The 72,089-nt window shown below is 37.0% G+C and overlaps 1 protein-coding gene across 1 annotated transcript; it reads left to right on the top strand.

Annotated features, from left to right (window-relative positions):
• Nucleotides 1-20,728: 20,728 nt before the first annotated feature.
• On the top strand, nt 20,729-47,623 carry NUF2 (NUF2 component of NDC80 kinetochore complex; the record flags this gene model as incomplete). The annotated part of the gene is made up of 14 exons (XM_082864424.1): nt 20,729-20,747; nt 21,378-21,520; nt 22,722-22,796; nt 23,782-23,858; nt 24,371-24,432; nt 30,172-30,269; nt 31,472-31,545; nt 32,911-33,007; nt 33,895-33,957; nt 36,728-36,865; nt 38,875-39,015; nt 40,246-40,421; nt 41,381-41,516; nt 47,489-47,623. Exons 2-14 carry the CDS (start codon nt 21,398-21,400, stop codon nt 47,621-47,623), a joined length of 1,395 nt encoding a protein of 464 aa, XP_082720550.1. The 5' UTR covers nt 20,729-20,747; nt 21,378-21,397.
• Between the last annotated feature and the right edge of the window lie 24,466 nt (nt 47,624-72,089).

Below are 72,089 nucleotides of genomic sequence, written 5' to 3'. Positions count from 1 at the left end.
ATATACAACAATCAAATAGTGACTCTTTGATGATTAGAGGGTCAACCACTGAGAATAGCCAAAAAGGAAGGCTTTTTAAAAAAAGCCGTGTGGTCTAACAGCAGTCTTCAATTATGCCTAGCATGTCAGCCCTGAAGATCCTTCTGGGACTAGGACTATGTCTGATTCAAGAATGTTTACAATGTAAATATTATAAACCTTAAACTGTTTTGTTTCTTCTAATTATTACCTCCAACTAGGCTATCTTAAATCTCTCATTTCTTTAATAGTATCTTGAGACAGATTCTGTAGTTTTTTGGTCACTTTTAATTACTAAACACAGACTTGTCAGTTTAAAATGGGAGGGGAGCAAGTGAAGCATGGCATGTCTTCCACTGCTCCCCTCCCTTCTTGGGTCTATTTTTTCTGAAGTTGGGGGCAGGCGAGAAGGAAAGGAGAATCAGAGGTCATCTTACAAAACCATCCATATAATAGACCAAGGTGTAAGGCACTTCTAGAATCTCCCAGGCTTGGAATGGCTCTATACTGTGTCGGTGGCTTCAGTTGATATGATGGTCTCTGTAAGGATGGAGTGCTTACTTCTTGAAGAGGTGTTCAGTTGTCCTAATGCTAGTCTCCCTCCAACCCTGCTGAAATATTCTTTTCTGGATGGGGGCTCCCTCCCTTGGTCCTGTGGCTGTCTGAGCTGCTTTAGAGGGTCTTGTCCCCCACCCAACCACAATATCCTTTCCCATGAAGTCTCATAATCCATGGGTTCTCTTACGAAGTATTCTTTACTTTGGTGCCTTTAAGCCCTACCGGTACAGGCTATGCTTTCTGTTTTCAGAATATCTAAATAAGTAATAGGCACTTTCTTCCATGTTTACAAACATGATCTGTCTCTGAATTCCTTGTCAAGCTTTCCTAAGAATTCTCTCACCACACTCCACTGTGTTCCAGTGGGAACTCTCAAGCAGGCCTGTAGTTTCTACAGATGAACACGGAACAAGAGAACAAGCTCTCCCTTTTGTTGGCATATCTACCTCTACTTGTGATTCTCTTGTGCCATGCCTCCCTTACTTTATCCCCTTAGCCAGATGTTCTTAAGTAGGGTCACTGGTCTGCAGCTGATCAGCTGTGAGTGACGCTACAAAACTGTGGTACAGGGTGCCCCCCCTGATATATAACTACCTTCAGAATAATATGGATGTAACATGGTCATTGAAAGCTGACTACACATGTTAAAACAAACTTTTTCACTATTAGCAAACTACCATGTTATCAGCAGTCTGGAGTATGGGCTTATTTTTAAAGTTGTTTCTAAACTGATACATGCTCACTCTGTTATGTCCCTTTCAACTTTATCTTTGTGTATTCACTAAGTGCACAGTTTTAGAATTCATAGACCCTGTCAGTCCTCAGTAAATTAGGAGAGCCCCCTACGATCTGTTGAATGAAACCTACTTTTCTCTATGATGACTCAAAGTGTCACCAATTCAATTACCTTTGTTTGTTCCCTTTGAAGATATTCAGACAGTGCTTTTTAAGAGTTCTGTTTCTAAGAAAAATAAAATGAACCACAGGTACTGAGCATGTTGCACTCAAAGGATATTAGTAAATATAAAAAATAAGTAATTAGTATTCAATTTAAAAAGGAGGTATAAAAAGGGATTGTATTCTGTTCTGAGGGGAGCTGGCACGTTTGTCCTGGTTTGAACCCTCAGGCCATTTATAGATCCTGTTCAGGAAGGCTTTTGTTTCACGGTGTTGTGAATCATGTTTTTATGGATTGAATTATGTCCTGCCAAAGAGCTATGTTGAAATCTTAAGCCCCCAAATCTCAGAATGTGACCTTATTTGGAAACATGGTCTCTATAGAGGTAATCAAGTTAAAATGAGGTCATTAGGGTAATGCTTAATCCAATATGACTGGTGTCCTTATGAGAAATTTGGACACAGATACACAAATAGGGAGAATGTCATGTGAAGATGAAGGCAGAGATTGGGTGGTACATCTGCAAACCAAGGAACACCAAAAATTGCTATCAAACCACCAGAAGCTAGGGGAGAGGCATGGAACAGAGTTTTCCTCCGAGCCCTCAGAAGGAACCAACACTGTTGACACCTTAATCTGAAACCGAGTCCCCCCAAAACTGAGTTCCTCTGCTGAGTTTATGATTAACCTCTCTATCTGAAATTGTATTGCCTTTCTGGTCCCAATCCTGTTCCCCTCAAGACTGAGGTGTATCAAATAAAAGGGGGGATTGAAACCACATACAAGCCCCTATGTCCCTGTCCTTTGAAGTAAAAGGCTTTGCTTTAGTCTCCCAGTTCTCCCCAGAGTCTCAAAAGCCTGTCTCAAGAGTTAATGATTTGGAAATGTGAAGATGTAAAAATAAAGAATAGTTGTTGGGTTGGAAACTAGTAACAATTTAGACTATAAACCAGCCACATAGCAGAGTCACTGAACTCCCAGTTCCCTGAAAGATATAGATAAAGGCCTGACACACATTCTTAAGTTGTTTTTACAGGGAGCAGACCTCCACCAGATGAAAACTGCTGACCACAAGCATGTACACCCCAAATTGGTTGAAACCAGAAGACTGGTGATGCTCGAAACTTCACCTGGATTTCTTCACCAACCAATCTGAGAATTGTGCACAAGCTGATCATGTAGCCTGCAGCTCCCTCCCTCACACTGCCTTCAAAACCTTTGTCTCCAGCCTGCAACTTAGAGATGGTCTTAGGACCTTAGTCCACCATCTCCCCAGGTTGCTAGCCTCCTGAGTAAAGCAAGTTTTCCTTTCCATTTTTCAAACATTGGCCTTTCAAGTGGTGAGTAGCTGAACTTAGGGTCAGTACCAGCCTTGTTCAGTTACAAATCTTGTACTTCTAGTCTCCAGAACTATGACAAAATGAGTTTCTGGTTGCCAAAGACACCAAGTTTGAGGTACTTGTTACAGTACCCCTAGTAAATGAACACATAATGACTTTTTTCTAATCTCTTAATTTCTGAATTCATATACAAAAGAACTCATCCCACATTTGCAAGCAACTCCTATAAAGGGTAAGGCTAAAACAGAGGAAAGAGCTACTGGGATTTTGATATCACCAGGCTACTCAAAGTGTGGTTTTCCCACCCTTATCTCTCTAGCCCCTGCTATCTCTCCTTACCTCATCCCCTTTCAGAGCTAAAGAGATGTCATCATTCAGTAAAAACTAACTCTAGTATATCCTTTACTTATTATTTTTCCTGAAATAAAATAGTTTTCTCCAATATAAATCTAGAATTCTACATTGGAAAAGTAATAAATAGTTGGAGAACTTAATGAAGTCTTCTCAATTTTTATTTATGACATGAAAATGAGAAAATTTTTGTCTTTTTTTTTTTTTAAGCAGGAAGGACCTATCAAATTATCTAGAAAAAGTTCCTATTTTATTGAGTAGGAAACTGAAATAATAGATGCAATATATTGGTCTTTGCCCTTGCTTCCTGGAACAGAGCTCTTAACACCCTTGTAAGTTAAGGGTTTCCTAAGTGATGAGAGCACTAGGAGCATCTTTTGTTCTAGTAATTGGTCTTTGACCCTGTTCCCTGACACAGAGCCCCTAAATCCCTTGGAATTTCCTGGGTGATAATAAGGTTTTCCTGGGTGATAATAAGGTTTTCCCAGCACCACTTATTGAAGAGACTGTCTTTTCTCCATTGTATATCCTTACCTCCTTTGTCATAGATTAGTTGACCATAGGTGTGTGCGTTTACCTCTGGGCTTTCTATCTTGTTCCATTGATCTATGTTTCTGTTTTTGTGCCAGTACCATATTGTCTTGGTTACTGTAGCTTTGTAGTATAGTCTGAAGTTAGGGAGTCTGATTCCTCCAGCTCTGTTTTTTCCCTCAAGACTGCTTTGGGTATTCAGGGTCTTTTGTGTCTCCAAACAAATTTTAAGATTTTCTGTTCTAGTTCCATAAAAAATGCCATTGGGAATTTGATAGGGATTGCATTGAATCTATAGATTGCTTTGGGTAGTATAGTCATTTTCACAATATTTATTTTTCCAATCCAAGAACATGGTATATCTCTCCATCTGTTGGTATCATCTTTAATTTCTTTCATCAGTGTCTTATAGTTTTCTGCATACAGATCTTTTGTCTCCCTAGGTAGGTTTATTCCTAGGTATTTTATTCTTTTTGTTGCAGTGGTAAATGGGAGTGTTTCCTTAATTTCACTTTCAGATTTTTCATCATTAGTGTATAGGAATGCAAGAGATTTCTGTGCATTAATTTTGTATCCTGCAACTTTACCAAATTCATTGAATAGCTCTAGTAGTTTTCTGGTGGCATCTTTAGGATTCTCTACGTATAGTATCATGCCATTTGCAAACAGTGACAGTTTTACTTCTTTTTCAATTTGGATTACTTTTCTTTCTTTTTCTTCTCTGATTGCTGCAGCTAAAGCTTCCAAAACTATGTTGAATAATAGTGGTGAGAGTGGGCGACATTGTCTTGTTCCTGATGTTAGTGGAAATGGTTTCAGTTTTTCATTACTGAGAACAATGTTGACTGTGGGCTTGTCATATATGGCCTTTATTAGGTTGACGTAAGTTCCCTCTATGCCTACTTTCTGGAGAATTTTTATCGTAAATGGGTGTTGGCTTTTGTTTGTTGGAAGAATTTTAATCACAGTCTCAATTTCAGTGCTTGTGATTGGTCTGTTTATATTTTCTATTTCTTCCTGGTTCAGTCTCAGAACGTTGTGCTTTTCTAAGAATTTGTCCATTTCTTCCAGGTTGTCCATCTAATCAGCATATAGTTGCTTGTAGTAATCTCTCACGGTCCTTTGTATTTCTGCAGTGTCAGTTGTTACTTCTTTTTCGTTTGTAATTCTGTTGATCTGAGTCTTCTCCGTTTTTTTCTTGATGAGTCTGGCTAATGGTTTGTCCATTTTTTTTATCTCCTCAAAAAAGCAGCTTTTAGTTTTATTGATCTTTGCTATTGTTTTCTTCATTTCTTTTTCATTTATTTCTAGTCTGACTTTTATGATTTCTTTCCTCTGCTGACTTTGGGGATTTTTTGTTCTTCTTTCTCTAACTGCTTTAGGTGTAAGGTTAGGTTGTTTATTTGAGATGTTTCTTATTTCTTGAGGTAGGACTGTATTGCTATAAACTTCCCTCTTAGAACTGCTTTTGCTGCATCCCATAGGTTTTGGGTCATCATATTTTCATTGTCATTTGTTTCTAGGTATTTTTTTGATTTGTTCAGTGATCTTTTGGTTATTAAGTACTGTATTGTTTAGCGTCCATGTGTTTGTATTTTTTTACAGATTTTTTCCTGTAATTGATATCTAGTCTCAGAGCGTTGTTGTTGGAAAAGATACCTGATACAATTTCAATTTTCTTAAATTTACCAAGGCTTGATTTGTGGCCCAAGATATGATCTATCCTGGAGAATGTTCCATAAGCACTTGAGAAGAAAGTGTATTCTGTTGTTTTTGGATGCAATGTCCTATAAATATCAATTAAGTCCATCTTGTTTAATGTATAATTTAAAGCTTCTGTTTCCTTATTTATTTTCATTTTGGATGATCTGTCCATTGGTGAAAGTGGGGTGTTAAAGTCCCCTACTATGATTGTGTTACTGTCGATTTCCCCTTTTATGGCTATTAGCATTTGCCTTATGTATTGAATTGCTCCTATGTTGGATGCATAAATATTTACAATTGTTATATCTTCTTCTTGAATTGATCCCTTGATCATTATGTAGTGTCCTTCTCTGTCTCCTGTAATAGTCTTTATTTTAAAGTCTATTTTGTCTGATATGATAATTGCTACTCCAGCTTTCTTTTGATTTCCATGGAATACTTTTTCCATCCCCTCACTTTCAGTCTGTATGTGTCCCTAGGTCTGAAGTGGGTCTCTTGTAGACAGCATATATACAGGTCTTATTTTTGTGTCCATTCAGCCAGCCTATGTCTTTTGGTTGGAGCATTTAATCCATTTACATTTAAGGTAATTATTGATATGTATGTTCCTATTACCACTTTCTTAATTGTTTTGGTTTGTTATTGTAGGTATTTTCCTTCTCTTGTGTTTCCTGCCTAGAGAAGTTCCTTTAGCAATTGTTATAAATCTGGTTTTGTGGTGAATTCTTAGCTTTTGCTTTTATGTAAAGGTTTTAATTTCTCCGTCGAATCTGAATGAGATCCTTGCTGGGTAGAGTAATCTTGGTTATAGGTCTTTCTGTTTCATCACTTTAGATATGTCCTGCCACTCCCTTCTGGCTGGCAGAGTTTGTGCTGAAAGATCAGCTGTTAACATTATGGGGATTCCCTTGTATGTTATTTGTTGCTTTTCCCTTGCTGCTCTTAATATTTTTTCGTTGTATTTAATTTTTGATAGTTTGATTAATATGTGTCTTGGCGTGTTTTTCCTTGGATTTATCCTGTATGGGACTCTCTGCACCTCTTGGACTTATTTCCTTTCCCATATTAGGGAAGTTTTCAACTATAATCTCTTCAAATATTTTCTCAGTCTCTTTCTTCTTCAGGGACCCCTATAATTTGAATGTTGGTGCATTAAATTTTGTCCCAGAGGTCTCTGAAACTGTCCTCAATTATTTTTATTCTTTTTTCTTTATTCTGCTCTGTGGTAGTTATTTCCATTACTTTATCTTCCAGGTCACTTATCCGTTCTTCTGCCTCAGTTATTCTGCTATTGATTCCTTCTAGAGAATTTTTAATTTCATTTATTGTGTTGTTCATTGTTTGTTTGCTCATTAATTCTTCTACGTCCTTGTTAAATGTTTCTTGTATTTTCTCCATTCTATTTCCAAGATTTTATCTTTACTATCATTACTCTGAATTCTTTTTCAGGTAGACTGCCTATTTCCTCTTCATTTGTTTGGTCTGGGGGGTTTTTACTTTGCTCCATCATCTGCTGTGTATTTGTCTGTCTTCTCATTTTGCTTAACTTACTGTATTTGAGGTCTCCTATTCACAGGCTGAAGGTTCGTAGTTCCCATTGTTTTTGGTGTCTGCCCCCAGTGGTTCAGGTTGGTGCATTGGGTTGTGTAGGCTTCCTGGTGGAGAGGACTGGTGCCTGTGTTCTGGTGGCAGAGGCTGGATCTTGTCTTTCTGGTGGGTAGGACCGCATCCAGTGGTGTGTTTGGGGGTGCCTGTGACCTTATTATGATTTCAGGTCTCTGCTAATGGGTGGGGTTGTGTTCCTGTCTTGCTAGTTGTTTGGCATGGGATGTCCAGCACTGGAGCTTGCTGGTCATTGAATGGAGCTGGGTCTTAGCATTGAGATGGAGATATCTGGGTGAGCTCTTGCTAATGCATATTACATGGGGCTGGGAGATCTCTGGTTGTCCAATGTCCTGAACTCGGCTCTCCCACCTCAGAGACTCAGGCCTGACACCCGGCCGGAGCACCAAGACCCTCTCAGCCACACATCTTACATGTAAATTGGTTAAATTCTCAAATCCAAAGGCACAGGGTGGCTGGCCGTCTGCGCTCCGCTCAGTCCTCCAGCCGGGCCTTGTCCTCTGGGGCCCATTGATATGGATAGCCTGCTTTGGATCCAGGTCCAGCTGCATTCCCTAGCATCTAGAAGAAGCAGCTGATGCCCCCCATCCTCCCCTATCCCTGCTGCAAGTCATTACAGTCCTGGAGTGCCCAGAGGGTATGTTTTAAAAAGTAGTAGAAGACAGAAACAGACTCACAGACAAAGAGAACAGACCTGTGGTTGCCAAGGGGGAGGTTGGATGGAGGAGGGATGGACTGGGAGTTTGGGGTTAGTAGATGCAAACTATTACATATAGAATGGATGGACAACAAGGTCCTACTGTACAGCATAGGTAACTATATTTGAGGTCTTGGGATAAACCATAATGGACAATAATATAAAAAAGAAAGTATATATATATATATATATATATATATATATATATATATATATATATATATATGTAACTGAGTCACTTTCCTGTACAGCAGAAGTTAACACAACATTGTAAATCAACTATACTTCAACAACAACAAAAATGTAGTGGAAGATTAAGTTGGATAAGAAAAGTGGATTGGATGATGTGAGAAATAGACTAGTACCAGAATAAGGAGTCTAAATTTGAGCAGATAAAAGGGCATTGCAGTTTCTCACTGTGATATTGTGATATAATAGGAAATATATATTTGGTCTTAGTCCCTGGCTCCTGGCTAGAGCTACTAAAAAACCTACTAAAAAACTGATGAAGGTGCTAGGAGCATCCTCTGTTCTAATAATTGGTCTTTGACCCTAGTTCCTAACACAGAGCTCCTAAATACCTTGGGTAATAGGAGCATCTTTTGTTCTGAGGCAATTTTTGCTGAGTTCCTGGATAACTTCAGGATGAGGGCTGATCACCAGAAAGACCAAGCCATGATTAGAAGCTTGGAACTTTCAGCCCTGACCCCCATTCTCTGGAGAGAGGAGAGGGGAGAGGGGAGAGGGGCTGGAGACTGAGTTAATAATCAATAATGTCTATGGGATGTAACCTCCATAAAAATCCCTAAAGTATGGGGTTGTGAACACATCAATGTGCCAGGAGTATGGGGCACCCCACCTCCATGGATACACAAGCTCCTGTGCTCAGGACCCTTCCACACCTCACCCTATGTATCTCACATCTGGCTGTTCCTCTTTATCCTTTATTGTATAACTAACCGGTAGACACAAGTGTTTTCCTGAGTTCTGTGAGCCATTCTAGCAAATTACTGAACCTGAGGAGGAGGCCGTGGGAATTCCAATATTTAGTCCATCAGTCAGAAGTACAGGTGACAACCTGGGACTTGCAATTGGCTTCTGAAGTGGTAGCAGTCTTGTGGGACTGAGCCCTTAACTTGTGGGCTCTGACACTAACTCCAGCTATCAACAGATAGTGTCAGAACTGATGCTGGTTTCAGAGGATTGGCCATATGGGAAAAACCCCACAAGTGACCACAAGTGAAACAGTGTTGAGAGTAGAAACAGAGATTTTCCTTTTCACTCACCTAGAGAAGGATACAAAGTTAAAACGTTATTTTGCACTTGTAGGCAATCTGTCCTAATTTTGGGTTCTGAAAGTAGAGTGTCTGACACATACAAATATTCAATGAATTCCTGTTGATGGTATCATGGCCGTTATCTCTACAATTTAGACAAAATCTTTGCAATCTTGTCAATTCTGATTAACCTAGGGGTTAGAATCTTAGTTTAAATTTCTATTCCCTACTAAGCTACCACCCTACGTGGTTTGCCACTCTGCTTTCTGTCTCCAAGTCTAAAATGAAAACATAACACAGTGAAATAAAATGTCCTCACCCTTCCCCCCAAACAACCACACCCCCACTGTGGTTAGGGAAGAAATAAAGTGATTTTGAGATAATTCATTGTCACTCAAGTTGGGAATGATCTGCTAGCATAATATAGTCTGGTTTATTCCTAAGAAATAAGTCAAAATTATGTTAATACTGTGATTATGAATTTCTCATGTAGAGCAAATAGTTGTTTTCCTAAGGAAATTAATCGTTGGGGTGGAGTAAATGCATTAAATGTGTTGTTTTAGTTAATATTAACTCCACGAAAAAGCTTTTGGTGGCGCCCGCATCAATGAGCAGAACCAGAAGCAAATGACAACCAACAAATGGCTATAGCTGTGAAATTTCCTGTTGAGACAAAGGCAGAAACAGAAAGCCTGGAACTTTATTCTTTTTCTTTGGAATGATCATAGGTCCCAGGGAAATAAGGGCTGGGAGAGACCCTGGAAGCTGCCAAATTGTGGGAAAAGAGGGTTAGAAATGTGAGAATACCTACATAGGACATCTCTGAAGGCCTGGAATGCCCTTGTGAGGCAGGCTGCCAGTCTACCCAAAAGCCTACAAGGGGACATAATCCCTAGAACACAAGGGAAAAGTAGATCAAAGAATCCAATCAACTAAATCCCACCCCAAAGAACTGCTCAAGGCTTCATAGGTATTTTGTGAGTATTGTAGGGGGGTGGTAAAGGGTGGAAGGTATCTAGGGATACAATCTTTCCTAGAAGGATCCAGGGATACAACCTGAGGAACATAAAAAGAAGGGGTCTACTGCTCACCAAAATTAACACTGTCCCTACCAGTTACAGGGTTCAAGATTAGGTAGCACAGTACAGCAGATAAAGACAGAGCTTTCTCCAATTAGATTACGTGGGTTCAAATTTTGGCTCCATTTTTCTAGATATATGACTATAAGCAAATTAAGTTTTCTTTAGTGAGTTAAGTTTTGGTTTTTCATCTGAAAAATGGGAATGGAAACTACTTCATGCAGTTGTGAGAATTAATGAAATAATACATGGAGAGGACCTAGCACCTAGAATATCTTCTATGAATGTGAATTATTATTTAAGTACTGTAGGCAAAAGGTATATAAATGGAAATTGTCATAATGGGTTATCTTAGGAGCAATATTCAGGTATCAATTTTGAATTTATATGGTCAACCTGTTTATCAGGTTGCCTGCTTAATAAATAGTCAGTGAAAACTGAAGGGTAATTTTTTCAAATACTAACGATGAAATTAGATACTCTTACTTGGTACTTAATGTAGAAATGTTTTGATAAAACACTCAGATACAGTCTCCTTTTTGAGAGAAAACAGGATTAGGGGCTATGAAAAGATGTTGAGAACTCAGAAGTTATTTCCTTCTAAGGGTTCATTAAATAAAGTCCATACTAGAAGATTTACTCTAGATAATAGAAATCACTAGTAAAAAAGAATCTGTAGGAATGACAACATGACACTAACACTCTGACAAAAAAAAAAACTAGTTATCTCCAGAGTTTTCTGATTTGTGATACTCTGTCATTACTGGTTCTGTTTTTAACTTCCTTTTCCAAAATTTGTTATAAATGATTAATTTTAACATAAGCGTTCATTAACACTTTCCCCCATGAGAATCTTTTAAACTCCTTTGAAATAACTGGAAACACCACAGAATATTATGATACCAAAATCGGTCATACCCAGGGAATAAAAATTGCATTTTAAAAAGTCACATTGGACAAATATTTTTATCAATATCCAACTTTTTAGGCTATTAATTCCTAAGGCTCTCCATACTGTGTTAAAATAATATAGGTTGATGTGAAAGCTGGGGATAGGATACTAGGAGGTTAGAGTATAACGTACCAAATTTTTGCTTCCTTAAATCTGCTTTAGAGTTCATCGCAAATTAACAAAAGATATATATTTTATGGTTTCAAACTGAAAATTTCATCTGAATCCAAAACAAAGATACTGTTTACAGTACCTCAAATGTATAGCTCAGTTTCCAAATCTACTAACAAAGATGAACACAGCTGAGGAATGAAGTAGATTAACAGGTCTAGAATGATTAAAAGGTAATAAAAAGCAGACAGCTACTTTGAATTCAATGCTGCTTGTCTTCTTAAGTCTGAACTCTAAACATGTATCTTAAAGCCAATAAATTCAGAATCTAATTTTTCCACCTAGAACATTGTGTTCAATGTTTATCACTCTAATTCTATTTACTCATGTAAAGGAAAATGAAACAGAACTTCCAAATTGTGTAAGGTTAACATTAATACAATAGCGCCACCCAGTGAATATGCTGTGCAAATAAAAATGTTACTAGAATTTACCACTTTAAATATTAGTGCATCTTCAGTATACCTATAACCCCAACCTTTTAAATAAAATTATACACTAAAATGTCAATTCACAAATATATAAAAGCATTTTTACCTATTCATTCATAATTAACTACAGTTAAGATGTGTAAAGGATATTCCAACACTTGTAAATAAAGGTTTTGCATATTAGATACTACTTGTAATGTTGGCAAGCAGTAAATGTTAGCTGCCAGGTCGAACAGGCATGCTGTTTCCTCTCACATGAATTGTTAGGCAGATGTAAAACTATGCCACTCAGTTGCTTTAGTAGGTTTTACCTATCCCTCACGATACATTGTTTCAAAGATTTTTTGATGCCCTTAATATAAAGTATGTGTTCATAATTTCACTTTAGCCTGCTACTCATGGTTAGTCATTATTTTTAAGACATGAATAAATATTAATTATTTGCGTAAGTGAATTGAACAATGGCATCAATGATAGTCATCAAATTTGTAAACCAACTGATAATGTGATGTCGTCAAAAAATGCTAGTATGACCTTAGATATCATTACTATTCTACTCTATACCAATCAGATCATAGTTGGAGTAGTTTTCAGTATAAAGTTCATACAAATAGAACACTTCTTTCTCATCTTTTTATTTTTTATAGGAAATATAAGCACATGGGGGAAAAGTATAAAGAACCAAAGTATATTCAATAAAAAGAAAATCTTTTCACTCTGAGCCCCAGTCTCCCTCCTCAGAGGCTACTACTATTGCTAATTTCTCCTGTTAGATGGACCATGTTTAAAAAGGAGTAGTTCAATTCAATAAAAAACATTGACTGGGTACCCAGTTTGTGCTAGACACAAGTGTTAGGTGCTAGGGAATCAAGTCATTTAGCATCAGCCCTGTGCAAGAGTGGAGACAGACACAAAACTGACCATTTCAATAAAGTATAAACTTTTATTTTTTTCAGTACACAAAGAATACACGTGAGATCTCTCCCAATCGCATTGTATCTATCATTTTCATGTGTATCTCCCACAGGCATCTTGAGCTATACATGTCCAAAACTCAGTCATCAGTCACCTCCCAAAATGAGTTCACCTCTATATGTCCTAAATCAGAGAACAGCATCCCATTTATCTAGGGGCTCAAGCCAGAAAACTCTCACTCAGCAGATATTTATCAAGCATCTACAATGTCTAACGACGTCTAGGCCATGAACATATGATAGCAAATAGGGTCCTCACTAAAACTTGTTTATGGAACTCTATCCTTGATTTCTCTCACCTCTGCCCTCCCAATTCAGTCACCAAGTCCTGCCACTTCTACTTCCTGAATTCCATACATGCTGGCAATACCCTAGTATAGGCTGCCGTCTTCTTTCCCCTGGATTACTACAATGAGGTCGTAACTGGTTTTCCTTCCTTCAGTCTTGCCACTCTTCAATTCTATTTTCTCATAGCAGCCAGTCATCACCTAAATACAAACCTAATCTTGTTGAAGCCCTTCAAACTTCCTATTACTTTTAAGAAGTCCAAACGCCTTAACATGACTAGTAATACTCTTCATGATCTGGTGCCTCTTTACCTCCCCAGCCCTGTGTCTAGAATCTCTATTCCTAGGCTGTGCTCTCCTCTTATGTCTGGGCCTTCACAGTTGTTACCTCTTTCTTGCCCTCCACCCTTTAACCTGGCCAATTCCTAGCTATTCTCCTGCATGGAGCCACTCAGACTAAACCACAATTTTTTTTTTTATTACTTTTCTCCCTTCCCTATGAGAATATAAGATCTATTAGGTCAATTATTAGATTGATTATTATCACATTTGCTTGTTCATTATTATACTTCCAGTACCTAGCTTAGTGTCTGGCATAAAATAAGAGGATCAATAAATATTTTTGAATGAATAAGTCTATACCTAGAAAGTCAGAAGGAAAGTCAACTAGTTCAGACTGTGGATTAGGGAAAGGCTTCTTAGAAGACATCTGAAAAGTAAGTAAAGAAAGTAGGGATCAGGCAAAGAAAATCAAGACAGTCCAGACGGAGTCAACAAGAATAAGAAAAGGTCTCAAAGTATAAAACAGCCTCATGAATGGGAAATGGGTGTGATGGGAGATGACAGTGGAAACATAAACAGTGGCAAGATCATGGAGGTCCCAGGGTGCAGGCTATGGAGTTGGACTTTGTCTTGGAGGTGATGGTGGGAGGGGTTGTAGAAGTTTAACCAGACCAGTGAAATAGTCAGATTTACATTTAAGACTGATCATTACAGCAGCTACTTAGAAGACAAAGTGGGGGATGCAGGTAAGGGTTGTAAGGCTGGAGACAACAGTGAGATAGATTGGGCAGTTGAAAAAAAGAAAGGGATAAATTAGGATTTGAATGGCTCACGAGCCCTCCCAAATGCATCTAGCTAGTAGGAAAGAAAATAAAAATCTGAATCTCAAGGAGGAAGTCAGAGATAGCAGTAGTTTTTGGATCCTTGAGCAAATAGATTAAAACAATGAGAATGGATGGTACTCTGAAGGAGAAGATTTATGCAAAAAAAAAAAAAAGAAAACTCAAAGTTGAAACTTATACTGCATAAAGGGCAGGCAGAGAAAGAGCCCCCTAAGAAGCACGAGATAGGCAGAAGATACAGGAGAGAAGCAAAGGGACTTAGGTTTCGAGGAGGGTCTGATTAATGGTGTCAAATGTAGCAGAGAGGTCTAGAAAGAGGCACTGATCAATAGCACAGGAGAAGTAGGCACTATTCATCTTCTGAGATCAATAAGAGAGAGGCAGATAAATGTGGTGGTAATGGAAATGGGTGGGCAGGAAGTTAAGGAATATGCTGCATGATGGCTTGAATTTTCTCAGTTAACCGGGAACGAGGTTGCTGGAAATGTCTGTGGCCCCTGGGAAATCTCTATATTCAAATAAGTGGGTTCTTGATGGCAAGGAGGGTGTAGGACCCAGTCTGAGTATTTTATCTATTCCTACCACACTAGACCAAGTGAATCAACTGTTCATCCTCACTGACCCACTTAAAACAAAGCAGAAACAACAATCTGGAATTCTTGTCACTTAAAAAAGAGATTTAAAAAATTTAACCCAAAGCACTAGCTACCACAGGACCGCCACCTGAATTAAAGATAAAGTCCTAGTTGCAGGCTGCCATGGTCTCACTGAGCATCCCATCTTGTCAGTCAAAGGTCTGCTCAGTCCTTACAGGTCTGTCATCCAGGATCTAAAGTGCAATCTAGAAAAGGAACATGGAATTAAAATTAGAAAAGAAACTGGCATAAAGGTCACAGATGCATGTGAATGTGTGTTAAGTGCTTGAAAAATATCTTTTACACTACTCTAGTCACCTTCGAATAAAAAGAGAAGGTGAAACTGAGGACGAAGGTAGTTATGAGAAATCACTGCAAGTTATAAGACAGGGAACTGACAAATGATAAAGGAGTGTCAAGAATTGGGGGTGCGCTGAAGCTGCAGACCAAGAACCTGTTGTACATCACTTTGTGTGATTTTCTCCAGAGTGCCCAGCTGGGGATTTATGGGACAGATTCAGGGCGGGGATTTATGGGACAGATTCAGGGTTAGGATTTTGACAGGCACTGGGGTCAGAGGCAAGGGATGCAGGGAGTTTGGATGTTGATAAGCCATGAAGTCTAGGCTGGGAAGGGAGGTAATGGCAGGAGAGCTGACAGGGAAAATGAAATATAAGAGCAGATACAGAGCATGTGAGGGTATATAGGTCCAGGGGAAAAAAGATGCTACAGCCATAAAGAGTACTGGAATCTAATTTTCTGCTGTAGTTAATGTCTTTATGGATAATGACAAAACTCTAGAAAATTTAGGCTGGGATTTCTGGATTTCTGCCCTCTAATTCACAATGACCAGTAACAGACAACTGAATTTTGAAAAATCAGATCTACCCTTATAATCGAGACAATCTGAATAAATACCCATTCGTTTTTTCTTAATTTTACTTCTAATATAACTATCAATTTGCAATATCTACAGTAAAATTATCCACCAAAGAAACAATTATTTTATTGTAAATACAGTCATCCTGCTCTTCCTTCACCTCATTTTTCTCTCTCCATATGGTCCATTCTATTCTTGGTTTACATATAGGTCACGCTTTCCTTGTCTGGACTCTTAACAATGGTTCAGGCACTTGTCGAGCACTTACCATTTGCAAGCTATTTTACTAGGACAATGTATAAATAATAATAGTCAAAATAACAGGTAATACTTATCGAGTGCTTACAATTCTGCCAGACACTTTACATGAATGAATCCATTTAATCTTCATGACACCCTATAAATAAGATATTATCGCTACTTTAAAGATGCAGAAACCAGTTTAGTTAGGTTAAACAACTTGCCTGAGTCCATACAGATAGTAAGCAGTGTGATGAGGGATTTTTTTATATTTTTTTGGCTGCATTGGGTCTTCGTTGCTGCGAGCGCGCTTTCTCTAGTTGCAGTGAACAGGGGCTACTCTTCGCTGCGGTGCGCGGGCTTCTCATTGTGGTGGCTTCTCTTGCTGGGGAGCACAGGCTCTAGGTGCGCGGGCTTCAGCAGTTGTGGCACGCGGGCTCAGTAGTCGTGGCTCGCGGGCTGTAGAGCGCAGGCTCAGTAGCTGTGGCGCACGGGCTTAGTTGCTCTGCGGCATGTGGGATATTCCTGGACCAGGGCTCAAACCAGTGTCCCCTGGGTTGGCAGGCGGATTCTTAACCACTGCGTCACCAGGGATGCCCCGTGATGAGGGATTTAAACCCAGCTCTTTCTGACCCAAGAGCTGAGCTCTCAGTCATTACGCTAGCTATGGTCCTTTACCCTGCCTCTAAGAAGATACTGCCTAGTGGAGTATGCGCATGCACAAGTAATCGGTTTGATTTGGTAAGTGCCAATGAGAAAGGTCTTTTTTTTCTCCTCTCCTCACTCCAAGTATTTTTTTTAAAATCTATTTTCTAACTCACTTTTGAGTTTTACTAGATTCTGACTTTTGAGAATTACATCAGTAAATGGACATAGAAAAGGGAAAAGGAAGCCCTAAACTAATGAATATGAAATGTATTTTTATTTCAAATCGGTATAAATTTCTATATCAATAGGTATAGCCTCCACCACCCCCCTACAACAAAGCACCAGAATTTGTGTACTTTCAATAGTATTTCCAGTATATTTTTCACTTGATTCAGTGCAGACTTCCCATCCAATACACCACCCTCACTAGATAATACTGTACACTGCAGTCAGAAGCAAGTCCTACTACGGCTTCTAGGGCTCCAAGCCATAATAAAACTAAATGGTTTCCCCCCGCTGACAATTAGGCCAGTCGTATCTTCTGCTGCAAGACCCAGACTTGTGATCATGTATGAAGTGCCACGCATCATTTGAAGAATGCAACTCACTCGCGGATGTGCAAATTTGGGGAAGAGTTCAATGTTGTTAGCACCGGGAGTGCCTTGCTCCTGTAGAGGGATGAATGAAGGGAGGGAGAACAAAGGACACGGGTTCTACACTAGATAGTGCCACTTACTATCCAAGTGGAAACAAATCACTTCTGAGCCCCAGGTTTCTTGCCTGTAAATGTGAAAGGATTTGACCAGATGAACTGTTAAGACTGCTCCCACCTCTTGAAGTTGGGCTCACCAACGCAGAATCAGATGATCTGTGTCCAAATCCTGGTTATGCTACTTGCGAACTACTGCGCACAGCTTTGGGCCAGTTGCACAATCTCCCTGATTTAATCCCTCATTTGATGATAGTATCTATTAGCCCCCTTTCCCTTTTTAATGAAGCCTAAATGAGATAATGCCTATAAGCATCCAACACAGAACCTGGCGTCTCAATCAACGCTCAAAAAATATCGGTGTTATTACTCTGAGACTCTATGACTTACCCGGCCCCACTGCCCCACGTCCTCTTTCCCTTGTCACCTTGAGTTTAGCTCGTCTCCAGAAACCCTCTATTCACTTCCGCCCTTCACCTCGGACGCCAAAACCGTTCAAAGGTCTCACGAAACTTCGTATTAGCCTCGGACTCCTCCCCCAAACAGCGGCGCTCCCATTTCCTGCTGAATTTAGATCCGACTAGACTCCAACTCCGCGAAAACTAGTTCCGCTCGTAGCCCGGCCTCCTCTCTCGCAACTCCAGCACCAGCCGTCTCGTGTCTATTGAGCCCAACCGGCACCCGGCGCGGCGGAGCGCAGGAAGTGGGCGGTGCTGAACGGGGCGGGAGTTCCAGTAGGAGGCGGCAGGTTTGAAAAGTGACAACGGTCGGTGTTCGCTGATTTTTGAGTTCGTCTGTAGCTGCTCCGCGGACTCGCAGCCTTCCTGTGGGCGGCTGGTGCGGTAGGTGAGCGCAGACACTCGCGGACAGAGGACGGCCGGAGCTGGGACGCGGAGCCTGGCAGTGTTTTCGTTACGCGCAGAGCTGGGGAGGAGGCTGGAGAAGCCAGCCCCTGGGAGGTGGGGGAAAGCTCATAGATCGTGTTTATTGGATTTTAGTCCCCCAAACAACCTGAGCCCAGTTGCTACGAAACGAATGGGTGTTTGCTGGTACAACATAGACTACGGGAAAAGAAACTTGAGGTGCAGCTGGTCAGTTAAATCTTGTATGTGTATATTTTTAACCCAGTTATTTAGAAGATTATGGGGTTGCAGATGCTGGTCCACTGTCTTTGTAGATAAGTCTCCGTTGCTCAAACATCGCTTAACCAAAGTCAAACCCAAAAATCAAAAGGCAAAAATATCCTACTTAATCCAAAAGTCAGAGGAAGAGAGCGGTGTATGCATGGCGCTTTGCATGCGTGGCACGATCATTTTCCCTGATGAGTTCAGGAAACTGTTTACTTAATTTTTTGATGTTGGGAGTCTTTGAGTCTTTTCTCTTTGTTTTTGTTTAGCCTCTGCTTCCTGGGACTTTGATTTCCACGGTCTAGTTTATTTTAGAAAAATGAAGTGTCTGAAATTTAATCAGTATTCTTTCAATACCTACTGTGTACAGGATCATGGTGTTGCAAATAAATGAGGAACGGAGGGGTAATTAGTAGTAAATGCCTGCTACTTGGTAGGCGATCTGAGGGTCACTTTACATATACTAGGTCACTTATATACTTTATCCCACCAGAGCTCAAACTGTATTGAAAGGCCTCTCTCTCCCTCTCTCCCCTCTGTCCTTTTCTCTCCCTCTCCTCTGTCCGGCACTCCCTCCCTCTCTACACACACACGTGAATGAATTGGAACTGAAGTTGTACTATTAAAGAAAGATAGAATTTGGATATGGGAGGTGTTCCAAAAGGAAACATTGGAAGTTTGGGAAACGTCTTGAAGGAGACTAACTTGTAACAGAAAATTCATTAGGTTATTTGATGTGGTAGGTAGGATGAGTAATTAAAGTATTTTTGTAAAGATGTTACATGATGCATTTGGTGTTCTATACAGATTCATCTGATAGCACAGTGTGCAAGACTTTAGAAGAGAGGGATGTGCGATAATAATTAATGAAGATATTTTAGACCTCTTTCTCTATGGTGATCATCTCTGATCCAGATATAGTTTGTTTTGGAAAGTTGACTTTTTCTGCAGTCTTTGGGCAATTGATGATTTTTAAATCTATGACTTAGGTGAAAACATAGAATGCATATTTATGTTGAAAACATAGAATGCATATAATATATGAGGTGTGAGAATTTGGATCCAAAAAGATTCTGGCTGTAGAAGGAAAGCTTGGAATTATGAAATTCAATAATAGGAAATAGGAATAATAGGAAATTCAATGATAGGAAATGCAAATTACAAAATTCAATAATAGGAAATAGGAATAATGGGAAATTCAATAATAGGAAATGCAAATCCTTGCTTAAGGTTCAAATAATCAATTATGTAAAAAGAACATGGAGAAGTCCTGGCTTGTTGGCTACGAAGTGATGTAAGAATTCATGGAGAAGCGGGCTATGTTGAAGAAGTTCTGGGAGTTTCAGTCAATCACACACACATAAATATATTTGTCAGTAAGTGTTATAGTAGCAGAAGATCAGCAGTGACCATCATCAACTGTGTTGATATTCTGCCCTAAGCAGACCATATCTGGAGTATTGTGTTCAATTTGAGCATTACACTTTAAGAAGACATGGACAAAACAGTTTTAGAGGAAAGTGAGTAGAATGATAAACTTTCTAAAACAAAGTCGTAAAAGGAGTGGCTATTCTTAAATTATACTTACCTTAGACAAGACAGGGCTAAGCAGAGATATGATAGCTTTCTTCATGTTTTTGAAAGTGGAGTCATAAAAACAAGGATTATTATATTCTATGTAGTTGCAATGACTAGAAGTAGGACCAGAAGGTAAGAGTTACAACAAACATATTTCTACACAGTATGAGAGAGAGTTATCTGATTATTAGAGACATACTAAGGTAGACAGAAAGTTTCCTTGAGACAGTGAATTCTGTGATGTTTGCAAGTGTTTAAGCAGAACTGAGAAGTTATTTGTTAATCATCTTTTAGAATGGCTTCCTGCATTTGTCAGTAGTTAAAGTTGACAAGGCTGCCTTTTAACCCTGACATTCGGAGAAACATTAGGAGCCTAAAGAAATAGATTTCCAGAATTGTAGGTCATTTCAGTTTGTTTGCAAAAGTGAGTGTATTCACTTTGTATCTCTGGGATCACACTACTTCCCTAGAGAGTAGGAGATCCATAAGTAATGAACGAAGTATTGTTAACTGAGTGGCGGAGAAAGTGGCTTCTGTTACTGCTGCTTCTACTACTACTGTTACTATTGCTATTCTGTTAGGCATAGCTAGAGATATGGAGAAAATGAAAGTGTCTTAGCTTACTGTTGGCTCACAATGCAGTGCCAGAGTTCTATAAACATTATCACAATACACTGTGGCAAGTATTATAACAGAGTTCAGTGCTAGCTGTGGGGTAGGATTTCTTAACCTCAGCATTATTGACATTTTGAACTGAGTAATTCTTCGCTGTTGATTGGCCCCCTTATGCATTGCAGGATGTTTAGCAACATTCTGGTCCTGCTACCCACCAGATTCCAGTAGCATCCTCACTCTAGTCCTGACAACCAAAAGTGTCTCCAAAGTTGTGAGAACTACTGCTCTAGGAGAACACAGGTGGGAATATTTTACTATCTAAGGACATTAGGGGAAATGGTTTTTTGTTTTATTTTATTTTTCAAGTTCTCACTCTAGTGATTGGAATTCCTGCCAATTACAGTTGTTTTTTTTCTCTCTCTCTTCCTACTTACATCTCAAACCTTATTAATCATCTCACTGTGTGTACATTGAATAGAATGTTAAATCAGAGTACAGTTTTATTATTTATGCTGTTTTGCTGTTGTTTGTGTATAGATTCTGCTGATAGTGTTGCCTATATATCTTGCTTTGAGGATTAATTCTCAGGATAGATCTTATTAAATTCTGTGCCCCCCAGATTTAAAGAAGTTTCTCATCTGTCTGTTCAACCTGTCTTCTTTCCCATATGAAAGAAAACAGCATTAGGAAAACTAGAAAATGACTGTGTTGCTTTAGAATAAAAGTTATTTTAGGATATATATATATATATATATATATTTGTCTTTAATGTTATCTTACTAGGATGTTTGATGATTTGGTGGTAGTTAACACTACTATGAATATAGTTCAACCTTGGGTTGTTAATTTTGTCCTTATATTTATCAGCTTCTAGATAATGAAAACTGCTAGTTGTGCCATGTTTCTGATCTTTGTTTTCAATTCCTTCAGACTAACAGGAGACTCCCAAGATGGAAACTTTGTCTTTCCCCAGATATAATGTAGCTGAAATTGTGGTTCATATTCGAAACAAAATCTTAACAGGAGCTGATGGTAAAAACCTCTCCAAGAATGATCTTTCTCCAAATCCCAAGGTAAAATGTGGTTGTGTTTGCATGTGGTTAATGTTATTTGAAAAGAAATTAAACTACTAGGTCTATAGAATGTGGAGAAAGACATGTATATTACTATTTGATATAGGCTAGTCATCTTAATCCAGAGAAACTCTCTCACCTAGTGTAATTTTAAAATAACATTAAGTTTATATGTGGGGCAACTTCTACATTCCCATTAGGAATTCAAATCTTTAATATGGTTGTTTTCTCCCCCTGCCCTGAAAAAAAAGCTTCTAAACCATAGGCATATTAAAGTATATTAAACTTTTCATTATCGGAGTAGTGATCTGAGGGTATCATTTATTGGTAAAGCTTGAAGGAACTTAACTCCACAAGTGGTTTCCAATCAGAAAAAGTGCGTAGCAACAGTCTTCTTTGGAAGCTTACGGATTAATTTTCTTGCATTATGCCCCAAGGGGGAATTGACTTGTTTTGACAGACACTGTTCTTTATATCTTTAGTTATTAAATGCAAAAAAGAACTATTCATGTGTCACAGAAAATCCCAAAGTCTCCTTCCAGTTTCCTGTGTTCATCTTGAAGTGATAACATAATAAAACCTGGTTTAATGATGTAGAACTTAAACTTTTTGATATTGATGCCTCTTTAATTCTTTAAAATAGAACAGATAATCTCAGAATAAATGAACTTGTATATGGATGAGAACAGGTTGTATAGGCCAGCATTTGGGAACCACTGATTTAGAAGATAAAAGTTAAAAATCCCATACTATCCTATTAAATTTATACCTCCTGGATCATAGTAGTCACTTTAACAGCTAAGGCATCTTAGCCTTAACATTTGAGGCATCCAACAAGGTTTTCCATGTTCTTTTTAAAAAAATACACCCTCATTATTTTTGTCATATGTCTGACAACCTGTTCTGAAAGACTAACCCATCTTCCATTCCCTAATGTGGATAGATTGCCTGGACTGGATTTGAATATACTTGCTAACATTCTGTATATAAGCTTAAACAACTGATCTTGTTGACACTTATCACATGTGAGCAAACTGATAAGTATATAAGATGTTTTAAAATTTGGAAAAATTAAGAAATATTTCAAGGGGAATGGAGTAATGTTATCACTCTTTTCTTCTTTGTATCCATTTACTATAATATTGGACAGTAATGGTGATAGTGGTGCAACAGAGTATTAAAAGTTATTTTTCTCTTGTAGCCTGAAGTCTTGCATATGATCTACATGAGAGCTTTACAGATAGTATATGGAATTCGACTGGAGCATTTTTACATGGTGGGTTTAAGATGAGGCAAAATTATGTTTTTTGCTGCATTTCTCGTGCTCACATTGAGTACTGGTTTTCAGGACGGGAAGTTATTGACTTTATTTTTAACAAAATCAAGGCTTATTTAAAATTAATGTCACTTACATGGGAATCTTAGGCATAATAATGGCCTATACTGATAGCTTTAGTAAGATGAAAACTATTACTAAAGACCTAAATGACACAAGTTATTGATGCTATGCAGTTATTGACAGATTTACAGTTTGTCTTCAGAGACTATAGTAAGCAACAACGAAGTCTTTACAGATACTGTTCTCTTCTCAGTAAGGACTCCCAAATTAGAGTAGGAGATACACACTAAGATTGAAAACAATTGAAATAAGGCAATTGAGCTTTTAGCAAATTAGGTATTTCTAGTAGGAAGATTATTTTTCTTAATCTTTTTTTGCTGTTGTTGTTAAATCATCAGGGCATCATCTGAAGATGTACAAAAATGTAATATCTGTAGAGTCTCACCAATATTATATATTATTTAAAAATCAGAGGGTTTGTCACTTATTTGCTATGAAACCTTGCTAAAGCTTAGTTTCTTTGTCTATAAAATAGGGATAGTACTCTGTCCTACTGTGGTTATAAAAATTAAGAAAGAATATATTGAAAATGCTTAGCATAGTACCTGATATTTAGTAAATGCTAACCATTACCCCTTTATTTATTTATTTTTAACATCTTTATTGGAGTATAACCCCTTTATTTTTTATTTCATTTAAAAAGTCTTTATTGAGCACTGACTGTGAACCTAGCATTATTAATATTAATGACAACTCTAGTTTTGTGCCAGGATCTGTATTGTTTGCTTGTTTGTTTTAAATTAATGATAATAAGTTAATATATTTTGATTGTAATCTATGATTAAGATTTCTTGAGGTTGAAGATTTTTCTCATTTTGTCTAATCAATGTGTAACTTAGATTTTCTGGTTTATTACATTTAGATGCCAGTGAACTCTGAAGTCATGTATCCACATATAATGGAAGGCTTCTTACCAGTCAGCAATCTGTTTATTAATTTGTGAGTAAAGGGTCATTATTTTCTTAGTCCACATTCGTATTTACATTACATTCAGCTTTCTTAAAGACATGATTTTCTTTGGGAGGGAATTTCTACTATTTTTCTTTCCACTCCATCCCATAAATATCCAAGATTGTACACTTTCAGCAAACACATCTAACTGCCTCCACCTGTGGCACCTTCAGTTCATTCAACTGATGTATTAAGATATTGTGAGTCTAAAATTGTTGGAGGGTTTTGCATTCTTAGAGAGTCCTAGTACCTCAAAGCGTGTGGGTTGTTTATTAGAATCTATAACGATACCTTGGTATTACATGAATATTTGTGTAATATACAGAAAAAGTAGATTTCAGTGCTGTAGGATTATATATTGTAGTAGACTTCTGACTTGGTCCTTTGACACTGAGAAATATATCCAGAAATCTTTTTGAAAATAAGATGTTTGTGCCCTTTGGCTTAGTATGTAATTCACAGTACACTTTTCAATATGCTTGCTCCACTTTATCTTCAAGGGACTCATTTCTGCCCATCTGTCGGGTGAATGACTTCGAGATTGCTGATATTCTATATCCAAGTAAGTGAGACTTTAAAACAATTTTTAACGTTTGGCTTCAATCTAATATTTTACCTTTCCATCAATAAATGTGAAAAAAAAAAAGAGAAAAGACTTCAAGGAACTTGGATTTAGAAAGTATATCTGATTCTCAAGGATGAATTTTTTCATATCCTATTATTGGAAATTTTTCCTTTGTAAAGCCACAGAAAAGCTGTTTTTCTGATTAGTTTTTCTTAACTCCTTACATTTGAAAAATGTCCTGTAAATTTGAGAATATGAATACAAATAATATGCAAGCTATGATGTTGCATAGTGGGTTAATTACACCAGTTTTATCAAATGTAGTAATTACTTTTTACCATGAAGAAAGTACCTTTTAACACTGATAATAGCCGTGATATTATATTAAAATGTAAAATTCTCCTAACTTTGTGTCCGTTTATTCATTTGACCCTTTTGTATTTATATATCAGGTTATCTTATGTTGGAAGATATTTGGTGTGTTATTTAAAATTTTGTTTTTTATCCTCTTTTGGATCTCCTCCTTTTTTTGTTGTTGTTTATTGACATATAATTTACACAAAAGTTCACCAATTTTAATGCATAATTGAATAAATCTTAAAAAATATATACAGTTATATAACCAGTGCCACAATCATGACCCCCCGAAGTTCCCTGACATCTTTGAAAAGATGTCTTTTCAAAGCAAAATATATTTCAATTTTGAATATTCTAATTGATCATTGTTTTTCTTTTGTCATTCATAAAACTATTTTTTGTGTTCTACCAAGAAATCTTGGCCTCAAGGATTTATTTGGCTAAATTTTATCCTATATTTTGCTGTAAGTGTATTGTAGTTTCAGCGATTATTGTTTAATGCCTGAATTTTTGTATATCATCTGAGGCAAAGGTCAAGGTTCGTTTTTTTTCCTTTATGCATATGGTTATAAAATTATTCTAGCACCACTCATTGAAAAGATTATCCATTCCCCATTGAATTACCCTGGCACTTTGGTCAAAAGTAATTGATTAACCACTGTACATCTATTAGAATGGCAAAAATCGAAAACACTGACAATACCAAATGCTCATGAGGATATGGAGCAACAGGAACTCTCATTCACTGCTTGTGGGAATGCAAAGTGGTATAGTGACCTTGTAAGACACTTTTCAGTTTCTTACAAGACTAAATGTGTTCTTACTGTATGATCCAGTAGTCATGCTCCGTGGTATTTACCCAAATACCAAGTGTTGAAAGCTCACGTCCACACAAAAACCTGCAAACAGATATTTGTTGCAGCTCTATTCATAATTGCCAAAATTTAGAAGCATCCAAGATGTCCTTCAGTAGGTGAATGGATGAACTAGTACATCAAGACAGGGGAATATATTCAGTGCTATAAATAAATGAGCTATCAGGCAATGAAAAGACATGCAGGAATCTTAAATGCATATTACGAAGTGTAAGAAATCAATCTGCAAAGGCTATTTACAGTACCATTCCAATTATGACAATCTGGAAAAGGCAAAACTTATGAAGATAGTAAAAAGATCATTGTTTGCCAGGGACTGGGGGAGGGAAGAATGGATAGCCAGGGCACAGAGGAGTTTTAGGGCAGTGAAACTATTGTGTATGATACTATTGTGTCATTATACATTTGTCAAAACCCATAGAATGTGCAACTCCAAGAGTGAACCCTAATGTGAACTATGGTCTTTGGCTGATAATGATGTGTCAGTGTAGGATCATCTTTTGTAACAGATATACCACTCAGGTGGGGGATGTTTATAGTGGAGTAAGCTGTGCGTGTACAGGGACATAGCGTATATGGATACTACTTCCTGCTCAATTTTTCTGTGAACTAAAGTGCTCTAAGAATTCTGTTTTAAAAAGTCAATGATCATATATATATATATGAGTATATTTCTGGCTTCACTCTTTGCTCCATTGATCTATATGTCTGTCTTTACACCAAGCATACTACCTTGATTCCTTTAGCTCTATAGTAAGTCTTGAAATCAGATTGTGGAAGTCCTGCAACTTTGTTCACTTTTTCAAAATTGTTTTGGTTATTCTGGTCTTTTGTATTTCCATATAAATTTTAGAATCAGCCTGTCACTTTCAACCCCCCTCCACTCCCCATAGCCTAGTGGAATTTTGACTGAGGTTACTTTGAATGTATAGTTCATTTGGGGGATAATTGACAACTTGATAATATTGGGTCTTCTAATCCATGTGTATATCCCTCCATTTATTTAGGTTGTCTTTAATTTTTCACAACAGTGTTTTATAATTTTCAGAGTACAGGTCATATACATTTTGATAAATTTATCCCTAAGTACTTCAATTTTAAGGGATATTGTAAACTTCTTTTAGTTTAAATTTCTGATTGATTGGTCATTGCTAGTGTAGAGAAACAATTGATTTTTATATATTGACCTTATTTCTAGTAGATTCTTTAAAATAGATTCCTTAGGGTTTTCTACACGGGCAATCATATTGTTTGAGAACAAAGGCAGTTTTACTTCTTTTCCAGTCTAGATGTATTTTACTTATTTTTCTTTCCTTCTGCAGTGGCTAGGACTTCTAGCGTAATGTTGAATTAAAATGGTGAGAGCAGGCATCATTGTCTTGTTCCTGATCTTAAGGGGAAAGCATTTAGGCTTTCACCAGTAAGTATAATGTTAGTTTTAGGATTTTCTTAGATTGCCTTTATCAGGGTAAGCAACTTCTATTCCTAGTTTGTTTCGTGAATGGGTGTTGACTTGTTTTAAATTGCTTTTCTGCAATTTAAGAAACCACTTGAGAAAATCAAGTGGTTTCTCTTTTTCAGTCTAGTGGATTACATTGTTTGATTTTTGAATGTTAAACCAACTTTGTATTCAGGATGAACCCCATTTGATTATGATACATTATGTGTTTTAATATATTGCTGGATTTGATTTGCTAATATTTTGTTGTGTTTTTGTGATGATGTTCATAAGGGCTACTGGTCTGTAATTTTTTTGTAATTTTACTGCACTGACAGACTTTGGATATCAGGGTATCACTGGCCTCTTAGGATGAGTTTAGAAAGATTCCCTCTTTCATTTCCAGGAATAATTTTGTAAAATTTGTGTTATTTCTTCCTTAAATGTTTGGTAGAATTCACCAGTAAATCCATCTGGGACTGGAGTTTTCTCTGTGAGAAGGTTTTAAATTAATTAATAATTCAATTTTTTTTTTTAATAAATAAAGGGCTACGCTGTTTGTTTATTCCCAAAGCTACTGAATGAGCTTTTGTAGAATACCTTTTTCAGCAAGTTTATCCATTTCATTTAAATGGGCAAATTTATTAACATAAAGTTGCTCCTAATTTTCCCGTATCATTTTAATAGTCTTTGGGGTTAGTAGTGATGTCCCATCTCTCATTCTGACATTAGTAATCTGTTTTTTCACTCTTTTGTTTTTCCCTGATCAGTCTGGCTAGAGTTTTATCAATTTTGTTAAGCTTTTAAAATAACTAGATTTTTGTCTCACTGATTTTTATGTATTTTATTTCTGTTTTCTGTTTTATTGGTTTTTGTGCTATTGTTATTCCTTCTTTTTTCATGCTTGCTTTGGGTTTGCTCTTCTTTTTTTTTTTTTCTCCTAGTTTTTTAAAGGTTAGAAGCTGAGGCCATCAGTTTGAGATATTTCTTCTTTCCTAAATAGGTGTTTAGTGCTAATAAATTTCCCTTTAGCCCTGCTTTAGCTGTGCCCCACAGACTGATTATAGACGGTTTCGTGTGTGTGTGCAAACGCGCATGTGTACACACACACGTGCATTTTGGATTATAAATTTAAGCTCATCTTCAGCAGGATAGTCCTGTGCTTCTTTGGCTTCTGGGGTTGAGGCCATATCCCTCCTGAGATATCTTTTGCTTTTGGAAGTTATTCCAGGATTATCATTGGCTAAAGACCACTTTTTATCTTAATTCCTAATTTCGATAGTTCTTGGGTCAAATATATAGTTTAATTTAAACCAAAAATCCATATGGCAATGGGCCCAAGGTTTAGAATTCTCAGAGGAGACTATTTCCTTACTAGAGACAAGGCTGAGTCACTAGTAACTTTGTCATTTCCCTGCACTGTTATGAGAAATTTTACTTTCCTTAATCTACCTTTTCTCTAAGGATGTAGCCTTTCTAGAGTCCCACGTCTAGTAGGGATCTCAGTTCCATTTCCCTGTGTCATGTGAGTCCAAGGCATCATCAACTGTTTCTATATGAAAGTTAATAATCTAAACCACTTACTTACTCAACCTGGAGTTATTCTCTCTTGGTTCTCCTCCTTTCTGGCTGTTTTTTTTTTTTTTAATAAATTTATTTATTTATTTAATTTTTGGCTGCGTTGGGTCTTCGTTGCTGTGCGTGGGCTTTCTCAAGTTGCGGCGAGCAGGGGCTATTCTTCGTTGTGGTGCGTGGGATTCTCATTGTGATGGCTTCTCTTGTTGTGGAGCACAGGCTCTAGGTGCGCGGGCTTCAGTAGTTGCAGCATGCAGGCTCAGTAGTTGTGACTCGCGGGCTCTAGAGCGCAGGCTCAGTAGTTGTGGCGCACTGGCTTAGTTGCTCCGCGGCATGTGGAATCTTCCCGAACTAGGCCTCAAACCCATGTCCCCGGCATTGGCAGGCGGATTCTTAACCACTGCGCCACCAGGGAAGTCCCCATCTGGCTGTTTTTAATAAGACTTTCTCTTTATCACACGTTTTCAGCAATTTGATTATAATGTGCCTTTGGGGATTTTATTTTATTTTATTTTTTTACCCCCACTTAGATTTGCTCACTTCCTTGGATATGTTTATAGTTTCTATCAAATTTGGAAAATATTTAGCTATTTTATAAAAGTTTTTTCTGCCATTCGTTTTTGTAGGACTCCAATTACACATTTGTTATGCTGCTTGATATTGTCCCTCAGTTCATAAGTTCTCTATTCTTTTTTTTCTCTCTGGCCTTCATTTTAGATAGCTTTTATTGCTGTGTCTTCAGTTTCACTAATCCTTTCATCTGTATGTCTAATCTGCTCTTAATCCTATCTAGTGCATTTTTCATTTCAGGTATTTTATTTTTCAATTGTAAAATTTGATTCAGGTTTTCCCTTTCTCTCCTTATAATGCTAACGCTTTTCTCTACCTTCCTGAACAAATGGAATATATTTATAGAATATATTCATAGGCTGAATGAATTCGAAGGCTGAATCAAGAAGATAGAGTTTTTATAAATTCTAGTTGCCTTGGCCTCTTCAGACTCTAAAAATTATAGTTGCTTTGGTCTCTCCAAACTCTGAACTCTATCTTCATGACTCAGCAAAACCCATGAGTTCTGTTTATATTCTACCTCCCTGGTTTACAGCCTGAAAATTCCCTTACGTGGTGGGCTAGTGCATTCATTAATAGGGTTCACCTCATTTACTTCTCTTGTGGATTGCTGTCCTATATTGCTTGTTGTTCAGTGTCTAAAATTTGTTGTTTTATATATTTTGTCCGGTTTTCTGGTTGTTTAACATGGGATAGTAAATCTGGTTGGTCTCTGTTGTTCTTTCATGGTCAAAGTGCTTTTTTTTGGTTAAGATAATTCTGATCATCAAGTTAGAGCAGTTCTTCGCTTTGGTTAATTAGCAAACACATATTTTTGTTCTGTAACTATGAGCGGAATATATGGTGGAAAAAGGATAAATTTTCACTTTTATGTTATATTGTTTCAAAGATTTATTTAAGGAGTCTTTCTTTGTATTTTAGAGGCAAAACGGACAAGTCGGTTTTTAAGTGGCATTATCAACTTTATTCACTTCAGAGAAGCATGCCGTGAGACATACATGGAGTTTCTTTGGCAATATGTAAGATTTAAGTGTATTTTTTGGGTCACATACCAGATCAATAACATCATTTGTGCACCACTAATCTATTTTGAAATGGTTGTCACAGATACCTAATTGTTTTATGGCCATTAGAATTAAATTTACATATCAATATTATATTCATATGAAATTGCAGATTTTAGTAAGCTGATCTCAGAATGAGATTTTCTTCTATATTTGGTATCATTAGGGAGAAGCTGGGGTTTTTGTTTTAATTTTGTAGCTGAGACTCCTTTTCCTTTATTAGGAAATGTAAGGGAAGAGAATAGTGATAACCCATTCCTTTTCTTTGAAGTTTAATAGATAATGTAGTGTTCTTTAAATAATTGAGATATTTGACGTTTATATTTGCTTTCTAAATAATAGCCTAATTAGGTGTTTTGTTCTGTTTATCATGCTTACTTGACATTGCATTATAAGATTCAGTTCAAGTAAATCACTTTAACAGATAGAAACTCATTTCATCAACAATTTAGGGAATTTGGAAAGATTATGGGTCATCTGTGTGATTTGTTCTCATCTGTCCACAGTTTGAGGGCACCATACTTTTAGAAAAGCACCGGAGTAACACCAGAGAATTAGGCCTTTAGTGACTGAGCTACATTGATAAATATTTCCTTGTACAAATCATGTTCAGCTTATACCACCTAAACATCACATACTCTCCAAAGTGTACAGATGTATGTGCCAACACATACAAACACACAATTTTGTTTGGCTAATTTCACTTCATTTTTTTAAGACATGGCTCAGACATCTATCATTTCTATGAACCCTCTGTGATACACCTTCCCAGACATTGCCCAGGTTGGATAGGATGTCATTATAATCAGTTCTATGACAAGTTGTTTTGTAGTTTTATATTCGTTTTTCTGACTCATCAAGGAGACTGAACTACTTAAGTCGAGGAACTGTAAGTTAGTCTTCTTGGGAATTATTCCTGGTACCTAGCACAGGGCCTGACTGTAGTAAGAACTCAACATTTGTGTGTTGAATAAGTAAAGGAATTCCTAAGTCACTTGTCGTAAATGCCTAATTCTTTCTTAAATTTCTTATTTCTCATGGTGAAATTTGTAGAGTGAGGAAGCATTTTGTAGCCAGTACCGGTAGATATTTTTTTAAACATGTCTCTGATTATGTTGAAAAACACTAATATGAAATTGTTAAAATTGCTTTAATAGAAATCTTCTGTGGACAAAATGCAGCAGTTAAATACTGCACACCAGGAGGCAATAATGAAATTGGAGAGACTTGAGTAAGTAGGAGATTTACAAATAAAATAAATGCAATTTCAAAATGCAAAATGAATGTAAGTAGTATTTTACAGTCTACAGTCTACTTCATCTCTTTTATCTTCCTTATTAAATAGCAGAGTGTTTAAGTTTACCTTTTTTGAAAAAGAAAAACTAGCTTTTCTTCTAACTTTTAGTGCATAATTTACTCTTCTACTTTTTTTTGTTGTTAATGCATCAGCCAGACATGTTTAAAGCCATTAACTTAGTTACTCTCCTAAATTATATCTAGTGGTATTTATCTTAGTAGGTGAGCAGTAACTGACAGGATTCTCTTTTTTCCTTCAGATCAGTTAATTCTGTTAAAATTTTTATTCCTTCCACAGAGGTTTGCTGTTTCGTTTTGTTTTGTTTTTTGGCTCAAAGGTCAAATAGGAGAAGGAATCATTCAAGGGTTATGATTTCTTGGCTTTATATGTATTGATTTTGAACAAAAGGATTTTTTTATTTTTATCCCTTCTAATATGTTGATGTCTTTGGATTTTTCTGTTTCAGGCGAGAGCTCTTTTTTAGCCTGTCCTGGCATAAATTGCCTTTAGAGACAGCAGCAAGCTGAAAAGACTGGGAGTAGGAGGCAGATATTAAAATTTAACATGGTAAATTCACCATAAACCAAGTCAAAAGAGAAATGACAAACTGGAAGAGAATATTTGCAACATATGCAGCAAAGCCTTACTATCTTAATAACAAAGGCCATGTAATATTCTTAATATACCAAGAACTCCTACAAACTGATAGGAAAAAAGATAATGGAAAAATGGGCAAAGGCTATAAACAGGGAATTTACAGAGGATTAAGTACAAATAGCTAATTAAAAATATGTAAAGATCGTTAAACTCAATAGCGGTCGAGGAAATGAAAATTAAAGTAACAATTCTATACCATGTTTTAAAAACTAAAGTTGAGAGCATTCATAGGGAAGAGACTGAAACATGTGTAAGTGCTGTTAGGAAGGATTAGTAGAGCAAAAGAAATGGGTGATACAGGAGAGAGATGTGAGAAAATGAGAGCCAGAGCAGAGGTGGAGGAATCAGCACTAAAATTAGGAGTGGAGTTATTTAGAAAGGGTAGGTATGTATGCAGATGAGTCCACACAGAGATTTGGTGGCAGGAAGTTGAAGGAGCTCATCTGATTTTTATTTTCTGTTTGTAGTAGAGGCCAGCCAGGTCATGGATTTTAAATTACTGTCATTTGGAAGAATGAGAACTTATAAACATGAAAGCAGATAGTTTTTTTCATTTAGGTTATTGGAGGGAAGAGACTGTTTTTGGCCTTTCAAGGTTAAGAACTTGATATATGTTATTTTAATTTATTTTGCTGTGTTCAGTTCTGTTCCAGTTGAAGAGCAAGCAGAGTTCAAGCAGCTTTCAGATGATATCCAGGAGCTGCAGCAGTCGCTGAATCAAGAGTTTCGTCAAAAAACGGTATGTTGTTGGACACCTTAAACTTTTTAAAAGTTTTTTTGTAGATGTGGAGGAGCTAAGATCACATTGCTTTCAATTACTAAAGAAATGGGGTATATCGCTGTGTCCATTTGTGCACCTTATAACAGATATATACTTCTGTTGTCCAGGTCAAACCATGATTATTTATTGATGTTGTCAAAGGTATATGCTATCTTGTTGACTAGAATTTTTTAAGATTTTTCTGTGTCTAAACCTGATGTTTCCAAACTGTGTGCTGAGGCGCCCTGGATACTGCAGCAAACCCTCAAGGTGCTTCAGGTTATTTTAAATTTTAAAGGGAAACAACATTCAGCATCTATCATGCACTGCTTGAACTTTTCTAGCTCAAGGTAGTTCACAGTTGCAACATGAACTCACGTTACCTTCCTTTCGTATCTTTGTGAACATGGGTTTTTGGCTTTTGCCATGATAAAAAGCCAGTGCTATGCGAAAATTATCGTGCAACAAGAAATAAGAATTGTCTGTGTCCAGTGATTATAAGATGTGTGAATTTGTGTAGTGCCCAATTTTTGCAGTACACACATCCAATTTGGAAGTAGTTGTGGCTGTTTAAGAATAAAATAAAAATAGTATTTTTCTTTCAATTTGTATGTATTACTTTTTCAAAGGGCTACTAAGTTATTAGGACATAAATACTTATTCAGTTATTTGGATTTAACTACTTAATAAAGGAACTGATAGGTGTTTCTTTTGGCCTTAGGGTCATAATGAACAGAAAGTTTGAGATTATCTGGTCTAATCCATTTAATTCCTGTCCTTTCTTACTTTTATTTTATTAAAAAGCATTAACTAAATTTAAATCTGTTTTGAATCATTATAAAGCAGTTGTTTGCTTCTTTCCCTAGATAGTGCTGCAAGAGGGAAATTCACAAAAGAAGTCAGATATTTCAGAAAAAACCAAGCGTTTGGTAAGCATCTTTTCATTTAACTAGCATTTAAGGTTTGAATCTTTTGTTTGGAGGAGTATTTTAACTGTGTGTTATTACTGTTAAATGTTTCTCTCTTTTTCCCTTAAAGTGAAACTAATTTAACTTTTTACAATTTAAATATAATAGATGACTATTGTTTTAAAAAATGTGGAAACACAAAAATGTGTGACAGAAGTGAAAATCACCTGAAAGCTCACCACGCAGTCAGATACATGTCATAGATTACATTGCTCTGTGCAAATATACACATATATGTGTAATTCTACATAAATGATATTACACTCTACATGTCTCAAACCTGCTTTTTTTTCATTTTACAATATAGTGTAAATAGTTATCACGTCAATATATAGCCTCATTATTTTAATAACTGCATATAGTTGTGCATTCTATGTATATACCTTAAATGTAGATTGTTTTAGTGTCCTATTGATAGACATTCACATAGCTTCTAATTTTTTTGCTATTGAACAATAGCACATGTGTGTTACACACCTACACATGTACCTGTATATTTGTGCACCAGGCTGCTTTTTATCATACAGTAGATTCCTAAATGTCGGATTTCTGGGTTAAAGGAAATCACACTTAAATTTGGCCACATTGCCAAACTGTCTTCTAAAAAGATATCAATTTGCACTTCTACCAGTAGAATATGAGAGTATTCTTTTCCCTACATTGTAGTCAGAAGTGGATGTTTTTATTTTTCTTTTTATCTTTGCCATTCTTATAGGGGAAAAAAAACACCTCATTTTAATTTTGATTTTTTTTTTTTTTTTAGTGACTTAGACCACATTATTCAGTGATTTGTTGTTATTTCTTACTTTGTGAACTACCTGTATATGTTCCTTGTTTATTTCATTTTTTTTTAAGTCCATGAATTAGAGGTATTAACTCTATTTGTCTTTCAAATTCATCATTTTTTCCTATTGGCAGGTTTATGTATTTATGTAGTAAAATTGATAGATACAGTGTTCTACATTTGGGTTTAACTCTATACATAAAAAGGCCTATCTCATTCCTCATTTTTTGAATCCCATATTTTCTCTTGTACTTTTATTATTTCCCTATTTTTTTTTTGTTTTCTTTAATGAATTTATTTATTTATTTATTTTTGGCTGCGTTGGGTCTTCGTTGCTGCATGTGGGCTTTTCTCTAGTTGAGATGAGCGGTAGGCTACTCTTTGTTGTGGTGTGCAGGCTTCTCATTGCGGTGGCTTCTCTTGTTTTGGAGCACGAGCTCTAGGTGTGCAGGCTTCAGTAGTTGTGGCTTGCGGGCTCTAGAGCGCAGGCTCCGTAGCTGTGGTGCACGGGCCCAGTTGCTCCGTGGCATGTGAGATCTTCCCGGACCAGGGCTCGAACCCATGTCCCCTGTGTTGGTAGGCGGATTCTTAACCACTGCGCCACCAGGGAAGTCCCCCTGTTATTTTAATGTTTATACTTTATAGCTATCTGAAATTTACTTCGGTATAATATATTCCTTATTTTTCTGTCACTTCTTATTGGCCGATGTTTTCATCAGTAATATTGACTATGGTTCAATTTTATTATTCATTTCTCTCTGTTCCATTTAAATCTATATTAAAACAAAATCACTTTGTAGTTAAAATAGCAAATTTAGGCTCTTTGTAAAGGGAAGAAAGTTGATGAAAGTCAATGCTAATGTAAGGAAAATGATCTCTAATTCTGTAGGGCGTTAAAAGAGTAGATAATGTGGTGGTGTGCTAAATTCTAAGAAAAAAGTAAATAATATTGTTTCAAACATTCAGTTTTGGCCTCTGAGTTAGTTGATGAAAAGGTAAGAACTTTTTAAAATTTTTTAGTTAGAAATAATTTAGGCAAATTATACAAGCTGTATAGTAATACATTCCTATTGTAAAATACTCCGATAACACACATATGCATATATAAAGAGAGAGAGAGAGAGGGAGAGAGAGAGAGAGAGAGACATGAAAGGCCCTCTTCTCCCTGCCAACTGTACCTAGAGGTTACACTTTTCCAGTCCTTTTTCTGTGCCGTTACATGCACAGATATAGGTGTATATAGTCATTTGTTGCTGTTTTGTTGTTCTGTTTTCATAGGAATGGATTTGTGTTATATAAGAGAATTCTCAGATACCCTTCATCTTAATTCCCCCAATGGTTTTAAATTCAGGAGAAGGAAATTTGTTTTAGTTTAGTAACTGTGTACTGAGTACCTTCTCAGTGCTATTACTTTCATTGGGTTCTGAGAAAGCAAAGATAACTGTTCACAATCCCAGGTTGCTCAGTTAATTCAGAAACACATATTAAATACATAGTTATAGTATCACATGTACAATAACTGTTTATAGAAGGAATACAGAGGAAGTAGGAACAGGATTTTCAAGGATTAATAGAAACTCACTTGCAGTACAGGAATGGGATGATGGTACTCAGGAGGACCATACTATCAGAGAGAGATCACTTATAATTGTCCAGACATAAGACTGACTATATTACCAGATTGTAGAGTGTAGTAGGAAGCTGGTGGAAGATGACACTGGAAGGGAGAGTAAGAGCTACATAATGAAAGATCTTGAATGGTGTGTTAAGGAGCCTGATCTGTGGCCTGCAGACAAAAGTGAGCAATGAAGCAGGGGAGTGATGCGGTCAAAATTTAACCCCCACTACAACAAACACAGACCCATTTCTTTGTTCTTTTCCATTACCGTAGTGGCTAATCACCAGTTTTATTATTATATCTAACATATAAAAATGTTTTCTCAACAGAATGAACTAAAATTGTCAGTGGTTTCTTTGAAAGAAGTACAAGAGAGTTTGAAAACAAAAATTGTGGATTCTCCAGAGAAGCTTAAGAATTATAAAGAAAAAATGAAAGATACAGTCCAGAAGCTTAAGAATTCCAGAGTGAGTTTCCTTTTTATTTTAATGCTTTTCTCTTTTTCTTTTTAGCAACTCTTGTTTAATTGTGTGTTAATTTTCTGATTTCCAGATTATCTATACATCTCTTCTTCTTAGGCTTTTTGCCCTTGTCTTTAATTTTTAGCTCTTCTCTAAAATGGATGTAGGAAAAGAAGTATAATTTCAAGACATTTGTTTAATTATGCAACAAATTTTTGAGGCTTTTGCCCTGGGTGATCAAAACAGAAATGACCTGTCCTCATGAGACTTAGTTACTTTATCTTAAGTGAGAAAGGTGTTAAACAATTTTAAAATCAGTTCTATAATTATAAATTATAATATGTATTATGAAAAAGTATAGGGTGTGCATGTGTAGAGGCAGGAAGTATATGGGAACTCTCTGTACCTTCTGCTTAATTTTGCTATGTACCTAAAACTGCTCTAAAAAATAAAGTCTATTTTTAAAAAAGCACCAAAGAGAGAAACAAACAAAAAATAGGATAGGGTGCTTCAAAATAACATAATGAGAGTAGCCTAGTTTAGTATTGTGGAAATCAAGAAGTGGAGGTGGGAAGGAATGGAAATTTATGTTGACATCTGAAGGATGAACAGAGGTTATATTAATAAATTGATATTGAAAGAGCATTCAAGGCAGAGGGAACAGCATATGCAAATTCTATGAGGTAGTAGTAGAGAGTAAGTTATATTCAAGGAAGAAAGCATGATGTATAAGAAGGAGAATGGCATGAGATGATGATGGAATGGGCAACGGGCAGATTATTCAGGGTGCTGGATTTTACCTTAAAAGCAAGGGCATACCACTGGCTAGTTTAAAAGGGTAGTGTTGGAACATGGTATGATTTAAGTTTAAAAAGATTATGGGTTACTCTGGGAGATGGATTGAGGTATGTGGGACAAAAGTAGAAGTGGGTAGACAATTTAGCATCCTTTATGAGGAAAGGTTTTTAAACTGTCAATTAAAAAGAACATTTCTGGTTTATCTCTGAATTTATTATTCAAGTCATTCCTGATAATTAAGAATTATCGCACGGGAATAGACAAAGATTACTAGAACAGAAATGAGAGCTCAGAAATAGATCTGAGTATTTATGAGATCTGTTTATTTGATAAGCAATTCTGATTCAATTGGCAGTTCATCTAGACGAAAAGCAAGTTGGGTCTATACCTTGCACCATTTACAAAAATAATTTTTAATTGGATTGAAAATTTAACAAGTTTGGAAATTTTAGGAGAACACTTGTATTATCTTGGACTGGGGTAGAGTTTTTAAATTAAGATTGGAAACTCAAAAGCTATAGAGAAAAGTAGACGTGTGGAACATATATATAGTGCATATGACAGGTAAAGGGATTATATCCATGATATGCAAAGACACAAAAGAGTATTTACAAATTAGTAGGAAAAAGACAACTTAATGGAAAAATGAGCTGAAATATGATTAAGCATTTCACTGAAGACAAAATCCAACTGGTTAATAAGGTGGGAGGAGAGATAGACTAGTGGGGAAAGGAAAGAAGCCTTTGTATTGTTGCAGTGCTTGTGGTAAACATATGCTCATTTCCTAATTTTAGGAGAAGAATTAATCTTTTTGAAAGAATTAGCTGTAGTAATAGTTATTATACAAATGAATAGGAAGATTATAATTGGTAATATAATTGCCCAGGAATAATCAGGAGTAGATTGAGTATTAGCAGAAATGAACTCTTTAAAAATTGTTATGAATAACCTTTGGAAGGTACTTCAATGAGTGATTTAGTAAAATTATGGTAGTTTTTCTTTGTTCAAGGATATTTGGCAATTAGAAAGCATAATTATAGGTGCTTAGACACATGTCAGTAATAGTGCTTTGCTACTGACCTAGAAACTTAATTGTTCTCTGCTCTTTAGCTTTCAGTATCAAGTACAGAAATTATTTAAGAGCAAACAAATTGACATTACTGCAGTTTCATAAAGGAGAGTGCCAACCTGGTTTCTGTGTTTTTTTTCTTTCAAAGCAAGAAGTGATGGAAAAGTATGAAATCTATCGAGACTCTGTTGACTGCCTGCCTTCATGTCAGCTGGAGGTGCAGCTATATCAAAAGAAAATACAGGACCTTGCAGATAATAGGGAAAAATTAACCACTATCTTAAAGGAGGTTTGTATTGTATGAAGTTTTTATGTCTTTATTATGTAATAGTTTACTGTAGTCCCTTGAATTTGCTTTTACTTTCTGTTGCTGTTTTCCTACAGAAAAGCTGGGTCGTTCTACATTATAATAGATGTGGCAATGTGTGCTCAAGGATAAAACAGTGTTCTTTCTAAACATAGCAATAGTAGACCCATTTTAACCTTCAGATGAAATGAATAATAAATTAATTAACATAGCATATTACCATGTATATTTTGGAAAAAAGTAATGGAATTTTAAACTTGTTCTGACAGTTGGAAATGATCTTCTAATCAGTAAGCATAAAGTCCCAACTTACTGTCTAACACTGTAGCTAGGATCTATAAAGAGATTTAAAGTTTACGACACAGACCCTGCCCTGAGTGAAGATGGACAGCTAAGGCCAACGTTTTTAAGTTTCTTAGGCTAGAAACTTGAAAATCCTTTTCACTTCATTGGCCTAATCCAGACTGCCCCCAGGATCACTGACATAGCGTTTAATGAAAGATTTCTTTCTTGAGGGAAGAAGGGGTTGAACGGTGAGTAGCCTGAGATATTCTTTCCCAGCTACACACTTCCCTTATCTCCCATCAAGAGTCAGCACAGGGCTTCCCTGGTGGCGCAGTGGTTGAGAGTCCGCCTGCCGATGCAGGGGACGCGGGTTCGTTCCCCGATCCGGGAGGATCCCACATGCCGCGGAGCGTCTGGGCCCGTGAGCCATGGCCGCTGAGCCTGCGCGTCCGGAGCCTGCGCTCCGCAACGGGAGAGGCCACGGCAGTGGGAGACCCGCGTACCGCAAAAAAAAAAAAAAAAAAAAAAAAAAAGAGTCAGCACAAAAAAGGATTGAGATCCACTGCTTTTGTTTCTAGGGTCTACTTTTTCCTCTTTATTCCTACTACCTTAGTTCAGACCCTCACCCCCTCAACTTAGCTAGTTGGCTGATCTTATTAACGTGTTCCTCTATTCCAATCCTTGCTGATAAAATGACATGAGAAATAACACCTCTTTAGGTGTCAGGTTCTTTCTCAGTATCCCTAGTGCCTTCCTGTTGTCTGTTTTGTTCAGTCTGCATTCTTGTGCTGGACTTTCAGTGTTTAAACAGTTTTATCACATTTTAAAATTGTATTTTATTACAGCGCATCCTAGAAAATAGTCCTTCATTTTATTTGTAAATCCTAATTGGTTGTATTGACTTTAAATACATCTCATAAAATACAGAGCCTGAACTTGGAAGACAAAATTGAGAGTGATGAGTCAGAACTGAAGAAATTGAAGACTGAAGAAAATTCCTTTAAAAGACTGATGATTGTGAAGAAGGAAAAACTTGCCACAGCACAGTTCAGAATAAATAAGAAGCATGAGGATGTCAAGCAGTACAAACGCACCGTGATTGAGTATGAACTTATTTTAAATTTAATGTATTAGAAAGTAATTAGAAAAACCTAATTCACTTTTTCCCTAAGATTCCAAATCTCCTATAATTTCAAAAAGGTATTCCACTATTAGGTGGCTAAAACAGATGAGTTAATTATGAATCTCATAATGTTGCTATATCTAGATTTAGAGATGTTTTAGGTACTAGTTTTTTTTTTCTTTTCCTGATATCACAATTCCAAATCCTTTGCACAATTCTTCAGAAGGGTTCTGGTGCTACTGCTTATTTCAGTGCACTTTAGAGACAGTGGTCTAGAGTTGTATTAGAGTGAATCAACTGGTTCATTTTACTGTCCAGCTGGTCTGTAACATAGCATATTTTGAGAAAAAGTCTTATTTTTTTATTCATATACAAAGTAGTACTTTGCTAACTATTTTGTCATGGCTGTCGTCATCGTTGTTGTTGGCCAGTATGTTTGGGTGTTTCATTGGTAGAGTCTTCTTCCCATCAGTTCCAAAAATGTGTTTTTAGAATAAATGCCCCAGATATGTCTATGAGATGACACTATTTCAGCCTCTAAAAGGTGTATTAGGATGGTCTGAAGATTTCCTTTGCTCTCCTCATGCAGATGAACCAAAAGGGCAGAACCTGAGGGTTTTAATTTGTTGCCGCATGCCTTGCAGGAAAGCTGTGCTGATTCACACTGCTAACAACAGTACATGAGTGAGCACAACTGGGGAGATGTGACTTAAGATCTCCATGTTAAATAACAGCTTTGTGTGGAAGAGCTTACTCTATGCCATGAGCTGAATATAGCGCCACGCTGTGATTCACGTATTTGCTTTCGTATCTTGAGAAGAGTTTTAGGTGTGTCAGTCAAATACAAACAGTCTCTTTGGAATCAAAATTAGAGTTAAATGCTTGACTGTTTAGATGCTTAAGAGGAATTATAATTTAGCTGTCTCTGTTTTCCTTTAGAGATTGCAATAAAGTTCAGGAAAAAAGAGGTGCTGTCTATGAGCGAGTAACCACAATTAATCAAGAAATCCAAAAAATTAAATTTGGAATTCAACAACTGAAAGATGCTGCTGAAAGGGAGAAACTGAAGTCCCAGGTGAGTATATGTTCATAAGAAATTAATTTCAGATAATCTCACAAGTTTAAAATGTAAATTATGTCATCCTCATTTTGAAGATTTTGTCAGTTCTCCAGAGTAGAAATTGACCCCTCAGGTCTGTTGCTTTTATTTCCATTTATAGCACCTTTTCCATTACCCTGGGATAGTTTGCATGTATGCAACTATAGTTTGCGTACCTTTTTTTTCCTTGCATACCTTTTTTTTCCTTGCCTTTTTTCCCTGTTAGCACCTAGAATCGTGCTTTGCAATGCGAGTAGGTGCTCCATAAAGGTTCTGAATTTTTTTGATACATGAATTTAGATGGTGATTTAAAGTAATGTCTTCTAAAAAAGTTTTGCATTTTTTCCTGATAAAAGGATCTCAAAAGTATTTCTTACCATCAGTGTTAAATGTATTTGAGTTGTTACCGGTATTTTGAGATGTTTTTCTTTAATGATAACTTTATCATAATTACCTAAAGTTACTCTGCTTGTTTCAAGTATATTTATTTTATTGTTTCATACACAGTCTCAAGTTTAATGAGGACAGGCATCTTGTCTTCTACATTTTTATCTTCCAAAATGTCAGTATAGTGCCAAACGTAATATGTTTATTATGTTTATTTCTCTTTTTTTTGTTGACTGCCAAAGACCCAAAAAAGTAGTCTATTCCTGCTACCTTTATCACATCTCATTCTATCCTTAGCCTTTAAAGTTTGTTCAGTGTCCTCAAGATTGTCCCAAACTGCTCTACCAGAAGTCACTAAAAACAGCCCTTTATCATGTAAAATCCCTTGGCCTCTTTTTTTCTCATTCTTCATCTTGCCTACATTGATATCTTATCCTAAACCTCTGAAACCTGAAAGATATTTAAACATGCTATCATTACCTTTCACCATTCACATTTAATTTGCAAGGATTCTTAATACTACAAGAACCACAGTAGTCAATCCCCTCACTTGTTCTCAGGAGCTTTTATCCTCTGAAATATTAGATTGTTAGCACGTGCACATGTAAGTGTGTATATATACATAGTGAGGATTCTCTCAAGGCTACTTTAAAAGGAAGGGAAGAAAGAAAAAGAAAATGGCTGGGTTTCCCCTCCCATGGTCTGCCCAGTACACTGTCCTGATTTTTTCTATTCTTCCTTTGCTTTCTACATTCCAACCACTTTTTTTTTTTTTCTGTCCCTTAACTGGATATCTACCAAGCCTTTGGCCCTCTGTTTATCTCTAGAATGGGGGTTAGAAAGACCTTAGGAGATATTTAATCCTACTTCTTAACCAAATCAAATGAGCAGATATTTATTTGTTATCACATGGTCAGATACAATTAATGAACCAGTTACTAATGTAAGTACCTTTTGTCTATAGGTCATAAAAGGTGCCCGTGCCTGCCTTAAATTCCTTTTAGTTTTGTGCATATATGTCTTGCCAATAACATTTTAAGTTTCTCAACAATAGCAATCTTATTTTTTACCTTAGTGTGTCTTGTCAAACCATGCCTAGAATGCTGCCTTATATGCAGTATGCTTTCCATAAATATTTGTAAAATTGGAAAGCCATCTAGCATGCTGTTTCTTAAAATTAGCCATGTAGTAGAACTCAGTGAGGAATTTAAAGATGAGCAACCCCCCACGAAAATATATTGAGTTAGAATTACCAGCAGAGGGGCCCATGAGCCTAAATTTTTTAGCATGGCTCTTGAGAACCACTGATGTGTTCTGCTTCATTGTTTTCAATATTACAGAGCTCATCACTACCCAAGCTGTTCTACCAGGACAGCCATAGTTATTAAAATGTTACTTCTTATTTTGAGTTTAAAAATGTTCATTTCTGTACTCTAGTGAACCAAGATCACCTCTCTGGAACAAATCTGTATCCTCTTCTACTGAATAAAACTGTACTTAAGACATTTGAGGGTAAAGATCATGGGTTCTTTCAGCCTTCTCATCCAGGTTAATTAGCCCTAGTTTTCCAGCCATTCTTTATATAGTTTAATTTTCAGATTCATTATTCTGTTTTCTGTCCTCTCTACTCTGTTTCCTGCTTTTTTTATTCTGTTTAAAATGTAGAACCCAGTACTAAACATAGTCTTCCAAGTAATGGTGTGACCAGCCCCAGAGCACAAGGCTGCTGTTAATGAAGCGTAATATTGGGTTGGATTTTTAACAGCAGCATCTTGCCCTTGGCTCATACTGTGCTTGTGATCAATTAAAGGACCTCTGTCTTTTTCATATGAGGTTCTGCCAACGTAAAATTTTTTCACCACACTTTAATGCAACTAGTTTTTTGGAATTTTAATTCTGGATTTTACTGTTATTTATTTTAGGTTTCATGTTATTTATTTCCACCTTGATTTCCAAAATTTCAAGGTCAGTTTAAATCTATGTATCATTCACATTAACTATTTCTCATGGCTTAGCATCACCTACAAATTTGACCAGCATGCCTTTTGCTCCAGGGGAGATAAATGTTGAGTAGAACTGGGCCCTTTGCTGTGTTGTATTTCTTCTTCAGAATGGCATAGAACTACTGATCAAAACTTTGGATACAGTTGTTCAACTTCCTAAGTTGTTCTAACCATACCTTTACCCAGACAACACTGTGGTATCCATTTGTTCCAAAATAGCTTGGGAGAGTCTGTAAGTCCCCTGGTGAAATCAAAATATATTTTGTCAAAGAAGCCTCCTTAACTTACTTCATAATCATCATTCATGAAAAGGAAAGAAGGATATGTTAAGATTGCCAAACTGTTCTTTGTGTAATTCTGTTGGACCCTAATGATCATCATATCCTTTTTTTCACTAATTATTCTTTTCCATAGATATTTCATCTCTTCTAGTTTCAATCATCATCTTTATTTAGATAGCTTTCAAAAATCTGTTTCCTGTTCTGTCTTCCTCAACTCTACTCCTTATTTTAGCTGCCTGATGGATATTTTCAATGGATTAGCTTATCACAACAAAAATAAACAATTATTAAATTACATTCAACATCTCTAGTGTCTTTCCTCTTCCTCACTTTCTCCTTCCCCCTCTGTCTCTCTCTCTTTCCCCTTCCCTTTCCCTCTCTCTTTCACTTAGTTTCTTCATATTCTTCAGCAGCATCATCATTTTCAAAATATCACAAAGAATTGCAATTTTGGATTTTCTTTAGATAATCCTGATATCCAATCACCAAGATAATGTCATTGATACTGTTCATAACAACCCCTTTCTAATCATACTTCTATCACATAACTTTCTAATACTCATGAATTCCAGCAAAAACTGGCTATATTTCTTCCTTGACTTAAGATCCTCCTGCATCAAATCTGCCCTGAATCCTAAGTATTGCCAAATTTAACCTGCTAAAATATCACTCTTATTACTACACTTTCTCGTTTAAAACAGGAACTCCCTGTTCTCCTGTAGTTATTCATGCATTTAGTCAGTCATTCAACAAATGGTCTATGCACCTACTAGGTGCCAGCCTTTATATTTGATTCAGGGAGTAAGTATGAACAAGGAAGGCATGATTCCTACCTTCTAGGATTTTTAAAGTTTTATATCTAAGCTAATCATTTTCATTGTTTAAGGTTTAATGAAAAGTGTATTCTCAATATAACTGTCTCTGGCTCCTTTCAGATATCTTTGATTTCTCTCCTTCTCAAATACTATAGCATTTTTAGTCTTATTCTGATCTGTGCTGTCCAGTGGGGTAGCTACTAGCAACATGTGGCTATTTACATTTACTTTTAAATTAATTAAAATGAAATAAAATTTAGTTCCTTGTTTATACCAGCTATATTTTAAGTGCTCAGTATCCAGTCTGGTCTGGATTGTATGGTTTTTTAGGGTAGAAAGCATAATTGCATGTTCCATTGTGCTGTTGTACTATTTACGGTGCTACTTGTAGAAGGTACTCAGTAATATAGTGGTTGATAAATTAATACAGACTTGGTGGGTAAATGGCTACACTGGCCATAAAATTCCATGGATGTTATGTCATCTTGAATTTCTCTGATTTGAAAAGTGAGATAACTACCTAGACCAATGCTATCCAAAGAACTTACTGCTGGGAATGTTCTGTACTGCTCAGTACGGTAGCCATTAGGTACACGTAGCTGCTGAGCACTTGAAGTGTGGCCAGTGCAACTGAGGAACATGTAGCTGTTTAAATGTAAATTAAATAATCACGTGTCCCTAGTGGTTGTCATGTTAGGCACTGTAGAACTAGAGTTTGAGTTTAAAAATATTTAACTTCAGCCAAGCTATCACAGTAAGACTTACTTATTATGTGAATGAATATGATAAAGTTCCACTTGGATACAGAATTTAATTGGAAATTGAAATATATAGCTTTCGTGAGGGCTGTGATCTATTGCTATTAATATCCTGTGACGGTTGGCTTAGAACTTCAAATGTTTGTTTGCTTCTGTGGATGTGCCAGTGGAATTGGGCTTTAATGTTTCATTCATTTATTGTGGCTCTACCTGTAGGATTTGGTTCCTCCTTGAGAATGTAGGTGTTCTCAGGAGGAAATTGTTCCTTTGAGTGTGTTGAAATGGTTGGTTCAGGTATTTACAGATTGTATACCTTTATTTAACCACACTTCATTTTAATAGTTTCTCATGAGTAATGTCTTTCTACCAAATTTATTCAGCTTTCTTTTTGGAATGAATAAATACATATCTCTGTAGAGCCAGGAAATTAAATTGATCTGTAGCTGCTGAAATGTGCTGATTTTTTTTAAAAAATGGTGTTTACATAAGATAGCAACTAATTCACCTTATTTTTCCTACAAGATTTAAGAAATAAAGGTATCAAAAACTTTTGATTTATTTTCCTAATGATTAATATTCCATCATAGTTGTAGTAATTTGATGCCTAATTTAGATCTTGGGAATCTAAATACCCTCTTCTATTTTTGTATTAGGATTTAATGATCTATGTTTAGATTTTGGGAAAATGTTTAGCCTTAAGCTAAACATTTATATTCACTTAATCTAGAGCAGTAGTTCTCAAACTTGCATAGGTGGCAGTCTCTGGAAATAGTGTTGTTCTTTTTTGGAACATTTTGAATCCATACTATATTAAATTATAATCTATATAATTTGCTCAAAATCAGACAGTATCTACACTAGAATTTAAACTAAGATAAATAGTAGCCAAACTGTGGGTTTGAGAAAAGTTTAATGGGAGCAGCACTTAAAATTGAGAACATTTATACCCATTATACCCATTTATTGCTTTTTCCTTCCATTGGAAAAGGCCTGCTATTCTATTTCAGTGGTGAAACACCTTTTATAATCTTTCAGAATACTACTTTTTCTTGTATCAAGGTTTGAGAATTGTTTTGTTTAAGAAAAATCAATAATAAGTGGATCAAAATTGCATTTGATGAGTATGAGATAGAATAAAATGTATGCAAAGTGGTTCATTTATTATTTCATTCAGTCTATAGAAATTGTTTTGTAACTTTTTCTTAATTCTTAACACATCCATATAGGTTTATATGAAAACTCACTATTGCTTATAGTAGGACTGCCTGATCAGTTTGTTAAAACAATTCTAAAAGGTATTCCTATATTTCTCAGTCCTGTAGATTACCTATTAAATCTGTTTACATATCATTTAAATAATGATCAGGGTTAAATGCAGAGTACAGTAATCTAGGTATTTGCCAAGTAAACCTGAAAAGCTCCAAAGTAAAAATTTTTCTTTGATGATTAAAAATATGTTCTTAATGTCTTGGGATTCAAGCCGTTGTTAATGTCTCTGCTTTGTCCTTTCTAAGTAGCTGAGTTTCTGATGCATCTGCACAGCTTAATAAGAGTAGGCATACGAGTGTGTACATGTGCATAAGGTACTTTAGGCTTTAAAATATTATTAATAAATATGAACGAGACTGTTGGAATTCTTGTAACTCATTTTTAGTTTAGGTCGTTGCATGGAATAATTCTTATTATATTTCATTTTCTACTTAGGAAATATTTCTCAGCTTGAAAGCTGCTTTGGAGAAATACCATGAAGGCATTGAAAAGGCAACAGAGGACTGTCACACTAAAATAGATGAGAAAACAGCTGAACTGAAGAAAAAGATGTTCAGAATATCAACCTGATTAACAGAATTACACATCTTTTTGTAAATAGCTTGCCAATTTTTAATTTTATATTCGGAAAGGGAATAGTTAAGTTAATGGAAGCATCAAAAGTACCAAATAATGTTGGCTCAGTTATTTTTTATATACTCTCATAGGTTATTATTTTGTAAGATAATGCATTTAATGTAGACTTTTGTGAACTTACAATTAAAATGGCTTGTGCAGCCATTCATGTCTCTACTCTGCTCCTTGTTGTAAGTCGTGGTTGGAGTAAAACAGAAATAATTGCATTTGAAATATATAATGTTTCTCTGTTATTATCATGGCTGTTGCTGCTTTGTTTGTCGACATACAGAGGTATAGTATTATTGAGCCCTGACTTTGCACTAAGCATTGTGGGATCTCATTTGATCTTCACTCAAGCAAATCTAGGTAGACATTTTTGTAACTACTTTATAGATGAAGTAACTATGAAGGTCCTGAGCCAAAATTTGAACCGTGCTCTATATGAGACTGAGGTCTGGAATGTTTCTACTGTACCACACTTTCTAATGTAATTATTTAAAAGAGAAAATATGAGTGTGGTAGTCTAATTCTTCACTGATGCCATGGCATTTTTATGAGGAAAATAAGTTAAAATGTGCAAACTGCTTAGAACAGTGCCATGGTAGACATATATATGTCTGGTAGACATATGTATATGTTAAGTATTGGTATTTGGAGTTCCAGGTACTTTTCTCTTTGTCAGAAATACTAAAATACTACGGTAAGTAGAGAGTAGGCTTTCAGTGACAGGAAAAGCCCTGGAATAGGAGGAGTGGAAAGAGCTAGGTGTCCAGGGAGGAAGAGTTGGGACAAAAAAATTAAGCTATTGCTCTATCCCTTTCTTGCTTTTTTAAAATAGAATTTTAATCCATAGAAAGGTCTGTTTATGAGGCTAGGTAACGGGTGTAAACAGGACCATGTCTCTCATTTTATATTTAAAAAAGTTTAACTCCCCTGGACCCATCTCCACCTTCAGCTCTTGCTCTTTTCTTTTTCCACAACCAAATTTCTAGAAAACCTAATCTATACATGTGCTTCTACTTCATTCCCTGCCCGTCATCGCATTGTTACTTCTCTCCATACTAATTCACTGAATTTTCTAAGATCACATTAATAGTTATCAAGATTCCCTAGATGTGTTTTAATCTTTATCATCCTTACATTCTACCTGTCCAGTACTTTTTTCCCTTTGTCTCAGTAACACTGCTCTCTTGGTTCTCTTAATTCTGTCTGTTCCTTTTAAATGTTTTTCCATGAGGGCCTCATTCTCTGTTCTTCTCTGAAGTGTTTGTGTTCTCTAGACTTCTGCCCTTGACCCTCCTTCTCTTCTCAACCTCTGTACCCCTCCTTGAAAACTTTCATCAACACCCACCACTTCAATCACGAATTAAACATCCATGCAACTTTTACTGCATTATATACATTTAGTTACACTTGTCATATTTTTCCGGAATTTCAGACTTGGGTATCCAAGAGCCAGTACAGTTTACCCTTGACAACCCTGCTTTGAACTGCAAGGGTCCACTTTTACGTGAATTTGTTTCCATAGAACTACATGATCCACGGTTGGTTGAATCTGTGGATGCAGAACCACAGATACAGAGGACCAGAGCATAAGTTGCCAAAATCTGAGGTGGGTCCTGGGACCAATCTCCAGCAGACCCTGAGGGATGACTGTAAATGGTTTTAACCTTTTGGCATTCTGGTGAAGCCTAATGGGCCTTCTCAGGGTCATGTTTTTCATGCATGAAATAAAACACAGGACTGCAAGCCATTAGATTCAAGTATGATTATCGAAATACTTAAAAACATGTTATGGAAAAGGAACTCACCCACTTTCCTTCTTATGCCACTACCCCTCACTCCTTTATATCCATTTAGTTAGCAAGAGCTCCATTGATGTACCCGAGTCTCCTTCTCTCACATCTTTGCCCATGTTGCAGTTTACATCGTCATCATTTCTCAGCTGGTATACTTGCAGTATTCTTTGTTACCAGGCTTCCAGTCTCTAACCCACCTCTACAAAGATATTAGGTTATTCTAAACAAGCAAATTAGATTATGTCAGTCATTTTTACAAAGATTTTTAGATTTTCAAATTGTGCTGCTCGGGTGCCGTAGTGAACTCACAGAGAAACCGTGCAATATTTAAATTTGCAAAGAAAACAGTGATAGTTGCTATCTGTTGGACACCAATGCAAACTACTAGCTCAAGGCAGTTCACAGTTTCAATGTTAGATCACACTACCTTCCTTTCAATGATATATCTTTATGAAGCTGGGTTTTTGGCATTTGCTGTGATACATGTCACATGACAATCATTATGGAATAAGAAATGAGGGTGGCAATATCCATCTGATTTCAGGGTTTGAGAATTTGTACAGTGCCGGATAGGCATGTACATTCAATTAATAATCGGCTATCTAAGAGTAGAATAAAAATATTCTTTCAGTTTGTGTGTTTTTCTTTCTTAAATACACGTTGCTAGGGTATAAATGCCTATTAAGTTGTTTGAACTTAGGTTCAACTTGATACTTGAAACTGCTTGATAATGGAACTATTAAGTTTCTTGTTTTTTGATATTTTTGGCCAAGGGGCACAGTAAAAGAATTTCTGATACACTAAGGGCTTTATGAACTGAGGAAGTCTTGGGACCTGTCACTTACAGGAGAAATTTGCATGAGTTTCAAGACCCTTCATACTCTAGACTCTCATGTCTTTTCTCTTGCCAGTTCGCATTTGAACTTTATCCTCAAGTAATACTGAACTGTTTTAGCTTCCTTAGCACCTCACACTTTTGTGTGTGTTTTCACATTTCTTCTCACGGTTTTTCTTTTGTATGTCCAACTGGAAAATATGCATTTTTCAAGTCTCCACCCGAACTACAGCTGTAATACCTTTTTAAATGTCAGGTTTTCCTTTTCTTCTGTTATTATTTTCACTATAACTTGTATCATTATACTATAATTTTTTACACGTCCTCCACTGTGCTAGGCTTCATGTTTCTTGAGGCCAGTGACTGTGTCTCTTTCTTTAGTACTAATAGTATAGCATAGTGCCAGGCACCTGGTTAGCCACTTTGTTTACTTAAGGAATAGCCATTTTTCTCTACTGTGACCCAATAATATAGCCATTGAGGCCAAGTTATCTTAATCCAAGAAGAAATACTTATCTTTCATGCATTTTTTTTCACATCAAACATCAACAGACCTGCTAGTAGTTCAGTATCTTCACTCATCTTTTTTTGCCCCCAAACAGATAAAAGCCTTAAGAAGCCCTCAGTATAATCCACATTAAAACCTATATTTGGCTGTTTTGATTGGAGAACAAATGACAAAATTTAGAACTTTTTTTCTAACACCTTCTTGGAGATGACTATTTGGGCTATGTAACCTTTAAAAGTTTATTAATATAGGGAAATGAATGCTCCGAAAGAAGGCAGTGGCATCGTGTATATGCGACATACGCTGAGGCCTGATCTTGAAGGAAATTCTTTGTCTATATAGACTTTAGTTATCTTTTATGAGTCCAGCTACTTATTAGCTATATGTAGAGCAAATATTTAATTTCAAGTTCAACTGACATATTTCAAGGAGCTAATCCATTTTATGACAAAGCAAGGGAAATTGAAATATGCACCTTCATAAGACTGAAGTTAATACATCTGATTTTAGTTTAACGGGATGTTTCCTATTTTTAGTAAGACCAGAAAAGTTTTATATGAAATTCCATTTCAGGTTCAGGGCCTGCCACGTATTTCAATTAAGTTGGCTCTCTTGATTGAAATATGTTTCTCATCTTCCTATCTATATTGCCACCAGGGGGCATAACACAACTTGTATAACCCATGATAGAATAACTTGATTTTAATATTTGAAGCATCAAAGCTGAAAAATTTTAAAGTGATAGTAACTTAAAAAATTGTCCAAAGGAACTTAAAGACAATCTATTGGATTGTTGAAATCTATAGAATTGAAATAGGTTCTAAACAGTATCTTAAAATTATTTTAAAAGTTTGCTAAAAGGATGTTCCTTAGGCCAAAGCTCCATCCCTGACCCTATTTTATTATCTTTTTTAGATTATCTTGTCTAAGTTATCTTCCTAGTACTTGTTCAGGATTTCTAGCTCAGATTCCATGCAACTCTTAAAACTGAACTTTCCTGAGACAAGAATTTGAGATACTTAGGGAATGAAACCTGGACCACCACCTGGCATTGATGTCTCAGTGTGACATGCTTTTTTTCTGATAAGATGATAAAGTCAGTCTCTACTACCACCATCCTCCTCTAATCCATTCATACTGCCACTACATAGATCTCCCTAAAATACAAATTTAATCGTCTCTTTGCCACTGCTTTACAAATCTTTGATGCTAACCCATTTCAGGGTAAGATCCGTAATACTTTGAAGGCCAGTACTTTGATGGAGGCAGTGTGGTGTGGTATAGTAGTTCCCAAACTGTAGTGTGTGTAATATTTGCCTGGGATACTTGTTAAACATGCCTTGATTTGGTGGGTCTCTGGGAATCTACACTTGAAACAAGTGCACTAAGTTCTTGTAACAATGATCTTTGGAGATCACTTTAAGAAGCTCTGCTGTTTGATTAAAAGCATACACTTCAGAGTCAGTATGTAAATTTCTTATAAAATGAGGATAATAAATACATCTATAGCTCATAAGGATTGAGTGAGTTTTATGAAACAGCACACCGCCTGCTACACAGCGAATACTCACATGGTAGCTGGTGCTGTTATAAACATAACTGGTAGTAGATTGCTCCAGGGGCCAATCTGATATGTTTTCTGCACAACCTCTATTGGCAGTCCTTTACACCTACTCGGTGATGAATGAATAAATGTTTGCTGAATTAAAAACTCTAGTCTGCTTCACCAAAATGAATGCAGGATCCTGAAGCAAATAGTTTACAGGGAAAGAAATCAGCTTTGTATTTTCAGTGCAAAAAACACAGATCGTGACGGTTTTATCTTACCAGGGGAAGATAGCAGGTACACTCACAGAAAACGTGCAAGCTTCCCTTGGCTCCACAGGGTGTCACTGCTGACTCCTCTTTCCAGGTTGAGCATAAGTGTGAGTGAGGACTGTGTGGCATTTGGAGGAGGGTTCTCAAAGCTCAGGTTTCATCAGAATCACATGGAGGGCTAAGACAGATTGCTGCCCCAGTTTCTCATTCAAAAGGTCTGGGGTGGGATTCTAGAATGTTCATTTCAATCAAGTGCCCAGGTGAAGCTGACACTCCTGGTTTAGGGATCCCACTTAGAGAACCACTGCAGTAAAGAAATCCACCCACAGCTGGGGATAGGTTTTTTTCATAGGTCTTCCACAGCAGTAGGAGCACATTGATGTGCTTACAAGTCACCTAGAGATCTTGTTAAAATACAGATTCTCATTCAGCTGGTTTGGGTGGGACCTGAGAGCCTGCATTTCTGAAAAACTCCTGGGTGATACCGATGCTGCTGAACCACAGACCACACTTTGAATACCGAAGTCGATAGCCCTCCTGTCTCTCCTCATTGATTCCACATTCATGTCACCAAGTTCTTTGCCCTTCAAAAGAGATGGTATATGTAAAATCCTTGACACAGCACCCAGTGCATAGCCCAGCACTTTACATTGCGTTAGCAATTATTAGGATGAGGTATTTAGTGCAGTGGTGAAGAATGTGCGTTTTGGAGAGACTTTCAAATTCCATGTTTGCAACTTACCAGCTGTGTAAACTGGGTCATGTTACAGAATGGCATTGAGCCTTGAGTTCCTCATCTATAAATTAGGGATTATAGTAGTCTTTATTCCACAAAGTTCTTGTAAGAATTAAATCAGAGAATAATTGTGAGCTACTTAGCGCTCTTTGTAAATGGCTATTATTACGAGTGAAATCCAAGAAATAGATGTGACAAAAATGGCTGCAGCAAATGCTAGGTGAGATTTTACAATTTGAAACAAATATAATCTAATCAGAAGAAAAACACAAGATACTCATGATTATGACCTACCCACTAGTAATGTTTATTTATTGCTCTCAGGTATGTCACCAGGCATACCTCAGAAAGGATTCAGAAAACACTGAGATGCTTAAAACCATCTTTTAGACTAGACTTGAAGAAGAAAATGTTATAGAAATATTAATATCTTTTTTAAAGTTCTCAGAAATCAATTGCATTTTATCTCAGAGGCAAATTTGTGCTCATGTAATCAAGGCAACTTTATATCAGTGCTCTTTCAAGCCAGAGACTGTAATTTATCTTTTTTTTTTTCGGTACGTGGGCCTCTCACTGTTGTGGCCTCACCCTTTGTGGAGCACAGTCTCCGGACGCGCAGGCTCAGCGGCCATAGCTCACGGGCCTAGTTGCTCCGCGGCATGTGGGATCCTCCCGGACCGGGGCACGAACCCATGTCCCCTGCATCGGCAGGCGGACTCTCAACCATTGTGCCACCAGGGAAGCCCTGTACTTTATCTTTAATCTACAGAACTTAGCATACAATGGAAGCAAAATAATATTTGGTGAAGAAACGAATGAAGAAACCCCACTGTATTCAAAGGTGCTAAGGCTGTCCCTTGTTAAGTTCTCCTATTAATTTTCCATTTTTCTTAGAAGGGTTCCTTTAGTTCTCTCACTGTCCCAGTTTTAGCTCTGAATGCCCCACATTCCAGGAAACCGGCTTCTGAGAGAACCCAGATGGTTGGTCTCCCTAGACATATATATTACATGAAGCCCTATTTGCTCCCTTACTCGTATCCATGGTTGGACTCCCTTTACTTTCACAGAATTTAGGTCTCATCTTCAATCAATATCTCAATGGTCATTTACTAAGAGTCCACTTTATACCAGATGCCAGATGAGTATGTACACTGGAAGAAGTCAAGTGAAAAAGATAATTCCTGCTCTCAAGAAGTGTCCATGGACATCGTCAACTCTTAAGGACTTTCTCTTAAGGACTTTCTCACCATCCAAATGTTATTAGTCTTTTTCTGCCCAAATCCTTAATTATCCATTGCTGTGTAACAAATTAGGTTACCAGGTCCCAGACACTTCTGGAGAAATGTCTCCCATCCTCTACCAGTACAGAGAAGGCTGACATTTTTTTTTTCTTCTTTTGCTTACCTTTTATGTTCAGGGTGAAGGAAACTACCAAACTTTCTATAAGCGAAGATTATTTTTCCAGCTGCTCAGAAAGGCAGGTGGGGAACAAAAGCCAGAGCTCCACATACCTTACCCACCCAGAGGTATGCCTCTGCAGGGCATCTGCCCAGAGGTATGCTTCCTTCCCTCACTCCCCAGCCATCTGCAGAAGCCAGGGAAAACTTAGCCCCAAAGTCACACTTAGCCCTCCCCTTTTGTAGGTATATGAAAAGGAAAAACAAAGCAAACCATGGGGTTTGGGCTTGAGTTCCCCCAGTTGTGACTTTTAACTATGTAACAATGTATGGAGGAAATAGTTGATGTTCTAAGGCCCTCTGTGACTGTACATTCTCTATACTTGCACTTAGAAATATTAAAGATTTATTTAGTTATTTAAAAAATTTGCTTCCAGATAGGATCTGATCTTCTTTGAACTTTTAATAAAAGCAAACTCATATTAGCCATATTTCTAGAATTTAGGAACCCATAGCCTGAACTCTACAAACCAGGTGAAATTCCAGAAATTTTAGATCTGAAAACTTTGGGAAGCTCTGTTTGGCTCTTTAGCTGGGGTGCCTATATAAGAAACACAAATATGGTTTGGGGATGCCCAGTTTGACGCCTTTATAAGATACAAATATGGATATTTTCCCACCCTTGTTTCTATTGTGGCAGTCTGGGATTACCATGTCCCATATATGTCTTGGTTGTCTGCACTTTTTCCTTGAGGACTCCAGACCAGCCTGCCCTACACTAGTCCCAATGATTTGATAGCTACATACCAGGTCCCAAAGAGTGACTCCTCCCAAAGGTGATCGCAGAGTAAACTAGTTCCTCCAATGTAGTCCTGCTTTCATCCACCCCAGGAGACGTGTCCCCTCAAAGTCTTTAGACTAGGTCATCGCCATGCGAGGTTAGGTGGCACTGCTATAGTGGAAGAAGACGAGGAATCATAGTCACATTTGTAAGTATCCACTGAGAAGTTTTCCCTAACTCTTCCGGATAAAATTAGTTTTAATTTTCTATTTTCCCTAAGGTCACCATCTTTTTTTTTTCCTGGTTAAAAGTGAATTTCTACTAAGAAATTATAATCATCTGACACGGGGCCCTAGCCCAGAAACCCTGACACAACATCAATGAAGGCTATGTTTTAATTCATACTTCACCAAATCACAGTCACCAGCACTATTCTCAATGTAACGAAAAATCTCTAATGTGCTTAATTTGTCATCAGCAGGCGGAATCTATTCTGGATATTCAGAATGTCAGGCAGACTCTTTAGTTTGTTTTTTAAAAATTTGGTTGTAACATTTAATAATCAAAATCTTTACATAACGACTGAGCATAAAGATGTTTTTGTTTTCCTTTAAGAAAGGTTTTATATTTCAGAAACATACAAGGCTACTATATTGTGAATAATAATGAACATCCATGGACCATCGCCCAACTTAAAGATATTAGCAATATAATCGAAGCCCTTTCCATAGCCCGCCATGATGACAAGCCCCAGTCACTGCTCTCAGGTAACTATTATCCTGAAATTGATATTTATCATTTCCATGAATTTCTTTATACTTTTACTGCCTAGATGAAGCATCCCTAACAATATGTAGGCATATTGTTGAATGGCATACTCTATATTCTCCTGTAACTCACTCGTCACTTAAAGGGAACAACTTGAGAGTGATGATTTTTTTGTTCAATGCTGTCCATATTCATAGCACCTAGAACAGTGCCTGACACGTAGGAAGCCTGCAAATATTCTTTGAATGAATAAGCATTCCATTTTTGAGCTATGTTCGTATTTATATATGTAGCTATTTTTGTTTCATTTTCCACTTCTGTATAGTATTTCATTGCATGACTATATCACATACTCCTGTTGAGGGACAGGAGTTTGATTACTTCCTACATTTTTTTTTTTTTTTTGGCTATTGTAAATATGCTAAGCACTAAGAAAATTTGTTTACATATTTCTTTATGCACTCATGGTGAAATTTCTCTGGGATATATACCAAAGAGTAGAATTCCAGGGTCTCCAAAGTGGTTTGCCATTTTTCATGAGTACTCGCAGCATTTGTGTGTGCCAGAGATTTCATATCTTCATCACCACTTGGTATAATCAGACTTCCTAATGTTTGCCAATGAGATGAATGTGAAATGGCATTTCATTTTAGCATTCATTTTCCATTTTCCTGTTTACTAGTGAGGATAAACGTCCTTTCATATATTTATTGACCATTCAAGTTTCCTCTTTGGTGAACTACCTGTTCATGTATTTTGGTCATTTTTCTATTTGGTTACTTAGTTTTTTCCTTATTGCTTTCAAGGATACATATTCTTACATTCTGGATGCTACATTTTGTCTGTTGTATGCTTTGCAAATGTCTTCCATTTGTGGCTGGTCTTTCATGTCCTTCTCCCCACAGCACTTTTTTTTTTTTTTTTTTTGCGGTACGCGGGCCTCTCACTGCTGTGGCCTCTCCCGTTGCGGAGCACAGGCTCCGGACGCGCAGGCTCCGCGGCCATGGCTCACGGGCCCAGCCGCTCCGCGGCATGTGGGATCTTCCCGGACCGGGGCACGAACCCGTGTCCCCTGCATCGGCAGGCGGACTCTCAACCACTGCGCCACCAGGGAAGCCCCACAGCACTTTTTAAAAACTTTCACTGTTTTACTTGTTCCACTGAGTTGTAATTTTTTCGTTCACGACATCTATTAAATCCATTAGAAGTTTACTCCACTAGACTGTGAGATCCTTGAAAGCCAACTATTTATCATTTATGATTGAGGACCTTGCACCATGCCTTGTACTTACTGGGACACTATCAATGCTTTTTGATTTTGAGTTTTGATTTTTGAAATGAATAAGGCTCTTTTTCCTCAGACGAGGTGAAAAGTAGCTGGTAGGGGTAGTGCTGGGTTTGGTAAACCAGAGCCCATGGGCCAGACCAGCCTGCTCCCTGCTTTTGTAAAGAAAGGTTTATTAGAACACAGCCAAGCTCATTGCTCACATATTGTCTATGGCTGCGATCATGCCAAGATGGCAGAGTGCAGTAGTTGTGACAGACAGCATATGACCCATAGTTCCAAAAATACTTACTATTTGGCCCTTCCCAGAGGAAGGTTGTGAGCCTGGTCTAGTAGATAAAGGTGGATGCACTGGGAAGCGTGCTTACATCACATATTTATGGCTTCAGAAGAAAAAGTACACCTCATCTCTTTTCTGTCGCTTTCTTTACATTGCCAGACTGTGTATATTGCAACTTCTTACCTCATCCTACCTTAAAAGAATGAATAACAAATTATATAGAATAGTTTAAAATAATCTGAATTAATGTAGGTCCCAAATAATGCCATCAGCCCCCAAATAATGTCATCATTCTATCTTTAATCCATCATTACAGAGATGGATCTTATTTCATAAGAATGTTTACCAAAAATTGCCTCCTGGATCGTCAGCTACTCAAGGACAGAGGGAACGTCTTTGGATTCCTTTGTAATCCACCTTCCCCCTGTCCTGCTCTCCTGGCACCTCATTCAGTGTTCTGGGCACTGAGGTCAGTCCATAAATGTTGACTTGTGACTGGTGATGTTACAGTGGGTTATTTACCTTGTTGTGCTTTGTAAGAAATAATTGTGGCAGACAGACAAGGTGTAGGATGGGTGTCGGGCAGGCAAAGTGACAGAGGGAAGCAATGGAGAAAGTCCTAAAAGCATTTGGTAATTTACAACTCCTGGAGCTGCTGAAATCACTTTCAAATTTTGCAGCCTTTGACATTTTTGCAATTTTTCCATGTCTTCGCTGCTGTTCTAGCACCACAGATAAGAAACCCTCAAACCTTGCTCTGTTCTTGAATAATGAGATTGGAAAGAAAAGATCTTTTTCATCTTTTTAACATTAAAAAAAAAAAACTAGTCAAAGCCCAGCAGTTCAACAAATATTACTCATGTCACGGCAAGAAGAAAAGGGGACTTTTGAATAAAAAAAAAATGGAAAAGACGAACACAAGAGGCATTGTTTGCATATCAGAAAAATTAATCTACATAGGAAAGTGTAAGAGCCTGCAATTCAGAAAGCAAAGAATTAGGACAGCCCAGCTGAGAATAATTTTCTAGCCAGTTAATTTAATTGCATAAATCATTCCTTTGTTAGCAATAAAGAGATATAATTAAAATGAGATTGCCTCTAGTTTCTATTCTCTAGAAACTAAAGGAATTGATTTTGGGCAAAGCATTCTTCCAAATACCAGATCGGCAAATTACATTTACCTTTTTAGAAGAGCTAAATTATTTTGCCGTAATATCATGGTGGGTTTAATTAATTATAGATCTGCCATATGATCTTAAAGAAATAATTTATTTAATGTCCTTATAACAGAAGTTTGCAATCATGTGTGTATCCCTTTGGTAGATGGTGTGCAGATTTTTACAAACAGGTCAGAAGTTTAACAGGCAGCTGTCAGGAGGAATTTGAGGCAGTATAACGATTGTTTGGGGTTTTGGTTTGCTGTCCTTGTTTAAAATAAAAAACGCCACTGCTTAGTATTGCATAATTTAACTGAACTCATTTAGATTGGCTTTATTCTAAAATTGCTACTGGTAATTATTTGCTGTCTCTGAACCTTTGGGATTTAAAGAGCCTATAATTGTCTATTAAATAGGGGGAAATCAGATCAAAGAGGATTGCAAAAAGTCTCCTACTATAAAGCCCAGGTCTGCTGATCAGTCAATTGAATGTCAGAGAGAATTGCAAGCTGTGACAGAGAAGAGGCTCATTTTTATGGTAATGAATTTGAATTTTTTAAAATGTACTAAACTACAGTTGCTTGCTCCAGATTTTTGAAATTCATTGGCATTACTTAGCAACAGGGATTTACACAGAGGTGGGAGGGGATCCCACCAGCCTTCAGAGGGCCTGGGCTCAGGGAAAACTATGCCCCTGCACTATGGCTGCTGTCAAGTTTTCATACCACATCCTACCCCCCGCAGAGACCGGTGACCCTCTTTCCTGTTTCAAACTTTAATTTCATAGTAATGTTTACCTGAGAGCAGTGGGGGAGCTTGTCATCTTGGAGGGTTACAGAAAGTGTTTCAATTGTATTGCTAATGTTTTCTTTTAAGTTAGGTGTGGAACATGGGTGGTCATTATTAGTCACTCCATAGGATGGTACAGATGGATCTGAACTCCCTCTGCTTTAAAAGTTGCAGAAGATTCCTGTCTCTGCTGGGCAATCTCTGTTTATGGACATCTTCTAGGTAGGTACTGCTAGAGCAGGTCCAGAACTTAGGTCCCAAATGCTTTGTAGACTTTTCACCTAATGCCACAACTTTCAGTCTCACATTTCTTCTCTTGGCTCATTGCCTGACACCATGAAGATTGGCTGGTCCCTCATCAACCCTTTCAATGTGCTCAAAGCTGGCAATATCTCCTTGTCTTTGTGACTAAGACCATTGACTCGAGCAGGATATTGCTGCAACTAATAACTAAAATGTAATGTTGAGGTTAATCAACAAATGTCCTGATTTATTTGGAAAGTCTGGACTGGAAAATTCATCTGGAGGCATATTTAGTGTTGAAATCATGGCATCAGCCAGAATGGATATGGAATTCAAATAATATTACAGTGTTAGCATTAGAAACAGCTCTTTACCCTCCAGTAGTTTCAAACTTATCACCTGATTCTGGATAATCTCTGTTAATTAATTTCAATTTTAGTCCCTCCTCCTACATATTGTTTGTCTTAATCCACATCAATCAGATGAGGATTCTGACCTGCTCCACCAATAATGTGATTTTGGTTTTACTTTCTATTCTGTAAGTTCATTCATGGGTGGTTCAGATAATGTTGCTAATTAATTGGGTATATCAAGGGACATGCCAAGTTGCAAAGCCTAGTCCCATGTACTTCAAATGTAATGCCTGTCCTGAAGATACATCTAAAAGACATATTAGTGTCACCAGGTGTAACAAGAATACTTAGGGTATCTTGGGCCATCCCCTGAGTGCTTGGTCTGCTTCTAAGACATCATGACATTCATCCTCAAAACATTCAGAGTGTCACATGCCGTTAACTAGATTACTGACTGGGGACCTTAGGGTCAGAGCAGCTTAATATCACACATTTAGCCCAGGTACAAGGAGCAAATTATCAGCAGTTCCTAGTAGCAGTCTCTGGCTTTCCTACATTAAAACTTAGACCCCATTCAGTCAGCTGTCCTGCACCAGGTAATGGTGAGCTGATATTTAACCAAATTATTTTGCATCAGTACCGTATATGGCTCTCATTACTGTAGTGTTTGAGAATAGGTTCAAAATACCCGCCAGTACACAAGTGTTTTTTGAACTGTTTGGAGTTTTAAGGGCTTTATCTTTGCAAGTACCGATAAGGGTTAGTAAAATTACTTGATATAACCTGTCCTAGGGTTAGGCATTTGGGCTGCAACCTCGGATGAAACTCACCACCTCCTCTCCATGGTGTTCCAGACCATTACTACCACTTCTCTCTTCTGTGTCCCGCAATTCCTTTACCTACCTCTTCATGTCTCACAGTAGCTTATTATTATTTCCCTGTATGAATAACTTCACCACCATCTATGAGCTCTTGTGCTTATTCACTGTTTAATCTCCAACATCCAGCACAGTGCCTGGCATAGAAACACTCGGTTACTGTTCACTGTCGTTATTAACCAATAGGGAGTAGAGGGGTTCCACATCCTTGGCCTCCGTGGCATCCTATTCACGTCCTTGTCTTCCTATACACAGTTCTCATCAAGAGGTATGTTGAATGCATTATACCATGCCTAGCACAGGACTTTTCTCATGCTGGGTATTTAATAAATTTTGCAGAATGAAAGTCATCCTGCACCATGACAGGCCTTTTAACATCCACCAGGAGATATGTTTAGAGGTTGTCTAGAGTACATAACATTGGACATGAAAAACCGCCATGCTCCTGTGTGGCCGCAGCCTGGCACTCCTCAGGGCTGAGTCTGAGGCCCTCATTTCATGCCCTGCACTTTCCCTAGGCTTTGTCTGCTCTTCTGGTAACTCCCAATTCCACATGTCCAACCCAGACCTTTCTTCTGAGCCCCAGGCCCATGTATGCAACTTCCTGCTGGGCACTTGGATGTCCTAGGGGCCTCAATCCAACACACCTGAAATATAACTCATCATTTTCATCTCCCCTTCTTAGCAAGCAGTACCACCAGTCACCCAGTTGCACAAGACAAGGGAGAAAAAAGCCTTCCCTCATTCCTTTCTCTCCCTCATGCCCCACAACAAACCAATCAACAAACCAACCAACTCTCTTTTCCAACCTGATATTTTTTTCCCATCCCTTGGGCCCATCTGCCACATTCTGTCTTGCTCTTCTCCATTTCACATCCTACGGCAAAGCCAAAATAATCATTGTTTTTAAAAAAATTACTCATCTCCTTAAAACCCTCTGATGTCTTCCCATTGCCTTTGGGATAAAGCCTAAACTCCCAAACATGGCTTTCAGAGCCCTTGGTGATCTTCTTTGTCTCATGATCTTCTTGCCTTCCCCAAGCTTTAAACGGTCGCTTCCTCTCAATGTGCAGATCTCGACACAAATGTCATCTCCTCAAAGATATACTCCCTGACCACCTTGGCTAAAGCAGCCCTGCCCCTAACCCACTCAAACTCTGTCTCCATTATTGTATTATTTTTTCCTTTGATGAACTTATCAGTACATGAGGTCATCTTATTAATGTTTCCCTGTTTGTTGTTTGTCTTCTACTAGGATTTAAGCTCCTCTTCAATGTCTGTCATACTCAAAGCTGCACCTCTAGATTCTAGAACAGTGCCGGCACATAGTAGACACTGTGTAAATATTTGTAGATTCTCTGAAGCCGGCTTTATGTTCTGGTTATTTCCACGACACATCATACTCTGTCTCTCTCATTAGGGGCCTTTATACACGCTATTTCACCCCCCTACCCCATGCCTAACACCCATTTTTCTTTTAAGCTTGCTAGCTGCATTATTTACAATATACAAGATATGGAAGTAAGTTAAGAGAAGGTGTGGTATGTATATACAATGGAATATCACTCAGCCATTAAAAGAATGAAATCTTGCCATTTGCAACAACATGGATGGACCTAGAGGGCATTATGGTAAGTGAAATAAGTCAGGAAGAGAAAGACAGATACTGTATGACATCACTTATATGTGGAATCTAAAAGACAAAACAAATGAACAAACATAACAAAACAGAAACAGAGTTATAGATACAAACAGGAAGTTGCGGGGGGTGGAGGGAAAGGGGGATATTAAGAGGTACAAACTTCTAGCTGCAAAATAAATGAGTCACGGGTATGAAATGTACAATGTGGGGAATATAGTTAATCACTAAGTAATATCTTTGTATGGTGACATGTCATAAGTAGACTTATGGCGGTGATCATTTTGAAATGTACAGAAATACTGAATCACTATGTCATGTAACAGGAACTAACAGTGTTGTAGGTCAATTATATGTCAAAAACAAACAAACAAACAACTCATAGAAGAAGAGATCAGATTTGTGGTTACCAGAGGTGGGGGCTAGGTGGAGGGGGAATTAGATAAAGGCAGTCAAAAGGTACAAACTTCCAGTTATATAAATAAGTACTAGGGATAATGTACATAATGTACAATATGATAAACATAGTTAACACTGCTGTATATTATATATGAAAGTTATTCAAAGGGTAAATCCTAAGAGTTCTCATCACAAGGAAAATTTTTTTTTCTGTTTATTTTTGTATCTATATGAGATGATGATGTTCACTAAACGTGTTGTAATCATTTCATGATGTGTGTAAGTCAAATCACTATACTGTACACCTTAAGCTTATACAGTGCTTATGTCAATTATATCTCAATAAAAGTGGAAGAAAAAATAAAGTAAAAACATTATTTCCTCTAGGAAGACTTTCCAAACCTAGGTAAGGCCCCCTGTGGCATCCTCACACATACTATACTTTTCCTATTGAAGACATTCAACGCTATTGAGATAATTGAAGAATTAACTGCCTTCCACACTAGACTATAAGGGGCATATTTATGTTGTTCACAGTCCTATTCCTAGAGCCTAGTATAGTACCTGGCACATAATAGGCTCTCAGTAATAATGGGACTGGAAGAATGCATGAATGAAATCTATGTTTCTACTCCGTGTTTTCAGATCAGATCCCAAAGAGAAAGCACTGCTTCCTCCCAGGGGGGTGGATGAATATTCTCCTGTCATCCCAGCATGCAGACAGTCCACTGGGCAGAATGCTGATTGCACAGGCAACTCAGATTAGAAAGCTGCAGCACCAAGCAGACAGATAGAGAAGCTATTCCTAGGGTGGTAAGTAATTAGCACACACTTGGCAGAGTGTATTGGAAGGAGCAAACATCCTTAGCAGTACTCTTGGAAAACGCTCAGAACTTAAAGCTGAGAACAAACAATGACCAATTGCAGACAGACACTAAGAAAAATCTTCACATAATAATAAGAGCCTTATTGTTTGAAGGCATCATTCCAGAAAGACTTGTAGGACAAGAACAGAGTGTAATAGATGGCAGAATCTCCAAAATTAGAACTAGGCAGAAGAGGAGGAATCTGGCTGTCACTAGAACAGAGCTATTTTTCTTCTCTTGGCCACACCAAGCTAAATAATTTTTTTCTAATTCCTTAATGAGGAACAAATTGAAGAGGAGTGTTCCAATCCTATTTTACGTTTGCACTGGTTGATGTACAGAGAAGTCTTCCTAAATTGATCATATTCCTTAAAGAGAATATTTTCATTTGCAGTTCATACTTTTTTTTTTAATAACATCTTCATAGTTTTTAAAAACTCCAATACCGTAGTACATTTAGACCAGGTAGCTGCTACTGTGACTCTACCAGTCAAAATGTTGGCTCTCAAGTGAGCAAATGAGGTAATTTGTAGTTTTGCTTAAACAAGCTTATTTCTCTCTGAGTAAGCTACGTAAAATTCAGTGGAATCATTTGGTAGATAATGAAATCCATCAAATGACTTGCCCAACCAAAGCATTCTAAGGTGTACTGATGAAAGAAAATGCAGCTGGGGCTCGAGAACAGGAATTCTGCCCTAACTGCATAATTCAGACACAACCTCTCACCTCCGTGTTCTCCTATGCCTATTAATAGTCCTGTAGTTTCTCTAAAGAAGAGCCTTTGCCATCCCAGAAAAACCTTAAAACTAGGGTTGACAGATAAAATATAGGGTGCCCAGTTAAATTTGAATTTCAGGTAAACAAGGAATTTTTTTTTTTTTGGTGGTACACGGGCCTCTCACTGTTGTGGCCTCTCCCGTTGCGGAGCACAGGCTCCAGACGCGCAGGTTCAGTGGCCATGGCTCACAGGCCTAGCCGCTCCGCGGCATGTGGGATCCTCCCAGACCGGGGCACGAACCCACGTCCCCTGCATCGGCAGGCGGACTCTCAACCACTGCGCCACCAGGGAAGCCCAACAAGGAGTAATTTTTTAATGTAAGTATGTTCCATATTTATATTTATTGTTTATCTGAAATTCAAATTTAACTGGACATTCTCTTGTTTTTATTTGCTAGGAAATCCTAATTAGAATTCATTCATCATTAAAAGGAAAATACCGTTCCTCTCAGTTCTTTCTACCCATAATCACATGAAACCGCAGAAAGTTAGAGAAGGAAGTGAATGAAGGTTCTTTGAGCTCTTACTAAGTGCCTATTGCTGTCACATGAAGCATAAATGTTACATTACATGGACTTCTTAGGAAGGGAGAAGAGTTAAGAATCTACTGAGGGAGGTGGCATTTGTGAAGCTGGTGACTGGATTTCCACACGTGGTTTTTCATTGTTCGTATCTCTGTTGGCAAAGCAGATTGGTGTGTTTTGTAGCAGTTATCTCCTTTGATAAAAGCCAGGTACTGATGAAGCTGTGGACTCAATTTTCAAGAGTATAAGGTGACTCATTCTCTTAGTTTAGGGACCTCAGTTACATTACAGTGGAAAAAAGAGGGGCCCTTTGATAAATCGTAAACAACCAGCTGATTGATTGGTCCCAGGAATTTAAATATATAGGCATTCATTATAATTAAACCCTTCATTGGAAAACGCATAACATAGACTATAGTCTCTAGAACTGTGACAGCTATATTGCAGTTTTATAACCCCAAATTTAATCAGCAGGTGCTGATTAATCCTGCTCTAAAACTCTTCCATAGCAAGGCAGTTGCCCAGATTCTCTGTGCTTCAAGAGGGGAAGCGGGGGTGGGTGGATGGGGGGTGGTCAGTGCTGAAAACATAGATGGTCATCCTTTTATTTTTGCTCCCTCGTTCTCTGGGAGTTTTGATCTCAGCTGAAGGCAAACTACCCTCTTTAGCACATGTGTTCATATAAACATCATTTAATATTTTTAAAGACTTAAAGAAGAGTTCCCTCTTAAAATTATCCAGCTTGGAGTTTATAAAGACTGGGTTCAAATTTTCATAGCTCACTTTCAATCAGTTAAATATAAGACCCTCCTGGCACCACCTTCCCAGACTGACGCCCCTCCTCATTTCGGTACTCTTCCCCCAAACTGCACAGGGCTTCTCCCCTTGACCCGTTCTCCTGCCTAGAATGTCCTCACTTTCCTTTGTTTAGCCAAATGGTCTTTATACTTCTGTCAGTCTTCAGCTCAGAGGGCACCACCTCCTGAAGCCGGCTCTATCTTCCCCCTCAGACTGTACCAAGTGCTCTTCCTCTGTGACCCCACAATCGCTTTGATGTGTCTGTATCACTAGGTGCATGTACACTAGATTCACATTTTAAAATATTTATTTTTATCTGCTTCTAAAAGTAAAGTTTGCTTGTAGAAAATGGAAAATGGAAAAGTATAAAAAAACTAAGAATCACCAGTAATTCTGCCATTCAGAAGTAACAGCATTAATATTTGGATGTATTACCTTTTGGACTCCTTTCCACGTACCTTGTGATGCGTTAATTACAAACATTTCCCCAATTCTTCCCCCCTTGCATGCATTCTTGTCATTTGCAATGTGACTTTGAGGGTCCTTCTGTCAAGAGGTGAGGTCTATTTTCCCTCAGTTCTGTTTAGGCTGATCTCCTGACTTTATTTGGAAAATAGAATATGACAGAAGTGACAGTGTGCCAGTTCTGAGTCTTGTACACTTCCACTGTCTCTCGGAATCCTGATTCACCATGAGAACAACCCCAGGCTAGCCTGATGAAGCCTAAAAGAACATTTGGAGAGTAGATGAGTCATTCGAGCTGAGGCCATCCTACATCAGCCAGCTCCCAACTCACCAGCTAATCAAAGATGCCCAAACAAGCCTAGCTGAGATAAACCTAGATGAAAATCGCCTAGGTGAGCCCAGCCTAAAGCGACTGCAGAATTATGAACTAAATAAATGGTTATTTTAAGCCACTAAGTTTGGGGAGTAGTTTGTTATGCAGCAATAGCTTACTAATACATATATATGGACAGGGACCTATATATGCAACAGTAGTTTACTGATACATACATACATATGTATACATATTTACATAGTAGAGAGTACAGCAATTACAACAAATTTGTATCCCACTCTCCCTGAACATTTGAATTAAAACCATACCATTAAAAAAGTCTTGCCAAGGATTATATTTATCACTATATGATAGTCTATTTTTTGAATGCAGCATATAAAACCTTACATTTTTCTATTATTCTGTATCTATATTGTTTTTTTTTTATTTTTATAATAGCTAGCAGTTTAATGGACATCTTTAAGGTAGAAGTAGAATTACTGGGCTAAAAGCCATATGAACATTTTGAAAGCCCTTGATACACATTGAGTAATTTTTTTCCAGAAAGATTACAACTATCTACACAGTCACTGATGCTGCCAGAGACAGCTCATCTTACCATGATCTTGCCACAGTCAAATATTACTTTTAAATAAATTGTAAATTTTCATGGCCAAGAAATGCATTAAATTATATTTAAAAAATTATTTTATAAGTGAAGTTGGATTGAAGTTCTTTTTTTTAATTAGCTATTTGTAGTTATTCTTTTGTGAGTGGTCTCTTCATGCACATTGTTCATTTTTCTTCTTTTTTGTATTGATTTGTATGCTCCATATATTAATAGCATATATTACCAATTACTACTATTTATTTCATGACTATGAAGAAGCAAACACTTCATATAAAGTATCTCATCTAAATTCTCACAAAAATCTTTTCAAGGTAAATTCTAGTATTTTCCCTTTTTACAGATGGGAAAAGTGAGGCTGGAGAAATTTAGTATCTTGCCCAAGATTATACATAGAAGATCCAGGTTCTAGAGTCTGACTTTTACCTTTAGACACTGCTACTTCACTTTGTTCATCACAATTTTGCAAGAATTTTTTTTTTGTTCCTAACTTGTCAGTTATGATATTACATAGAGATTATCTCTTTACAAGTTTATCTGTCTTTCCCACTATACTGTAAACTTCTTGTGGTTGGAATCATATCTTTAAAGCCACTGCACCTAACATGGTCCCTGGACATAATATACATTCCATAAATATTTGTTAAACTAAATGGTTTGCTTTCACATTGGCACTGATACTTGATGGCCAGAGTCTTTGTCTAATAGGCTATTAAATATACTAGAATTCCCTCTTCCCCAACCAGATATTATAAAATTAGCAAGCTGATTACATTAGATCATTTTACTTAGTCAATTTATTTTTCCCAGAATCAGGTAGCAAATGATGCCAGATCCACAGTCTATAATCATGATTGAAAGCAAATAACATTGGGTTTTAGCATTCCCCAAATGTCTACGATCCCGAATCACCTGAGGTAGAAAATCATTCACAATACTCCTCAATCCTCTTCCATATGACTGGAATTTGGTCAAAAGTACATTGGTGGTAACTTTACCCCTTCTCCTTAAAAATCGTTAGTAGTCAATCCGACTATTCCTTGAAAAATAGTTCTGGAAAAAACAAAACATAGTTACTGAATACAAGATCTGTGCACAACTTTTATGGTCTTTTTCATGTATCGGTCACTTTGAAAATAAGATCCCAAACTATGTTTAAGAAGATATTAAGCTAACATAAGGATACACTGAACTGATGATTTGTTTTACAGTACCAACTTAAAAACTGTGCATGACTCCCCTGCTTTTAAATTTTAAATTCACCCTAAATTGGCCCAATTTTGGACTTTGTAACTTTTCTGAATGCCAGATTATACCTGTTATTTCTGTGAAAGTTCTTCGAAATCCTTGGTCAAAATAGAAAAGTTTCTGATCAGATTCATAAAAGAGAGCCTTTCCAATCTGCACACATATCGTCTGTGGGTACAGTGAAATCTCCTTGGAAACAGGAAGGATGATGCCATATATATTTATACAATGAAATAGTTACTAGGTTAACAAATGAGTTCTCATAGGCGCTTACTAAAATTTGTGTGTATATGCTTTCTAAAGCAAATCAAAATTAAATAAGCAACACTCTTTTCTTTCCTGGTGGGATGTTTAGCAACCTTGGGGATAGATTGACAGAACTGCTAGCTTCAGCCTAGGGAGGGGTTTGAATAGCCTGGAAATGCTGAGCTGTGCCTTTGTAGAAATGTGCAGCACCTGGCACTAGTATTTTAAAACCCCCTGGAGAGAGTCGCCAGTTTTTTAAAAGCTGAGCAACAACTTGCTGGGCTCCAAACTAGGTCAGGGAACATAGAAGGTGGGAACTTTCTGTTAAGATAAACTTCTCATTATATTTAATAAGAGTTTCAAAAACAAGGTGGGGAGGGCATGCACATAGGATTTCTCAAATGGAAAAGACCACCTGGCTCCAAAATTCTGAAGTCTATTTAATGATACTCCAATCATTTTTTTTTCTGTGTTTTACAGCAGGGTTATTAATCAGTAGATTGGAATCCTTTAGCAAATACCTTTTTCTCTTAAAAATGAATATAATATCAGCTCAGAAATATGCAACTAGATCAGCTCAGTGGTGTACCACTGAGCTGATCTAGTTGCATATTTCTGAGCTGATATTATACTATAGTATAAATAAATAGCGTAGAAAAGATATTGAAATATATATGAATTTATTAGATGATCAGTGTGACATTTCAAAATGATGGGCAATGGCTGGTGTAGATACCAGCGGCTACTTATCTATTTTGAGGACACAAAAGCCAAATTCCTGTCTTGTACCTTGCATAAAAGTAAATGTCAAAAGAACAAAGCATTGAAAGTCAGAATTTAAAAAAAATTACAAATCTCGAGCTGTGTTCTTCATTAATCCTGCACATTGCCTTACATATTTATTTCTGGATACTTTATCTTTTTTCTGCTGATGGGATACCCTTTTCAATTATACTTTCCATCTGATTATTAAAGATTTTTTTTTTTTTTTTTTTTTTTTTTGCGGTACGCGGACTTTCACTGTTGTGGCCTCTCCCGTTGCGGAGCACAGGCTCCGGACGCAAAGGCTCAGAGGCCATGGCCCACGGGTCCAGCCGCTCTGCGGCATGTGGGATCCTTCCACATCGGGGCACGAACCCGTGTTCCCTGCATCGGCAGGCGGACTCGCAACCACTGCGCCACCAGGGAAACCCTAAAGATTTTTTTGATGTGGACCATTTTTAAAGTCTTTATTGAATTTATTACAATATTGCTTCCGCTTTATGTTTTGGTTTTTGGCCGTGAGGCATGTGGGATCTTAGCTCCACGACCAGGGATTGAACCCACACCCCCGGAATTAGAAGGCGAGTCTTAAGCACTGGGCCACTGGGGAAGTCCCACCACCTGATTTGTTAATATCAAGGACAGCTGTTTAATGTTAATCTTATACCCAGCCACTTTCTAAATTCTCTTCTAATATTTTTATTTTGGGTAAATCTCTTGGAATATATACATATGTCATTTTATTTCATTAGCTATTAACTCCAAAATACTGTTTAACTGGTGAAGACAGTAGGCATTTCTCTCATTTTTGGCTTTAAGGAAATATATCCACAGTTTCACTATGTAATTTTACGTTTGTTATTGATTTCTATTACATGCTCTTTGTTGTTTTTAAAAATTTTCATTGTATCACTATTTTGCTTATGATTTTTTTAATGAATTGATGTTTATTTTTATTAAGTACATTTTTAACAGTCATTTTTCAATGTTTTTTTCTGTTAAATAACAAACATATTTAAAGTGAAAAACCACTGAACACTAAGATTTTTTAAAGCATTTAATAAAAATACACAAGTAATATCATTTATTGCTATTTTTTGCTCTTACTGAACCTTCTCAGAATAAGTTCAACTTGATCATGAATAATTTTTTAATGCATTGCAAGACATTGCTAGTGTTTTATTTGGAATTTTTTGTATCTAAATTCATAAATGCTATTGGTCTATAATTTCTATTTTGTGTTTGCTTCCACCTTTTCTAATCTTTGATATTGTATACAATATCCTCTCTTATTACTGGTCTATTCAAATTTCTATCTCACCTGAAATAAGTTTCGGGTAATTTATTTTCTTAGAAATATGTCTATAGAGTTTTCAAATTAATTATTATGCTTTATATTTTTAAATAATTCTTTTTTATTTAACTGTATTTGTAATTGTAACAACTTTGTTTTCTGAATTTGTATATTTTTGTTCCCCTCCTTTTTTTGTCTTTTGTTTCCTCTTTGAAATGTGTTTATATATATTTTTCAAGTTGTTACAGCTTTGTCATTGTCTTTTTGTTATTTTCTAGTTTTATTGCATCATTCTTAAGAGAATTTTGGAGTCTACTTTCTTTGTGTGCACAAATGTGTATTCTCCTTCGGTTAGATACAAATTTCCATATATCCACTAAAACAATGCATTATTTGTGTTAATCTAGTTATTTCCTTATTTATTGAGCATCTACCACGTGTTGGGCACTGTATGAAGTTCCAGGTTCATAGTGGAAACCAAAATAGACATCCTTCCTGTTTCAGATTTTAATAATTTTAATGAGGTAAATTTTACATAAAATAAACTGTTCCCACTCAAAGCACACAATTACATGAGTTTTGGCAGGTGTGTATACTCGTGAAACCACAATCACAGTCATCATACATGACATTTTCATCCTTCTCTAAGTTTTCTTGTGCCTCTTTGCAATCCATCTCATCCTCCTGGTCCCAGGCAACCAGTGATCTCTATTCTGTCACTATAGGTTATTTTGCATCTTTTAGAGTTTTCTATAAATGGGCTAATACAGTATACACCGTTTTGTGTTTGGCTCCTTTCAAGCTGCATAATGATTTTTGAGATTTATCTAAG

This window comes from Leucopleurus acutus (genome assembly GCF_964270905.1).
Source record: "Leucopleurus acutus genome assembly, chromosome: 2".
NCBI lineage: Eukaryota > Metazoa > Chordata > Mammalia > Artiodactyla > Delphinidae > Leucopleurus > Leucopleurus acutus.
The sequence above is the reverse complement of the archived record's forward strand: the minus strand, read 5'-3'. Positions and strand labels throughout refer to the sequence as shown.